At 46.1% G+C, this 67,884-nt stretch overlaps 2 protein-coding genes across 3 annotated transcripts; one reads left to right on the top strand and one right to left on the bottom strand.

Annotated features, from left to right (window-relative positions):
• Positions 1 to 31,544: 31,544 nt before the first annotated feature.
• On the bottom strand, positions 31,545 to 38,909 carry LOC146184988 (uncharacterized). Of its 2 annotated transcripts, none has more exons than XM_084605460.1 (3): positions 38,795 to 38,909; positions 34,646 to 34,818; positions 31,545 to 31,979 (listed from the first exon to the last, which is right to left on the bottom strand). In XM_084605460.1, the coding sequence occupies exons 2-3, from the start codon at positions 34,788 to 34,790 to the stop codon at positions 31,771 to 31,773; spliced, it is 354 nt and encodes a 117-aa protein (XP_084461586.1). In that variant the 5' UTR covers positions 34,791 to 34,818; positions 38,795 to 38,909; the 3' UTR covers positions 31,545 to 31,770. The 2 variants fall into 2 exon arrangements, with proteins under 2 accessions (XP_084461586.1, XP_084461585.1); XM_084605459.1 differs by having other exon boundaries at positions 34,646 to 34,813; positions 38,795 to 38,877.
• Positions 38,910 to 44,878: 5,969 nt separating this feature from the next.
• LOC146184989 (uncharacterized) lies at positions 44,879 to 47,498 on the top strand. Its single transcript, XM_084605859.1, has 2 exons — positions 44,879 to 46,567; positions 47,322 to 47,498. The coding sequence occupies exons 1-2, from the start codon at positions 44,879 to 44,881 to the stop codon at positions 47,496 to 47,498; spliced, it is 1,866 nt and encodes a 621-aa protein (XP_084461985.1).
• The last annotated feature ends 20,386 nt before the right edge of the window (positions 47,499 to 67,884 follow it).

Below are 67,884 nucleotides of genomic sequence, written 5' to 3' on the forward strand. Positions count from 1 at the left end.
GCCGCACTCCCGCGGGGGCCATGGTATATAGAGTCCGACATGCTTGCGGCTGCCCTACACACTGGGAGAGACCGACACCACACCAGGTCGGGGATAGGGAATGGGGGGAAGGGGGGGGGGGGGAGGGGGGGGTGGGGGGTTGAGGGTTGGCGGGGTTGTGGGCGCGTAGGGAGCATGCGGCATCGTATTATGCTTCATGCCATGGCGGTCTCTCGCGTCCCCAAGCAGAAGCAACAGCGATGCAATGGAAGTAATGGCCCCAAATTGAGGGATATCTTTATTCCCTCCAAACAGCCCCGAACGAGAAAGGGTCTCGGCGCGCGCCGATTGCTGGATACACGTGAATAATCGTTGGTTTTGCCTGTGGTGTTGGGGGCACGTGTCGCTTGTATGCGGAGAAGGCTATTGCGAGAGCGGCAATGAGTTTTGAAGCCCGAGGCGCTCTCAGTGAGTGGCGCCTTATTCACTGAGCTGTCGCATTAAGGGAATATAATGTGCCACGATTTAAATGTAAAAGCGAACGCTCGCGTTTATCTTACGAAATGACTGATGGTATATGTTGTCCCGCTCGGACCTATGCATCGCGGGAAAACCAACACCACTGCATTTCTAACTTCATATCATACATCAAAGCTCGAGATTCGTCTGGAGACGTGGTAGCGTTTCTGGAAGGACAACGTAGCATTATTTCAAGACTCATTTCAAGCTTTAAAGGAGGAAATCCAAAGAAAGTCTTAGATAAGGAGACCACCTGCAGACGACTCCAGACGCGATGTTTATGACTCCTTGACTGCCGTCAAAATTCTACCCCAGTGATTGCGACGTGGGATGTATACTATGTGGTGAAATAGTCACTTATGATCAGACAGTGGGGCAATGTAAAGACGAGCCGCTTCCGGAATCTCTAAACAAATATTGTTTCGCGTACATTTGTATGGAACTGCTCTCGCAGTTTGTTCAAGCCTGTAAAGCATGTTTTGCTTTGTACTATATCACAAATCGCCTTAACTTCGAACAATGAAAAAATCGTACAGCATCTGTTTTGAATGTTAGCACTCTCTTACCATGCTTCTAGCCGGCTTGCCAAATAGGATATTGCTATCTAGGCTTTAAATGTACAGACGACCACTCAATTAACGGAAATGTAGGATACACGCTTCTATGAAGGCATTCTGCAACTGTCTTAGAGGGTTAAAACCGAACACTGACCCTGTAGGATGAAACGAAATTACTTTTCAAAAGTTCTCAAGCCACCTCACGTCACATGCAACACGCACAAAGTACGCTACGTAGCGATACGCGCGTGCTCAGTGAGATTTCGACTTCCTGTTTGCCGATTTGGCTAAAATTTTCAACCGTCTAGAAAATCTCCGCTGAAACTAGAACATCAGAGCCATCGAGCTATCTACTGAAAAACGTGAGAACTTTGGGGCAAGGCAAAGACTTTCTGAACGGAACCGTAGCCTAAAACACTGCTTTCCCCAGTAGTATCGTGGAAACGAAATGGCGTTTCAAGCGTCTGTGTCCGAGAAAATCAAAGCATTCTGCGTATCCATTAGTAAAATCTCTGGGAAGTTGGCCCTACGAATGGAAACCTATATCTCAGGTTCCTTCTCTACCTCGCTTCATTTCTTGTCTGAGAATCACGGACCTGTATTCACAAGGAACCAAAATTTTCCCCTTCCTGATCAGCGTCAGTGGCTCGCTTCCGTGATCATACCATTTCCCCGCCACACGCAGAGGCGAGCGCGCTGGTTTACACTCCTCCTTACCCTCCTCTGCAGCGCCTGCAAAACAAACTGGGGCGGTCCGTGCATCTGTTGCGGCGTGGTGCGGCGCTTGTACGCATTGACGCCTCCGCCATGCACCAGCGCGCGCCTTTCGCTCGTCACGCAGCTGTCGCGAACTCCGATGGCGTTTAGAGCATTTCTATTAGGAGCGATGCGCCATAGACAAGGTGGGGCTGTGTTCTACACAGGTCACTTGAAATCTATTACGAAGCCAGTATGGGGTCATTACGACTCTTTAGCTTCCTTTCTGTATTTGTTTTCTGGAATTTGACGTCTTGAAATTACCTCAGCTACGGGGGCATCGCATCTGGTTGAGGACAAAGCATTTGGCTGATACGGCTGGCTGCATTAATCGACGCCATATGTTTCCTCATCTCGAAAACAGACGCGGAAAGGTTGTTCCGTCTTGTGCATCAGCCATTATAGGTGGCAACACGCATGGTATGATCTCGGCAGCGAATGAAACTTAACATCCTGAAGCCTTCTATGTGGCCACGCACCTTTTACCAGTCGGGACGCCAGACAAACTATTCTCTTAGATGTGGAGATATGACTGTTTTATGAACAGTTGAACGGACGTTAGGTAGTGATACACCAGGCCAAATACGGAAGTGAAACTTGTAAAGTGATAATCGGCTCCGCTCTTTATGGGGTGGTGGCAAAGGTGCGCCATCGCCGCAGAAGAAACGCCCTCAAAATCCTTCCAAAGTACCCTTGCGAAGGCACAGGCTAAACACTCTGCTCTGCAGAAATCATCAGCTCCGGTTTAGCACGGGCCAATTTCACGAAAGCAAAGATTGGCACGCACTAGGCAGGCCTCGAGCGCATTCGTTTTCCTACCGTGGAGGTCTCCTGGCGCTGAATGTTGTTTGCAATGCTTGAGAAGCCACAAGCAGCACTCTGCAGCAGGGCATGAGTGCTCTAGTATCGTGTGCTCTCTCTCAAATAAACCTTTTTGTCTCTGTCTCTTCATCCACATCGGAATACCTTGAAAAGGGGAAATATCTACCATTTTCAACATGACTCCATAAAAATAAGCAGATAAGTAAAAAGAAAGATCTAAGGCAAACTCTTTCGGGTTTTAAACTTCGTGCAAGAAGCCGTCGATACGGGAAAGAAATTTATTCTCTCGCCGTCGAGAAACTATGAACGTTGTGTAAATCACCCGAGACTTATCAGTGAACGGGCTTCGGAAAAGAAAACTTGTGGGCGCCTGTTGAAAGCCAGGCCCTAGAAACGCCATTCGCGGACGTTTAGTAGCGCGCCGTGTTAGAACTCCATGTGAATGCATGCTCAACTTGAAGCGGCAAAAACAGCTCCAAGCGCGTTCGCACGCAAAGTCTCCACGTGCGAAAAATCACGCCGCCATCGCTTAGCGCAAAGCGAGCCATACATTTGCACGGGCCTTGGCAACAGCGGTGAACGAATCAGGTATACATGCACATACAAATCCAGGAGGCCTTTATGGGAAGACGCCTACTGGAAAAGGACGCCTTCGTCCCTACAGAGCATCATCAAAAACTTGGCGTCCCGAGATTTTGATTTAGAGAGCGGGCGGCGCCACTCTGCGGATGTTGTGAAAAATGAGGTCCCTTCCCGCTGAAGGATGGTTTGCGCATCCCTATTCGACCTCCCTGCAGGCACCGGTGCTTCCTGTGAGCCCTCCTTCTGCCTCTTCTCCGACTGCGTGCTAACACATGAGCGCTTAAAAGAAGCTTCCTCTTTGGAACACGTCACGGCGCGCTTGCGCGCGCTCGGGCTCACTTTTTCTTCAGCCCGCGCCTCTCAACTTTTGCGCGCCGGGAAATCACTTTGGCATTTCGATTACGCATGGGCGCCAATGGAGAGAAGGAAGCTCGAACGGATGAACGATGAGTTAGCGTACGCAGGACCGCTTTAATGTCTTAAATGAGCGCCATTGTGTCCACTCAAAACTAAACAAGGCGGCATTTATCGAGGCTCTCTGGAAGGATGTATCATTACTTTTAGAATCCTTGATTTTGTTGTATGGCAAGTTTGCTCAGTGAGCTTTAAATAGGTCGTACTCTTCGGGTGTCTGTCTGCTTGAAACTACTTGTTTAGATTAATAGGTTAAGCAAGCTTTTGTGACGAATCTCTGTGTGGTGTTCAATGCATATAAGTAGAGTGAAGCGAAAACTTCGAGGTTTTGCAAATTTACTTTTAGATGTGACTGATGGCTCGCTCAAACATTCTCTAATCCCTCCAAACTAGGCGATAGACTCCGGGCACGTAGAATGGTTATAAATGACAAGAAAATAGAAAACAGAATACCTCTACATTTCTTCCTGTCAATAAATTGTCACTTGTAGTAGCGCTTAGCTTGTGTTTCTGCTGAGCGGCGTTTTGTGCGAAATACATATTTTCAGTTTGCCTGTGTTACATTTTGCTAGCATTGTTTAACATTATGGAGAGACATCGTTTTTACAGAGCAGTGTGAATTCTCCTTTTCCCTTACAGCGTCGTAATGGCAGCAGTCGGCGTACTTCGCATTGTTAGTGTTGTTGTTTTGTGTACGAATTAGTAGCCAAATTGCACGAAATTAGGCACGCATGCTATAATGCGGTGATTGCAGCCTTCCTTTATTTTAACCTAGCCCTTCTTTTTTGACGCGACTGTAAGCTCTGAGGGCGGAGAAAATTTAGAGCGTGTTTGAAGCTGGATGACTACGTGTAAAATGAAAAATTAAAGCATCCTCAATGACAGTCAGTTCGTTACAAATCACTAAAGGTCTGAAAAAAAAAAAACGGAGGCAGGAAAAAAAAGAGGAGAGGGAGAGCGCGCGGCGGTCATCATTTCGCACTGTCACACGTTAATTACTTTTATCTGAGCTGTGTTTCGACACCGCCATCGTTTCCACAAACGTTCACATTTTTGTCGTGCCCAAATCTCTTGTTCTTCCCAAGTACATTCCTAAAACTGCACTGTTCAGTCTTCCGCGAAATATCGGTCATCCCAGCCGATCGTGTTGTTCCATTTGTCATTCGACTCCATCATAATCTCAATACTTCGTGCTTCTATCCTTATGCTACCTCTGGACGCAACCGCAATCACAGTCGCCGAACGACTACAGACTACACGTCCGCAACGCACCGTTCGGGAATGTAGTTTCTTTTCTTTTTTTTTTTTCGAACAACGAGCTCAACATCAAATTTCTCTACCCTCTTCCGATGTATATACATATGCGTACGTCATTTTGCAGTGGTGTGTAGAGACCAGCCAACCTGGCAGGGCCTCCTAGCGGGTAAAAAAAAAACAAAAAACGAAAAAGAAACAACGCTCGCATTAGTATTATTAATGGTTGCCACTGCCGGCGCCCGTTATCCTTTTCTCCACTCTCTCCCTCTCTCTCTCTCCCTCTCTCTCTCTCTCTCTCGTTCGCAGCCAGCTCTTTGAAACAAGTTGCAAGCCGCTGGGTGCGTTCTTGCCGCTGATGCTGCGCGCATTTTGATGACATCCTGAGACGAGCAGTGCTCGGGATGAGGATGCAGGCAGCCACAATCACCATCGGGTCCACGCATGCGCCGTCGGCTGCAACGCGCGTGCTGCGGCCAATCGCGTGGCAGCTTGTGTGCGAAGCGAGGGGTTCGTGAACGCCGGTGAACGCGCGGCGACGAACTTGCGTGCACTCGGCAGAGAGAGCCCGTTGAACAAATAACGCGATTTAAATGTACGGGCGGTCTGCCTAGCTTCCGTTGTTTTAAACGGGGGGGACATACAAAAAGAAATTAAAGCTGCAAGGGGGAGGGAGGGGGACGCACGAATGCTCGTGAAGAGTGGCGTTGAATTGTACGAGAAACGTGCGTGTGGCGTCGGTTCCGTTTTAAGCCTAATGACGGGAACACATGCCAACGCCTCCTCATCTCCGCTTTTGCTCCTGCGCGTTGGTCTTCTTCCCGAGCAATAATACGAGTCGGAAAAGCCTGCTTTCCAGGAAAGCATCTTTTTGCTGTTGTTTTTCTCTCTCCGCAGACGATACTCGGCTCGTATGCAACCCCAAACGTGCGTGGTTTAATAAGCAGAGTGTTTTGGGAGATATTGTGTGCACCGTCGTTGCGACGGGCGGGCATTTCGTGACGATATCACTGAACATGGGGGGCGCTGCCGAGGTTGCTGCCAAGTTCCCCCTCCAAGAGACCGGCGGGAGGGACGTCGCTGTGTATAAGGGCCAAAAACCAGAGCTGAATGTTTTACGCGGTATATAGAGAATTACAATGCCTCTTGAATTCTGAAACAAGGTTATTTCGCCCTGGCGTGCACCCAACGGGAAAGTTTCGTTTGGGAATGAGTATGCTGGATGCTCAAGCGGCTGTCAGAGATTCTCCTCTTCCTTTGCGGGATTTAGATTGGAGGAGGAAAATTCGCGAGCTGTTCCCGAATTCCCTCGTATCACCTTGATTTGTAGCTCGATTAGCGTGGGTGGGTGAACTGCGGCACCGCGTAGACGTGGCACGCATTGTGGGATTTAAATCGTTGCTCTCGATCTGGTTTTATCTTTTCTTGCTTAATAACACACGTCTTTGACGTGATAGCATATACAGCTCGTTCAGTTGAAAGTGTCGCTGTAACCAAGAATTAAGAAAATGCGTCGGAAACAATACACAATTCAATAAAATAGAATTCTCGTCTCTGTGGTACAAACCTACGCCCTCTGCATGACCGTGGGGCCCGAATGCATGGGGTAGTTGGTGCTATCAAGCATTGGTACCAAGCACCTATAGATAGTGAAAGCATTATGGTACGTATAATTTACTAATGTGTGTTTGGCATGCGTACTGATTTTACGGTAATAGTAATAGTGAACATTATTAATAATTCATATAAGAAAAAAATTAAAAAATCGCGGAATGAAAAGCCGATATTAAAGGAGCTGTCGCGTCTACTCTTTTGGCTAAGCTTAAGCATCCTCCTAATAGTTTAAAGCACTTTGAAACTCCTATGATATTGTTATGAAGAAGATCGGAAGTGGCGCGAGAGGAGTCCTCGCGCTAGGCCAACCATTAAATCATCCTTCACCCTATCGCCATGTTGTACTGTCCTCTTTGCTTGTCACCGCGTAACATTTTGGTGGAGGTGCGGTGTACGTCATCCCCATCCTCACCTTGGAGCATCGACGCCATCTGTGAGCCGGGACCATCGACCGAGGGCCCAGGGTCACCGCCGAGCAGCTTCGCCCCAGCCCTTCCAGCCCAGACCCGACCAACTACCACCGCCCAGCCCCCAGTCAGGATCTGAAGACAAGGAGAACACACAGACCAACCAGAACCGAGACGAAGGACCCGAAAGACCCGAATGACCCGAAGGAACAGATGGATACGAACACGCAACCCCCACCCAAGCCGCCCGACGCGACCTCGAGGCATCGGTCCCATGGATGCTTTGGTGGCGGATGGTTGAAGAGCTCCAGGGGAGGCGGATCACCCACGCATCAGACATCGTGGTGGCAAGCAAGTAATTCATTCTTGTCTTTCCTTGAACATCCTCACAGTCACGTCACCATCAACTTCAAACGAACCTGTCGGGACGATCGCTCGGTGGCCCCGGGAAGTGTTACGAAGAAGAAGATCGGCAGTGGCGCGAAAGGAGCACTCGCGCTAGGCCAACCATTTAATCGTCCCTCACCCTATCGCCATTTTGTGCGGGCCTCTTTGCTTGCCACCCGGTAGCAATGTTTTCCTTGCAGCTTCGATGAAGCCTTGCACACGGGCTAACAGACAGCAACAATGCAGTATAACTCTAACGTTGAATAGGGACAAAACAAAACGCACAGAAAAGCTGTTTTCTTTTACACTTTTTATGGAACTGTTGCAGCCATCCAAGAAAATGTGCAAGCAAATTTGTGGTGTTTGATTTTTTGTTCGCTTGACTGTTGCTTGGCGATTCTTCCAACGGCATTCTAGGCCGGCATGGGGTACAGAAAAGTGAGGGACTTTGGACCCCATGAACGAGTGCTTTCGCATAAAAGCATTTGCATTTCTGGCCTTGGAAAAAAGAAAGCAGTTTCTTTAAGCGCAGAATTATCGAGCATCTGCTCTTCAGCATATCTAATCAGTTCAGCGTCCAAAACTTTCGCGCAGGTTTCATTTGTTGTTCGGAGCGGAGCTCACTGGCCATTATTTCAGTAGAAGAAAAGGGGAAATGGACAGTTTCCATACTTCTGAATGTTTATATCTTGTTCACGCAAACTGTCATGCAGTTATCGTTTGTATTTTAAGGCGAAAGCCTTTATTGCCTCATCGTTGTCGTCAGCAAGCGTCACGCTTTTGCGGCGGCTCTGATTGGTCGAGGCGGGATGACGTCATGGAGGTCTCGACCAATCACGGAGCACCACCACAGTATGCGCGAATACATGTCTTATATGGTCATATCACTATCATATTATTGATCACTAATTGAGAACTAATTACTAAACAATGTCTAATCGAAATACTAATTGCTAAATAATTACTAATTATAATCAATGTTCCATAATTATTCCTTACAAATCAGTGAGTTTCGTAATCAAACAATTAATTACTAATTAATACCGCGCACCCGGTAAAATCAACCACACAACAGCAAACGTAGAACAACTGCGGAGATACAAGGAGCGCGATCTCGTCGCTGCCAAGCAGAATTCACTGAATAAATGCACTCGCAGAATGTGAAAGAGTAGTCGCTCGCTTTACTCGTGGCAGCATTCATCACTACATGCGCAATTGTCGCGTAGCAGAATGCAGCACTGATATTTTCGCCTTTCATCACTTTAGTCGCCAAAGTGTCCTCGAATTTTTAATGTACTTAGTTTAGCTAGACTAGCAACTTCGTAAATTCTCCTTCCCGTAAGTGACACGGGCCTTCTGGTGACTTTTCAGTCAGCCAGGTGCTACTTCGCGCGGTGGGTAAGTCAATGTAGCTATTCTTTGTTATCTGGTGCTGAAAAGACTACCTAGCATTGACATCATTTTATTATTTGCTCCGCGGTGATGGTGCAGTGGTTAGGGCGCTCTCACACTGTGCCCAAGGATGCGGGATTGAAAAACGAAAAGCTAGGCACCCGTGTGTTGTGCGATGTCAGTGCACGCTAAAAAGCCCCAGGTGGTCGAAATTTCCGGAGCCCTCCACTACGGCGCCTCTGATAGACTGTGTCGCTTTGGGACGTTAAACCCCATACACCGCACCAAACCTATTCGCGCGCGTTGCCTGCAAGTTTCAAACACTTGATCCTCAATCCGGAGAAATTTTAAAATCTCACAAGTTACCCCCGTCCCTAGAGCTGATCGAGGTCCTGGCGCGCGAGTAGAGAGGGTATGCCATTGGATTTTCTTACTTTTATGTAAACGTTGCGTGCGCGAATTCCCGAAGCAGTCGGAAGAAATACTACGGGGATTGTATAATCATAGCACCATTTCCTACCACGTGTGAGTGAAATCGCGTGTTGGTCTGTCCAACTTCTTATCTCGACCTGATTTGAACATAGCGTGACTTGTACTAACTTGCACACATTGCCGCCTGATTTCTACTCGTGTGCCTTCATCACCGTGGCTTATGAGCGGGCATAAAATCTTGGGACCTCCCCTGTCATTTCTGTTCATTGTTCACTCCTTCAACATTTACGGAAACGCCTGTAAGAGATAAAAAAAAAAAAAAAAACGGGAGAGAGGATGGGGGGGGGGGGGGGGGGGGGGAATTGAAAACCAAATCTGGCATTGTGGATTGTGGAGCCACACAGTTATAACGGGCTCAGTCACAGATTCATGGTATATGCTCAGAGTCTGGGATGTTAGGGTGAACACGTACTTCATACGTACTTACTTTTGGTACAGCTGCAAATACGTTATTTTAGAGAATTTCAGAGTGACTACGTTTGTTATTTCTCTATAAGTCGAATTGCATCCAGGGTCCTCAACTAGGAAACAAAATAACAAAGTATCATGACCTTTGACAGAGCCGATAGCTTTTTCCTTTCTATAACATGCAAGTCGCAATTTGACAGTGATTGAACGCCTGAGTAATCTAGATATGGAAACTTAGTCTTTACTTCAACGAAAACGCTGATTTAGAATGGAGCAGAGGTGGTCGCGTCTCACGAGCCACGAGACGTTCCACACAGAAAATTCGTTTGTTGAGCCAGTTCATTGAACGAAGCATGTCCGAGAGAATGTCTCCATTCAACCCAGTGACTGCTACTTCCAGGAACAATTCTTAAATCGAGACCTCCTTAAAGGCACGAATAAAATGCATGAATAGGTATGCAACCCTGGACTGCGCGTTCTGATAAAAGCTTACAATATTCCTTTGTCGCAACGAAAACAACGCAGCCCAAAGCAGCTCCACTCATTTGCGGTTGCACACTTATCATACATGTGCTGCTTCATTCAGTAATGTCAACGTGACTACACATATCAGTCATAAAGTAGGTCAGAATTGCCATAGTGCTTCCTTTCAGTAGAAAAATATAGCGAAATGGAGGCTTACTATAGCTGAAACGTATACCGCGACATCCGGTTCCGGAAAGATGGCGACGCATGCCATATCAATGTGTACGGGTCTATATGCGCCTACACTCCATTTCACAAGATGTTTGCACAGCAGGTAAATAAGGATGATGCCCCCAACATGACTGGGCCCCTACCCTCCATCATAGCAGCACAGTCATATCGTGATCGGCCGAGATTTCTCTTAGAGCGCAAAAAGCTTGTGAAACGGAGGCTAGTAAATTTTCATCTCTGCAACGTTGAGCATGCATTAAGGCCATTTACCGTGTTGGGCGCAGTCCAACGTCGGAGACGCAAGGACGGCCGTCAGCGGCGCCAGCGGACCACGTTCACGAGCGAGCAGACGCTGCGACTGGAGCTGGAGTACCAGCGCAGCGAATACATCAGTCGACCGCGTCGCTTCGAGCTGGCCGAAGGGCTCGAGCTGACAGAGACGCAGATCAAGATCTGGTTCCAGAACCGACGCGCAAAGGACAAGCGAATCGAGAAGGCGCAGCTGGACCAGCAATACAGGTACCTATATCGTTCCACTACGGCTCGCTTCTCTACCTCTAGGTTCTTTGCGTGTCTTGCACTGCAGACAAGTTTTTTTTTTTTTTTCATTCCCAGTACGTGGGCTGTCTTTGAAGTCAATACGCAATTTCGAGTGAGCAAGTCCTCGCGCAATGTGTCACGACTACATCACCGTGTCGCTTTTGATCAATCAATGCCCTTTTGCATCAAGGCCTCCGGCTAACTAATTTATTCGGTCGCGAGTTTTGGACTGCAGAGTACTTATGCCCTGCAATTCTGGGCCTTTCCCTTCACAGTGATAGTTATCTATGAACGATATAGTTTTGCATACCATAAGATATATATATATATATTACCGTAACAATAAATATATTCACATATAATTCCTCTTGCAGTTTTTGTTTTGTTTTGCTAATTATTGTCAGAAGCGCATCTCGTTTGTTTTCTATGGCAACAATAACATTTCGCCTTTTAATCTAAAAGTTATAAATACTCGGTTCATGTAATCGCAGAGCTTCTTAAGTGTGATTTCGCTAGGCATAAAAATATCAGACCCTTCCCATTAATATATTTACAGAAGTCTGATCCAATACTCCTCAGTTGGCTCACAGTGGTTGTCAGATACACAAGCCATTGGTTTTCTATGACAGTCCTAACTACACGGTGCGAGAGCAGGAAAAACATTATGCGCAGGCTTTTACTAAGCATGGGTGGGTAAGTCCATGCCTATCAATATGTTCATAACATTATCTTACGGTATTCTACAGCTGTCCAAAAATTAAAAGTAATGTCCACGAAAGCTGAACTTCCACATCTCGAAATCTGACAACTATTACGAAGGGAGGGCAGCGAGATTGAGTCTAATTGAGTTGGCATGTGTATCGAACCAACGATTGAATTATTAGTGTAAGTTTAACTCAGCGAATGAAGGCAAGTAGGCGAAGAATGTTTGTGATGGAAACTTGAGCCTTGAGTCTAGTGAAGGCGTTCCCAAGAGGCCCGCAAACGAGTCACGGTCAAACCGAGCAGTTCGTTAATTAAACTTCGGATGTTAGTGCATGCTGTCCTGCGCAATCCTTATTCTGGCGATTACGGCTGTTTGCTGATAACGATATGTTTCATAGATAGCATTACAAGGTGGTGCTGCCATGGAGCTCATGTATTGATTAATCTATATATAGTCGCCTCTTCCATGGGAGTGCAAAAAAGCGTGGAGAAAGCGCAGCATTCTTTCGAATTTTCAGAAATAAGTCACAATGTCAATCTTCTAATCAGATAATGGTGGTTTTCAATTATATATTTCGCTGCATTACCAAGGAAGGCAACATTCTCTTTGGACTAAGCGAGCACAAGAGACAGGAGAACGTCAAATTTAACGAGTGCTAGAGAGCTATCGCACGTCCTTCCGCTTTGGACCTCTAAACAACAGCTGAGACCATGTGATAAGCGCGAGGGCAATGTTTCGCATTACCTGCCGGTCATATATCGGTTCCACACGGCAATCTTTATGTTATCTCAAAGCAGACAGTCATCGCACAGTAATTAAGTAATGTCATTTACGCAGGTATTTTTGTTCTTTTTGCACTGTGTGCGCCCCGTCCAAAAATGACAGCATACAGTGTGCTGTGCTTGGCCAAATGACAAACGTCTTTGTGGACAAACATCATTTAGACAGCAAATAACGCAGGGAGCCCATGAAAATTCGTGGGACCAGCAGCCTCTCATTTGTAGGGTTGTGGCATCACAACCACGCACGTGGAAGCCTTTTGACTAAAGGAGCAACGAGGATGTGTTTTGCGCCTTGACCGTAAAGCGACGTCAAAGAGACCCTTCACCTGCCCCGAGTCCTCGAAGCGAAAGCTCGACCGTGGGGACCACCCGATGTGGATCGCGCCCAGGGCCTGCCAAGGAGACCGCCGTCGTCCGGCCGCAACAAGGGGCGAAGAAGAAGAGGTGGATGATTCGCGAAACGAGGCGGATTTCGTCGCAGCCCGGGAGCGGGGCCGTGTTTGAACTGGGTCCGCTCAATAATGCAGGCCGGCGCTCCCCATCGGCACACCTGCCGGCGGACAGCTTGTAATGGTTATGGCCATGAATATTTAGCGAGGCTTTGCCCTGCCCAATTTCCCCTCGTCGGAAGTCAGGCGACGAAACGGCCGCCGGCGGATTGCATGCCTCCCCACTTCTACGTCTCGTACTCATCGGCGGTCCCACACCGAGCGGTCCCGGCCGCAGCAGCAGCGCACGCATCGAGCGCTCGAAAGTGCGGCCTAAACCATAGCACGCACGTACGCTGGGTTCAACGCAGAGTTACGTGGTCGTTGGCACGCGCGCGTGTTCCCGTCGTCCTCCGCCTGGCAGCTGCGGTTATAACGCCGGGGTGAGATTGGGGCCGCGCGGTTTTGCAGGCTGAGCGGTGAACCTCAAGCGGTTGCTCGCGTTTGCGCGGCCGCACAACGCTTTGTTTTCCTACACATAGCCAAGATAAATTCCGGAATCGCGATCATGTCATCTTGTTTATGTTACGAGACTTAGATGCGGTTTTGTCAGGGAATAAAGTGAGTGAGTGAGTGAGTGAGTGAGTGAGTGAGTGAGTGAGTGAGTGAGTGAGTGAGTGAGTGAGTGAGTGAGTGAGTGAGTGAGTGAGTGAATGAGTGAGTGAGTGAGTGAGTGAGTGAGTGAGTGAGTGAGTGAGTGAGTGAGTGAGTGAGTGAGTGAGTGAGTGAGTGAGTTGTTCACCGCGAAAGGGGCCCGGAGTAAGTATGTGGGCAAGCGAATGGGACTGCGAGAGTTAGTGAACATTGCTGATTTACTGAACCCTTCACTTACGCGGTGGTAATCAAGAACGAGTTAGCGATGTAATGAAGACACCCACAGCGCTATTTATTCTGAGAAAGAGGCTGCATAGGGAGGACTTATGTGCCTACTTTTACTTTATTTCCTTCTCGAGCATAAAATAGACGTTACTTTTCCACACTATGCCGTATGCTTGTTAGCCCCTATATTGACATACAAGCAAAGTCAAACACTGAGCTCAATCTGTTGAAAAGAAGATAAAAATCAAATGTTGTGCTTCACGCGGCGCACATTTATGTTGTGCTGCCAGTTATGTCTCCTCAAGTGCGTTCAACAAACGTCTTTTTTTTTACATGGCTAGTCATGTGCTAAGAAACGTAAGACATCTTCCGTTTTAATGTTCACCCATCACAATCGCTCCATCTCTCAAGAGCTCTGAGGTTGCTAATGACTTCAACTTTCTTGCAATTCGACACAGAAACTTGGAAATTCTAAAACGAGCAAAGGTGCACGTTTAACGCGATTCGACGAGACTGTTCTAAGTGCACAAGTCTCGTAACATAATTCTTAGCTTCTCGTGAGCATATATCGGACGTACGATTTGTGCTCTGCGCATGCGCGACAGAATAGTGCATCAACCTTCGCTTCTCCTGCTTCTCCTGGCTCATCCCCAAGGATTTCAAGAAGAGATGTTTGCTTCAAAACATCTCTGAATGCTTACTAAAATTATGACGCACATTCTTTAAATAGAAATTTAGTTGAATGAACAAAATTGTGTTTAAGATATTAAAAGAAGATAAGTCAGAATTTATTCCGAATTTATTGGCTTAAGCGGCATAGGTAAGATGTTTTTCCAAACCCAAAGCAAAGGATCATGGGAAAAGCATGTGGTATCCCTACTTCTGCTTCCAACTTTTCTTCCTCCCTGCATTTCAATACATACTATTGATGTGTTGATATCGCTTATTCTAAAAATATATTTGTGATTCGACATTGCTGATTGCACTGCATCATCGCAAACCCCAGCGCATAATACGTATATACATCACGTAAGTTAAGGATTGCGCGAATAATAAGCGCGTGTTTCCAGGGTTAATATCCCGGTGGTCATGGTTCTGTGAATCAGCCAATTCAACGTGTATTTGGAAGAGTGTAATGGTTATTATAAGTCATTATATTTGCTGCTTGCCAGGCGGTGAAGTGCCGAAACCTGAAAGGATAAGGAATGATTCCATTTTCCCAAAGTGGGAGGGGGGGGGGGGGGGTAGTAAAAGGCCCATCGAACGAGTCATGAGCGCCACTGCATACACAAGGAGTCTCAACAGTGCACACAGAGGGATACGCCTGGTCCAATGTTTTAATTGTTTCCCCCGCCGGTTGCAATTCGTACGTACATCACGAAACAGGGTTAGAGACTCGTTGATCTTGCGATAATGTAGTGTGATCAGCGTTGTCGTAGCAAGCGCTGAAGGATATCAACACAGAGATTATACGTATTGCCAATATGAAATTGGAACGGGAAGTAGGTTAACAGACGATTTTCCTATGATAATTTGTGTTGAACTTAGAAACTCACCTCGCGTACCATGTTCGAAGGCATCACTGAATGCAACCAAGAAGAAAATACATCCCCAGAGACAAACGACGAATTAATTTTGTGCATTTAATCACTGGTTAATATATTAGACAAGAATGAGTACGAGCACAAAACGGACTGAAGCCACATATTCCGCGTTCGACGCAAAATGCTAATCAACCGAGTCACAGAAACAACGAAAAAGGTGGCTCTTAAATATACTTTTCTGGTTCGAACAAATATTCTTGTATTTTCGCCATGCGAAGAAGAAAAGGTCGCACATCGGCGTATATTTGGCTATCTTGCATGGGGTCCTAACACAGTTAAGTCTTTTCCCGGTTCCGCGCAGTACCAATTATCAGTTTCAGTAGACTCATTATGAGCTTTAAGTTAGCCCAATTCTAGCTGAAGTTGTTGAGGATATGACAAAACTGAAAACTTGTCCCTCCTTCTACTCGGCGCAGCAGTTTAGTTTTAATTCCCAAAAAGCCTTCCTCTGTATTGACTCCCGATGTAGCTGACTTCATGCCAATCAATCTTCTTTCCACGAATTATAAAATTCTGGCCAGAGGTCTCACTTGTCGACTTGGAATCGTCCTCAGTACCACGCCGTAGTGGGAGACCACCAAACATGTAACTTCACATGTCGCTCCATAAACACCAACTTACCACGCATGAGGACAGTCCGCGAGGCGGCGGAGGTATACGAATCCTTCCTTTGGCTACCCTCCAGATTTATTTGAAGGAGGCGTTTGATCAGGGGAACCGTGCCTTTCTCTTTTCTCTCCTCCAGCAATGCGAAGTCAGCGAAGGCAGGATAGACTCTTGTGCACTTAGGCTCTGTGCACTTGGCCCTCACATCTAAGCCAATATGCTAAGGCATGACAGTCAAGGCATTCTACAAAGAAGTTGCGCAGTCTCTGGCCCTGCTGCAAGGGATCTTCTCTTGTTAATACCTGTCCTCAGTAAAACCCAAAAAAGCTTTACTGGGACCTACTGGCGCAATTTATTCAACCACCAGTATATCAGCAACCACCCAAAAGGGTGCATGGTTAAGATGTGTTTTCAAGCGCGTAAGGAGGCTGCCCGTTCCAGCGGGCTTCAAGGACTTTCATTTCATTTCATTTATTTCTAATAACTTACAAGGGAAGGGATGTGGAAGAAGCTGCACAGGGCAGCTTGAAGTACCCACCACCCCTGGTTACATATGGCAGCATATTAAGCGGCCAGAATCTTACCACCAATGGAATTCATTTGCAGAACGTATTCGTAAAAGGCTTTCTACTCCATACAGAAACAAACAAAGGAAAAGAACAGTGAAAAGTTTACTTAAATACATGCAAGGTATTACACAATGGAAGCAAGTAACAGTCACTTACAAGATGCTATACAATAGAATAAATTAAACAACAGTTTGAAAACATCTCTATGCACTACATGCAGGCAGAAGGTATTTGCCAGGAAATCATTTTTTTCATGTGTTTCAACAATAACCGGGATATGTCAACATCTTGTGCGTGAAGTTTATTCAAAGGACGTGGTAATGTGTTTGATATGCTTTGCAAACCAAACTTGGTTCTACTAGTCGGGACGTACCGGAGTTTAGGCTTGCGACATCGGTAGACCTGCACGTTGTGTGTGAGATTAGCAAGCTTACTAAGGTTATCGAGATTTTTTAAGGTGTCTTTCACTTAACGCTCGATTAGTTTCACCTCATATAATTGAAATTTTTAGACCATCTCCTATTTTGTCCAACAAAGGATCTGTGTGAGCTCGAAACTCCAGATTGTAAATTGACCGCAATGCGCATTTCTGCAGAGAAAAAAAAATACTTTGTTTATTAATTACAGTGGTCGTTCCCCACACCAAATGGGCATAGTTTAAATGTGACATAAAGATGTGTACAACAATAATTTTATTTTAGTAGAGACTGAGTAACAATGTCGACTTATGATTCCTACGGTTCTAGATAAACTGTTGATTAGAGTATTTGCATGGCTGTCCCAACTGAGGAAATAATTAAAGTAAACCACTAATAACTTCATAATTTAGACTATTTCTAATTTTTCGCTTCCGAGCTGAATGTGCGGTGTAAACATTAAGGCTTTATTCCGCGCTCTAAATAAAAGGATTTTGATTTCTTTATATCTATTTTTAAATTATTAATAATAGACCAGGACAGCAGAGCCTTCAATGCATCATATACTTATACTTGCTGTGCTATCTTTTCCGTAGAGTGAGACAATAACAGCAGTGCAACACGTCAGCATATAGTAAAAACTGGATATCGTTGGATGAATCCAGAATGTCATTTACATACAAGTTAAAAAGAAGTGGTCCTAAGAGGCTTCCCTGAGGGACATCAGCATTTATTTGTCTAACTGCAGATCGAAAGTATTTTACAGTAACGTACTGTGTGTGGTATGCAAGATAAGAGGTGAGTAATGAATGAACGGATCCCCGGAAACCATACTTCTCCAGCTTGTTTAGAAGCCGGCTATGATTAATGCAGTCAAGTCTGTGTAAAGTCGATAAATACGCCCAGTAGAACTTCCCTCTTTTCAAAGCTCTGCAAAATATGTTCTTTTAGATGTAGTAAGGCGAGCTCTGTAGATTTATTCTTTATGAAACCGAGTTGGGCGTCAAAGATTAGGTTATGAGCCCCGCAAAAAGAACTCATCCGTTTATGAATTACCTCTTCAAGCCCTTCTGAACATACTGGGAAAACGGACACTGGTCTGTATTTAGATAAAACTTTCGTGAATATATATATATATATATATATATATATATATATATATATATATATATATATATATATATATATATATTCATTGCGTTAAACCAAAGGAAATACAGCGCTAAGATTTAGACGAACCACACAGAAAGACGGACGGGACAGGCGCTAACTCCAACTAAGTTTATTGAATCTTTCAATAAACTTGGTTGCAGTTAGCGCCTGTCCCGTCCGTCTTTCTGTGTGGTTCGTCTAAAACTTAGCGCTGTATTTCCTTTGGTTTAACGCAATGTCACACCAACTAGCCCAGCAAGAGATACTGTTGATATATATATTCACTTAGCACAGGGCCTAAAATATCGATCACAAACTTCACAGGTTTTATCTTTACATCATCGGCATCACGCGATCTGCTATTTTTTAATAGTCATAAAAATTGAGAACACTTCATTGCATGTAGTTAGGTTCATGTACATTGACTGTGAATTATGAGAAATGTCTATACATTCCTCAGCAGATCAACTACCATAGCGCATTTCGCTCTACAAAAGAGGCATTCAAGGCTTCACACATATCCGTTCCTACTACGCTTCTACCATTAGCAACTACCTCAGTCGAAGAAGAATTATGGCTTTTGCACAGTATTAGTGTGTTCAGTTTTGGCTATGTCGTACTCGAGTCCCCACAGCAAGATTCAAACTCTGCATAATAATACGGATTCCTGGCTTCTCGTAATTCCTTATTCAGTTTGATTCTATAAATCTTAAACTTCGCAAATAGGTCTAGCCCACGTGTTTCAAGAAATGACTTGAATATTTTATTCTTTGTTTCAATCTTGCGCACTAATTGTAGTGTGATTCATTTCTTTTTTTTTCGAGCTTCTTTGCTCTAGCATGTATCTTGTTCGGAAAGTGTGTTTTGTACATGAAAATGAACTTCTCAGAGAATGACCGTTTCTGCGTCATCGAACTGCACAACATCATGCCAGTTCACATCAGCAATGGCTTCCCTGAATGTCGCAAGACCTCGGCTAGTGATGTTTTAAAACACGTGAGAGCATGTCGTACATCATTCACACTTGCTTTGACCGCGAATAAAATTGGTCACTAATCTTGTAGCAGAAAACTGCCGAAGCGAACCGGTCACTGTCAATATTTGCTATGAAAATATCAATAGAGGGTTTACAAAAGTAAGTCTGGCAACCATGAGCGGCACGCTGATCCCGCGCTGGCAGCCATATTTTGTTCGCTCCATCCGTTCGCTTTGGTTCGCTTCGTGTCCGTCCGTAAGCGCCCGCCGTTCTGTCCGCGCTTTTCATGTTGTAACCTAGCGTGCTGTGCTTGGACCTCTCTTCTGTCCCTGGTGGTGTCTGTTAGCGACGCCAAGAAACGTATTTTGACAGCCCGAGGCGTAGCGGGGCCCACCAGCCGCGTTGCCGAGCGCAGTTACAAACCGCTCTACGAGTCGTGCATGGGCCCCTCGTCGTTCCGCGCAGCGTCATCCCTATCCAGGTACAGTATCCAGAGTTTTGTAATGTGCACAATTTTTTTTTTGTCTGTGTGCCTTTGCTATTTACTTGAACGACTATGAGAGATGATCGCGAGTTTGTTTGCTTGGTTTGCGCATTATCGTCGCTCATCCCACTGGTAGATACTTGTTGGTGAAATGAGTGAGGATGCAATTTATTTTGAGATGAAAGAATCGTGCGTAATTTAACGTAAGTTGAATGGCGCTTAGCACTTTTCTGCCTATGCCGTCGACGCAGTAGTTGGCACGGGTCTCGGAAATAATCGGGGGCTGCGTAAAAAAAGAAAATATGTCATGGCAATTTCTGCTTCCAGTGAGTGAAGATTGATTGGTGTGCGATAGGTGATGATGAGTTAACAAAATATTTGTAATTAATTGATCAATTAATAAAATAAAGAACAAAATGGAAATTGAGGGTTTAAAGGTATCAAAATGCTAGAATAAAAACCAGTGCTTGGTGATGATAATGAAGAAAATTTAGAATGTGTAATTGATTAATTGAAATAATTGAGGAATGCGTTCAGAGGTGTCAAATTACTCAGAGTGGAAAGGCAATTGTTGCTGACCCTGAGTATTGGTGTATAAAAATATAAAACATTAAATAAAATAAAGAAGCAAATGATAGAAATATAAAATAAATGAAAGCTAAAAATTTAAAACGTGAAGAAAGAAAACATCGTGTGTGTGTGTGTGTGTGTGAAATAGACGCTATCGCGTCATACCCTTAACGGCGGAGCTTAAGTCTCCCCCAAATTTTTATAACAGTATTATATAATATAAATCTGACTTTATGAACACAGCCAATTGCACCATGCAAGCCACTTCGCAGTCTGACTTTTCACATTTATTTTAGTTTCAGCCTACTTCCTCTTCCTCCGAGTTCCTCGAAGCTTCCCATGACAGCGCTTTCATATGAAGGCTTCAAATGTCTACTATCTGAGAGAAGGAATAAACAAGAAATTGGCATATTTACAAAATCAACTGAATTTCAGGTTGCTGTCAATTAGCGAACCATCGGGTGACTCGACAAAACACACAAAAGTCAAAAGCAAACTTCATTTTATCGGCCGCACTAGCAGGTATGAAGGCACAGAATGCAAACCTGAGCTGTGCGCTCCGGGCGCGGACCGGACTTCGCATGCATTATCACGTGATAACATCGAAACGGGCTGGACGTGAGCATATTACAACACGCTAGTGGGATGTCATCTTCTTCTACTTTACTATACGCCGCGGGTTTGGCAGCGGCTTTTGCAGCATGAAACACGCATTTCGGGCGCACTAGACAGCCGTATTGCTCTCTGCACCAAGCACTACCATTTCGTACGACTGTGAAAAGTAGTTTCGGTAATCATACCCTTGTTTTAAATCAAATACACAATGGTAAATGCAACCTACGTACAAAAGGTTTCAAAGAACGTATTTGCACTATAGCGTTCGTTATACATGCATTTCTCCTTCTCCCGTGTCCTCCATCGAAGCACAAGCTTATCCTTCAAGTTAACAAGGCTCCATAGCACGCAAAACAACCTTGCTATTTTAGGTGATAGCACGTTCTGTGAGCTAGCTCCCAGTCAGCGGAAAGTGAAGTAATGCTTTACATGATGCAAGGGACACTTGTAAAGCCGATTAGGATTGCAAACGAGCGATCGCATACACGCGTATACCTTGTTTCCGTGCGCGTCTACGACGATGCGCTTGCCGCAGAAGGGTACGCAGCAACATGCTGGCATCATTCCGAATAGAGCTTGGTGCAAGCAGCGACTGCTGTCATGTTAAAAAATGAAACAATCGCTCGTGATCATTCCAATGCACCTTGCGGTGCAAGCACGGGTTCCACGAAGGCGCACGTTGACAGCGTACTCGATGGGAGGCGCGGGTGGACTGAACAAAACATGGCCGCCGCGCACTGTTTCTGTCTCTTTCACTAGATGGCGCTAACTTTTGTAAAGCCTCTATTAAAGACGGGGAACTGTGTGTGACTCCAGTAGGTTTGTCAATTACACTTGTGCATCCATTAGCAGGAATGAGAGAAATACCATTTTTGAATGCTAGGTCATCCACCAGCAGGTTATATTAAAGTTACCACCTAAATCTACATCATACTCATTGTTGTTAATGAAGTACAAGAACAAGTCGAAGAAAGCAAAAAAAATTGGTCGAGACAGCCATCAGGCGAAGGATAACAGGTATCAAGCACAGTACCACCAGATATCAGACATACCATCTCATACTCCGGAGTTACTTAAAAAAATTTGGGTATAAGGTCACATTTCTACTTCTTTTTTTTTTTTCTTTTCCTAACGGGCCGTGAAAGCCCGTTAGGAAGAGAGGAGTTTCTTCCTATCATGGGCGCAAACTGTCTCCTGTGTGGCAAGCGGAAGACCGCACAACGCGTTTTCATGAAGTATAACACGGCGCTCACCTTCTGAGATGAAGTACTCAGGATCTTTTTTTGTGTGTGTGTGTGTGGAATTGGACGTCACGTGGCCAAGACTCTTGTGTCTCGACGCGCCTTGTGACTGTTAGTGTCCAGTGCTCCGAGATTGTGTGCTAGTGCTCGCACTCCATGCTTTCTGGCGTGCACTTGTGGACGTGCTGGAGCGCGTTCGTGGCCCAAAATAGGGTGCCTCGATGTTGCCTGCGCGCCACACGCAGCCCGAAGACAAGCGTGGCGGCATCTTGCGGACAAACAAACACAGTGGACAGCGAGCGCACTCGAATCGTCTGGCGCGACAAGAACCTTCTGGAGGAACCGCAACGCTACCGCGTTGGTTTGGGTGCCGCTGATGTTGGCACGTGCCATGGGCCATGGGCCATGTTCGCACGTGCCATTGGCCATGTTGGCACGTGCCATGGGCTGTATTGGCAAGTGCAATGTGCCATGTTGGTACGTGCCTTGACCAGAGTTTTCCCCCCTCTCCTTTCTGGTTTTCACCCTTGGCTGCTTTGTCGCGCACATCCCGGGCTAACATGTCTAACTCCGTCCTCTTGTTACCAAATCCTTCTATATAATTCTTGTTTGTTCATTACACTCTTTCTCCTTTTTCTTCAAGGCGATGTTAACATGCTAAGCAATCTGTGCTGTCGGCTTTGGCTGAGTAGCAGCCTCGTACATATGCATGTCAATAAAAGTATTTCGTTTAATTAAAAATAACATCCAGAGCGTGCCGCAGTTGGTTAAAGCGCTCGACTGGGGATTCGAGGGATGGAGGTTCGATTGTCCGTAGAAAGAGAATTTTTATTTTTCTTATGATTTGCAACTGAAGCGCACACTTTCTGTCTACAGTTTCTGCGGGCGCCTCTGAGCTGTTAAATGACCGATCTGCGCGCGGTTTAGGCTGAACCTGTGCGCTGAGGATAATGCACCTTATTGCGTTTAGTTACATCAATATGTAAAATGCGCATCAATTGACGGTTTTAAAGCTACAGATGGTCAAAATTACCGTGGCATTGAACGACTCTCTTCCGACGACTTACATTCAGTCAACCGCTTCGCATTCCAGCACTTCTCACAGCTTTCTCGTTCGGTATAGACTTTCAGAAAAGATTTCAGTTGGATTTTTTCGAGGCTTGCGCTGCGTTGTGTCGTATTATGTCGTAGCCAGAAAACTGTTCACGTTCACCTCATGTTCAAAGCCAGCACTCCTGAGCTGCGCCTGAGTCCCAAGAATCTTATGAGCTGTGAAGGGGGCGCTGTCGAGTATGCGGCATTTGGTGTCGGGTGATGTCATTCTCACATCCTCACCGGAGGCGCATCAGAGCGGAAAATACTAGAGGGTTGAAATTATCTGGGCGAGCTAACAAGCGAATATGCTTTGGCGTTAATGGGTATCAAAAATGAGAAGGGTTCAACGCTGCTTAACAGAATATGTATGGAGCGAAAGGTGACCGAGCGCTCTTCTTCTTCTTCCCACGGACTACGCGACGGGCCGAAACCTGGCAATAAAAAGAGGCCAGGAGGTTACCTTCTGGTTGCTGTAAAGAGCCTGTAAGATATGTATACTTGTACCTGGCCGCGCAACAAACTCTAATTTAATGTTGCCACTTATTTTCTTGAATTGTCACTTGTTATGGGCGCCTCCTTTTGTGCGCCTTTAATGCGGAAAAACCAGTAAAGGGTGACTGCTTTAATTTTTGCAAGTATCGAAGGCGAGAAAAATAGTGAAATAACTTCTTGCGTGCACTCTCACGCAGGTGTTTGGCCCTGGCCAGTGGGCTGGGCTCGCTGTGTGCTGCACCCTCTTCCGTCGCCGCGAGCCACGCTGCCACAAACGGCGGCAACCCCGGCTCTGCACCACCCGGTTCGGGCGGTGCCCCCACGGTGCAGCCCTTCTGCGGAGCCTGCTACTTTAAGCCGCCGTCCGCTGTGCTGCCTCCCCCGACAGCCGCTGCTGCCGCTGCTGCGGACTCGGCCGCCGCCAGGTTCAGCCTCTGAGGAGAGAGCATGTCACTGCTCCGAACCGTTTTGAGTACCAGTGAGACAGGAGCTGAATCGCTTGCGCCCATGGTCGTCACACTGGATGAATACGGCGCACACCACAGACAAGACTGGATGCTGGCCATCTGTGCACCAAGCGTCGACGTCTCGTGTACGATTCCCCGCGATGATAGGTATTTTGTGACAAGGAAGGAAGGCAAGAGAAAAATATTCAAGAGCAGCCCGCATACACATACAAAAGTGGTGACACGAGTCATGTTTTAAAACGTGTATGTATGTATATTGATTGGTGAGCGCGCTTTCTCGATTGCGTACCACTATTTTGTCCTGTATATAGAGAGACTTTTCCGTCTTCTTTCATTGTGCTTTTCTCTATTTGTACAAGTACAAAAAGCATTTTGGCAGCTTGCACTTGTACATCCTCGACCAATGGGCGCAATGGAGGAAACGCCTTTTTTTTTTTTTTTCTAGACATTACTTTTCCGAATGGTCTAAACAAGACGTATAATAGCCGGAATGCGTCAGAGACTTTGCTCTTCACGTTTTCATAAACCCCCCTGCAGTGGTAAATTGAGTAGCCCTTACAAATGAGGGCCCCCATAAGGGACAACACATATGTACGTTTATATGGCAAGACTCTGGACTAGGTTCATTTCTTGTCTTTTGAGGGTCACTATAGCAATAAAAAACTTTTCGGTCATGTTTCGACCACATGACACACGTTGGTATTAATAGAACGTAACTTTGTGTGATTGTTTACTTTCCCTTTCCAGAAGTATTACATTGGTTAGAGCAGTGCGTGAAAGCAATTATATCTGTTCGATCTCGGGACATTCGAAAAGAAGGCCTGTTTAATTCATTCAGTAAGAGCTGTTTCACATACAAGCGAGAACGCTGGCGAATAATATCGCCGGGAAGCAAAAACCAGTTTCAAGTGGCTACGACGAACGACTTGAGCGACGATGTTCCAACATGATGAAATCTTTTCCATCGCATTGCTGTTGCTTGTCACGGAATGCACTAAATTGGTTCGACCTGAACCAGCATTTAACGCTATACTCCAGCTAACAAACTCTGCCTTGTTAGCGCGCTGTGCAACCTCTTTGCATGATTACTTTCCCCTTTTCAACGTTTTGAAAAGCGGTTATCTTAGAAGTCCCCATTGCCAATTGCTGCATGCGCAGCCAGCGTTGCAAAAACTGCCTGCTGAATTGAAGCCTGAAAGCCGAATCGATAAAGTGCTTTGCCAGACATTGCGAACGCCGTGGTCAGCAAAACGATTCACTTGCTGCTATTGGGTAACTGTGAATTTCAAGGAATTCTTGAAGGTCACGATGTAATATTTACTTTTTTTTTTCGATTATGTGGCATCAGCTCAACAGAGAATACAAACTAGCACACAACTCGAAACTTTTAATTGCTATTCCGAAAGAAGCCTTGTCCTCCAAACCACTCCCACCCCCCCCCCCCCCCAAAAAAAAAAAATAATAATAATTTGTTTAGTACATACAAAGGGCTCCTCGAAAGGGGAAGAAAAAAAGGAAAGAGGGCGAGTTAGTACGTATCTGCAAGGAACTGGATCATTTTATTCTTGAAGCAAGAACTATACAATCTTTGCGGACAGTACACAGACCTCTCTTAAACGTCATGTGACTTCCTGTAGCTATACCCCGAGATATCGAGGCGCATTCTAACGCATCTTGGCTTGGTCGTAGAATCGCCCAGGGACCACTATCACTGGCCTGCAGAGCCAACTGTGGTCACCCGCAAAGTGGTCTGCACGTATGTGACCGAACCTTCAACAGTATACGGACCACGAGAGGACATTTCAGCTGTGCCCGAAACCGGACCATGGGACTTGCAGCTCCTTCGGGCACAGAAGAAGGCACTGGGGCGGTGAACGGCTTTCGTTGTGTGCCGGTACTTATTGTCAGGAAATGGCGCCATCGAAAGCGAGGCCGCCTTTCGTGTCATGAACTATTCAGTGTCTGGTTTGCCTCTGACGAATGGCAGAGAAACGAAATGCCAAGAACGCTGCGTGTTCCTGTCGCGTACAGCCGCCGGCTAATTGCAAGGAACGCAATTGCGGAAGTGCGTCGTTTTGTCTCAATGTTAATTCTTACCTGCATGTTGTGGCAGATTTTGCCTAGAAGATATTTCATGTCGCTTCATGACAGCATGTCTCAGTATGCTTGGGCACCTTGCTGCCATTTGTGATCCGGTTGTCTCAGCCCTTAGTTGACACGTAACCAAAATGATCAGAAGCCAATCTTGTACACTGACTGGTCAACACACCTGCTGTATTTGCCATGCTACACTTGCCGTGTATTGGAATCGCTTCACGCGAAAAGCCATCACCAAAAAGGGTGCTAACAAATTGTACATAATGTGTATGACAATTATTCGTTCATTGCGTTCGACGTTTTGTCCTATCTGGGTGCATAGAAAGTAAGGTGCTTCTCTTGTCGTTAGATGTGTTTCTTTGTGTGTGTGGTTATGTTTGTTGTTATTCAGTGGCTGAAAATAAGCGACCGTTCACGATGCTCACAAACGAAAACTTTTCTCAACGTGCAGATTCGGCACGTGTAAATCTGGCACATGTTTAAATAAAGATGGTCTCTCTCGAACACAATCCTTTACTGATACGATTCCCGTAGCTCACACTTCCGGTTACAAAGCTTCCCCTGGAGACAAATGATAACATTTGGACGCTACAGCCGGTGCTGTATCAATATTTCATCTCATTTATCGAAGCCTTAAAGGGCCACTGTCCAGGGAAGGCCCTTTTAAGCAAAGGAGCCCAGTGTTTCGATCAGGTACCGGAGATAGTCTGTGCAAAATTCTACAGCGACACGCGCGCCGCAAAGCATTGAAAATACAATTCAAAGCTCCCTCATGCTCTCCTTTGAGAAGCCAGCTTCACCATTTCCTGTGCTGGCCCGACGGGCCCCGATAATGACGTACGTACCGCGAACGACGTCCATTGGTCCGTCTCGCTGACTGACGGGAGAAGGATGGGTGTCTACCGCTCGCAGCGCGCTTTTCCCTCGCCACGGCCAGACTGAATCCAGCGGCGCGCGCTCCCTCGACCGTTTTTTTTTTTTTTTTTTTTTTTTCGCGCTCGCGGAGAGCCACGCCCCACCTCCCGCCAAACGCGGAGGAGAAAGGGGAATTTGTATTGCGGAGGCTAGACGACCTCGGGCAGGAGAGTGAAAAACGGAAGGAGAGAGGCATGACAGAATCGGGTGATTGCGGTGGCTGTAACTGCGTTATTAGTTACTCTTTTCAAAAACATTTTGCGGCCTTGCGTTCTAGGGGCGAAGTCTCACAGTCACCAGGGAAGAAAATATTTTCGACCGGAGGGTGGACAGTGGGCCTTTAAAGGCCCGAAGGCATTACATAAGGTGGCGGCGATAGCATTGTATGACAACATAACGACAGCTGTGGAAGGAAAAAAATAAGCATGCGAAAGGAAAAACAAAAGCACGAAACAAGCAAGAGCGAGTTACAAAACTGGGAAATGCCGCGTAAAATATGAAAGGTGACTCGTTAGATTATAGCGGAAAATTTCGCCATCTTTACATGAAGCAATATAGTCCGCAAGGAATTCCGTCGGGCTATTGCGTCTGAAAAAAAAGTTATTCGTTGTATAAGTGCGGCCAAAAATTAGTGCTACGGGTGACTGGGGTTAAGGCGACGGAACATACTTAGGAGAGGGTGCCGGTTATGACGGTGGAAGAAAAAGAATTAAGGAGACGTGATGTGATACCGCGTGATTGAAGCCTTGGGAGGAACAGAGTACGTCTCAATGCTGTGATGCTGATTTCACGTTAGTACACAGACATGCAAATTACGCGGCACTGTTTTGGACACGTTCTAGTTCATTAGCGAGATATGCTTGGGAAGGTTGCTATATCTACTAAGTGTATTACGTAGGTCTGGAATGCAAGCTGTCTGCTTTGATGTTTCTTCGCAAATAACCAAGTGCACGTGAAGACGGTGAGCATTATGATTCGTTGTGAGTAGCCTATGATAAAGACGATGCCAGGGGGAAGCCAAGATATTTGTGAGATGAAGTTCGGATAATGGGAGGGGAACTGGTGTGGTATGCATTGTTATAAGAGGTGTACTTACAAGAGAAAGACACGAGTTGAAATTTACTTAGGCTGAGTGGCATATGGTATTGCTCAGACAGTGATACGATTATGGCGATGTCATTTTGTAGCGGAGTGGTGTCCCCAGGGCAATTGATGACGTTAAAAATGACATAGTCGTCCGCAAAAAATTCGAAGTTTTACTTTTGAGTTAGTTGGTATGTCGTATATGGACATAAGATATAATCGCGGTGATAATCCAGTACCCTGAGGGGTGTCAATATGCGATGAATTATGACAGTTCGCGGCAGTAAATTGCATACGCCCTTTCAGGAAGTGCTCAAGCCAGATTAGTAATGTCGGCGGGATATCTAAGTGTGGCAAGTTTAACTAGTAGATGATTATGCGGGACATAGTCAAAGGTCTTTAAAAGTCGAGAAATATGGCTTCAAATCGTAAGCGATCGTCAGTGTACTGCAAAATGTGTGTGAATTCGGCGAGCTGCGTTTCGCATGACAGAAACTTTCGAAAGTCGTGCTGAAGCAGCTAAAAGCAATTCAGCGACACAAGGTGAGTGTAAATTTGATGCTGTTGCGCGCTCCAGGAATTTGAATGGGATTCTGGTGAGCGAAACTGTTTGATAATTATTTGCTTTTGATCTGTCGCGTGGTTCAAAAATGGGAACGATTTTCGCTTTTGTCCAATCGTAAGGGAGTTCGGCATTACTAAGCGACTGTGTGAATAACAAGTATCTTATTTCATATGCTATTGCTTCATTCAATAGCTACTAAGGAGAGCGAGAAAAACATTTATTGCAGTAAACAAGTGAAGAACACCTGCACGTGCGCTGGTGGGTGGGGGGGATTCTTTCTTCATTATCCAGTTATATATGTAAGGCTCACTTTGCCCGAGTACGCTTCGCTTACGTATTTACCCCGATATCGGGAACATAATGACTTATTTAATCATTTTTCATCACGCCCCAAAGACCGATCGAGGAAGCTCATATCATCAACAAAGAAAATAAAAATAAACGGAAACTGTGAAAGACGTGAGAGAATAATGCGCAGCTCGGTAAAATTCCAAGCTTCGAACTTGCTAAACGGTTGAGTTAAAAGCGCCCGATACGCATGCCAGCTTGTTTCCATCCTCGATCATTATGAAGAAGATCGTGCTATCATGGCGACGCCGAGCCCTCACGACGGTTTCATTTGGGTGGGGAGAACGAACTGCACGGCCCTCCGGCAAATAATTAACGGCTGAAGAGCAAACTCATTCAAACTTCGGGCTCATCAGCGCCGAATGATTAATTATCGCTATGAAATCTGCCGCTGTTCTGTGTACAGAGATGATTCGCTGCGGCAAGATACATAGGCCACCTGCAAGTTGTGGTTGCTGTACCTGAACATGAAGTACTTTTAATATCTTTAAACCTGAAATGATGAGCTTTCCGCGAGTTACTCGTGCAAACGCGCATGTAATAAGGCTCAGTAATGAAGCTATACCGTTCGTGGCTCGTTACGCGGGCCGAGCAATGCAGCCAACGGCGTTCTTGATAACATAGGTTTCAATTAAAAGTGTAACATGGAAACGAGCGCTCTTATTATGTAGTTACTCATTTTTCTGTGATTACCGCTTTCGTTTTTCACTTTGAGGAACTTTCTATCTACGCGATAGCTTTAAAGGGCACTTTCTCCAGAAAATCCGGCATCGTCGTTTTGAGCGGAAAATCACGGACTTGCCTCTGGACGGTGGTATATATTATGGCCCTGATTGGTCGGCGAACTGTGTAATGCCTAATATGACAGAACTGGAAGGAGATGTCAACTGGTTCAGGTATACGCTTCTCTAGGGCAATTAGGTATACATTTCTAAGGCTTGGTAAAAGCGGGCCTTTATGTCGGGTGAACTTTCTCATAATGAATGCTAGCTTCGGACTGTATGCTGTGTGGGAGGCAGAAATATGGGGTTATTGATTAAGTGAGTAGCAAAAGGCAGGCGAACGAATGCAAATCATCATTTATTGAAGCCTTAAAATTTTATTTTCAAACGCAACCACCTGTGCTTGTATTTTTTCATGTCTGTAAACCCACCCCTTATGTAATGCCTCCAGAGAGAGGTCTTTAAGGAAATAAAGTCAAGTGAACGAAGCACGGCAAGGGGGTCTCTGCCGCGCCATAGCGTTTTACCGGCGGAGCTTATAAGTCTCCCTCAATATATATATATATATATATATATATATATATATATATATATATATATATATATATATATATATATATATATATATATATATATATATATTGAGGGAGACTTATAAGCTCCGCTTATATATATATATATATATATATATATATATATATATATATATATATATATATATATATATATATATATATATATATATAGAGAGAGAGAGAGAGAGAGAGAGAGAGAGAGACGTAAGAAACGCAAGGGCTAGCTTTTGTATTCTGGGGCCTTGCTTACGTACAGTCGTGACCAAAAGGGGTATACAACACTCAGCCGGTGGCGGAGCTTGCGAAAACTGCATGCCAACTTCATCTAGCAATGGCTATCTGTGATTGGAACAATAGTGGCACTGTCCCATTTTATCCACATGCATGTCGCTGTCTCTTGCGCTGTCGCTAGGCGGCATTTTTACGCAGTTTTCCCGAGCTCTGTCACTGGCTGAGTGTTCTATACCACTTTTGCTCCCGACATACCTCGTGCTTACTTTTTAACGCGATAGCGTTAAATATTTCATTATTCAGAAAATCTGGCGCAGGCATACTTGTGAGCAAAAGATTAACGCACAGCGCTGCCAGGTGGTAGCTTCCAGCTGTCTTGGTCAGGCAGTGATTCGTCGATGAATTTGTGCGAGTCACGCCCGGCTTTATTACTTAAAGCCTGTCGTGGTGCGACTTATCGAGACCACATGATAGCAGAAAGTTGGGAGATATGTCAACTCAGGTAGCTGATTTGAGTTGGGAAGACGGAATCAACCTTCCATTGCCCTTGGATGTCGATGGAGTCCGGCACGCTACACCTAGGATATACCCAGGCATGTTAATACGGCTTGGTTAAAGCGGGGTTTTATATGTCGGGTGATAGCCGGCACTATTGCATGTCGAAGACCTCAGGACGAGACAGCTGAGGCGGTCTAGGCCCGAACAAAATAGCCAGCCGTGTCTTCACGTGCCACCGCCAGCTGCCGTCTTTATTTTCTTCTTGCAGCGGCCGTGCATTCGCTAAGTCTGTAATTTGTTGAGCGTAAAGATATGCGACGTTCTAAATTTCTTAAATTCCTGCACGGTTCATACGCATTTTCAAAGTACACGTGCCCAAACTTTCAAAATATTGGTCGATAGCAGAACATAATGGGTGCCTGAAGGAATTAGATTTGAGTCATTCGTATTGCATTCCTTGCTTCATTACTAAGCGTTTTCACACTTGAGTACTCAAATGAACACTGCGTGCCCGATATCTGTAAACAAGACAACGTAGGCTCTTTTTGCGTACAAACCTGCAGAGACCTTGCGCGGTGGCCAAAAAATGCATTTCCATAGATATCACAACATGTCTTTATTCATGAAACATCTCTATGAGCAAAAATACGGAGAGAAGTGAACGGAACGACTCACGATTTTCATCACAAGGCTACACAGCGCCTTTGGCGTACGTTGATTATCGTTTTATCGTGATTATCGATCATCGAATTATTTGTATTGGGTGGCGAAAACTGTTTCGGCTGGATCAAGCATGCTTGGGTATGTCATGTAAAAGCTTTTGGGAGGGAAGCTACTAGGAAGAAGGGCTGGAGGAGCCGGAGGACGAGGGTGGCTGGACGTCCTCTGTACGCAGGGGCTTGAAGAGCTGCCTAGTGAAGCCGAAGGTGTCGGTGGCCGACTTTCCAACGGTGCTTCCGGCGCCCTCGACCCACGTTTGGAAGCGAGAAGCCGCGTTGTTGAAGCTCAGCGGGAATCCGTCGGCCACGCGCTGCAGCTGGCCACCTGCGCGAGCAAGTAGAATTGACAATTGATTGATTGATTGATTGATTGATTGATTGATTGATTGTAGTTAGTGTCCTTAGCATAGGCGAATGGAGCATGTGAGAAAGGCGCAGTCAGCGCCAAAGATGCTCTTTGAGATGAAAATTATTTAGGGAAAAGCTAAGATAATAAACTTTGGTTTATTGCTTTGCCATACACTGGAAACTGAAGAAGGAGGCTAGAATATGTCGTAATTAATGTTGCAGATTGATAGATTAAGCGGGGGAGGGGAGGCAGGAATGTTAACCAGAAGAGGTGTTCCAGTTGTACTGCTTCCCTACACTGGGGAATAGGAATTAAGGGATTAAAAGTGGGAAAGAAAAGGGCGAGAAACACAGTCACAAGCTGTCGCTCAAGCCAGCAATCTTAAGAAAAAAAAATAGTGCCTTGTAGGTCTTAAGGGAAGTCGACTGCTGTGGCCACGGGTCGAAGGTCTTATCCTCTGTTAAAGGGCGGTGATCGAGGTGGTCCAGAGCACAACGCAGCGTATATGTCTTTCGCTCGCAAAAGCAGAGCACTCAAGCAAGAGACAGTCGATTCTCTCCTCGCAACCGCAGCTTTCGCAACCCCGATAATTAATGTTATATTTAGTCTAGTTTAGTTTATGGGGCTAAAAGCCTTTGAGCGACTCATCCTATGGGGAAGACCGTGGTTGGGGGCACCGGATAATTTCGACAACTTGGGTTTTCTTGACATCGCACAGTACACGAGCATTGCAGTGTGCACGGGCAATGCAGCCACCACGGCCGGAATTAAACCCGGGTACTCCGGCTTAGTAGTCTCGAACTCTAACTGAACCACTAAAGCCGGGTGTACGAAATGTTGCGAGTGTAGAGGGTGAGTCACAGCGCGCAGGATACACAACCTTGCAATCTCGTTGCATAAGCTTGAGAGTGAACTTTATTGGCTGTGGTAATGGATATATGGTGAAGAAGGAACGAGAAAAGGGGGAAATAACGAAGAGCACTTGCCTCTATTTGAGGACTAGTATTTATATTGCCACATCTTGCATTTTTTACCGCAATTCTTTCGCTAAACTGATCGAACTCCGTCTTGTAATGTTACCTTGAATGGACTTAAAGGTAAATGACCTATCTTAAAAAAGGAAAATAAAACGATAATAGAGGAGATGTGGTGATAATACAGTGTGGATGAGGGTGATAACGATGTCAGTAATTAATGTACGGTTGAAAGCAATGAAAATTAGTATCGCCAAGGCTGTACTGCGAGATAGAGTATAGCACATGAAAAGGTGCTGAATTGGGCAGCACCCTTTTTGAGATGCGAAAAGCGGAGAAGAAAATAAAATCGCTCGTGTGCTCACACAGTTCTGTCACCGAAGCATGGTGGAATCTTCCGCGGATCGGCAATAGTGGCGCAGTTTGGTATATGACTATACCAACCCGTTAATAATTTCGCGTAATTGAGTGAATATTTGAAGTCATTGGCAATATAGAGATTATCAGTGTTTAAGGCAATCTTTAATAATATTTTTTTTTTGTAAAATTATGTAGGTTGTATGCATTACATTTTCTTGGAAGGGTGCGAATTCGCCCATGATAATTTTAAGTTGGAAATGCAGACGTGTGCCGCGACTATGCGTGGCAGAAGAAATGGCCGTGGCTTTCTTTTACCTGCTTTGTTCGTCCTCTTCTTCGGTCTTTTGTTCCACTTAAATAGCGTTAGCCTGCACGTGACTATGTTTTCGCATCTCGCCAAATAAGCCAGGATGGAAGTTTGGATGAGTTGCTGACGGTTCACTTGCCACATAGAACGACACGGACACAGTGAGACAGTAGCGCCCGTCTCGCTTTGTCTGTTTAGCACTATGTAGGAAGTGAGCCAAATAAGCGCCCATCATCAGGAATGCTGGCGAGGAGTATTTCTCCATTATTTTTTTTTGTGTGTGTGTCCCCTGAACCGCAGGCCCTTAAAGCGCCCAGGTTGAACAATCTAAACGGGCCGTCTTCAGTGCTTTTTGGGCTAAAGAGCAAACGGCCGTAACTGATAAGCAAAACCTCTGGTCCAACTGTCGAGAACTGAGTCTTTTCCCTACAAACGAATAGTACAGCGCGTTCTCTCTCTTTATTTCTTATGGTCTTCCTGCTAGCAAAAAGAAATCTTAGCGTGACTTAATGCTTACAAGCAGAATATTACGATATCTCACCTGAACCCTCCTAACGCCCTGCTAACAAAGCAATTTTTGAATAATGTTATTCCTGCATCAATAAACTGCGTGCTGCTGCTTGTCATCGAGGTACCCGCCCATCAAATTATATATTATTATGTAAACATTTAGTCTCATTTATGCCACTCATAAACATGGAAGGAAAATTTGAAAGCAAGAAATAAACTCCATGAGAATATATTAGCCTTAACGAAGACATCTCTGACGAAAATATTTCTAGAAGAACATGCAGGACTGAAAAACCTTAATGTTCTTAGAGAAACAAACAAACAAAAAACTGTAATCACCTAGGATACCCAGTGCTTCTTGCGGTCAGAATCTTGAGGACGTGAGCGAGAATTAGTGATCGGGGTAAGAAAGTTTGTCGCTCCGGGTTGATGGCTCTAGTGTGGTGTTAGTTAAGAGTCTCCTCGGGTCGGGAGAGCCCTCGGAAACTTACCGGCCGCCTTGAAGGCGTCCAGGAGTCCTCCGGTTGGGCCAGAGGAAGGGTCGACAGGCTCTTCCTTGTCATTTTTGGCTGGCGCCGCCGACGTAAGCGCCGCGATTAAGGCCACGCAGGCCAGCACCAACACATAGCGACTCATTGTGGAAGGAACTGGTTGTCAATCTGGCCTAAAAAAAAAAAGAGAAAACTGATAATTAGTTTGTATCACCCACAATATGAGCCTTTCCTGAAAAGGCTCTTCTGCTAATATTACGAAACCTCTCACTGTTACCGCATGTGAGCGCCATGCTCTCGCGAAAGGAGGTTGCTAATTGGAAAGACCTCCCTCATCTTGCTCCAAGCTATACTGTGATGTGATACCTGTCGCCCTCTCTACGTAAGCTGCCTAATCTCATCCGTCAGGTACTTGACTTTGGCGCCACCTGCTCCGCTTTCTCTCTCTCTTGAGATCCATCCGTTACCTTTAACGACTATCGAGTATTTTGCCTTGTCGTTAAATGTCCTGCCCATTTCTTCTTCTTGATCTCGACTAGCAGAACGTTAACTAGTCTTTCTTTCCTGGTCCACTCTGCTCTCTTCCCTTCTCCTAACCGTTACACTGATCCACTTCTTTCCCACTTCTGACTGCGTTGTCCTCTATTTAGTGTAAGCCTTTATCGTTAGCTGCCATGTTTCTGCACCGTATGTCAATACCGGCAATATACAATTGTTGCACATTTCAAGGATACTCACAAGCTAGTACATATGATCTCAGAGTGCCTGCCAATGCACTCCACCATATTCTAATTCCTCTAGTTATTTCACTCGCACGGTCCGGGTGAGTTACTACTACTGGCCTCAAATAGATGTATTCCCTGGCCTGTTCAGTGCTTCACTACCTATCGATTACTGACATGCCCTTCCGACACTGTCCAGCGTTATTTAATATTTGTTCGCATTAATTATCGATCCTCTGTTCTTTGCTTGTGTACGTTCCTATATCATGTATTGCAGTTCGTCTTTCCGAGTTACTTAGCAATGAAATCTCATCAACAAATAGCAGATTATTAACATGACTTTCATTAATATATTATTAAGGTATTATTGTTATTGCGAATATAAACGAAACATTTTGCAGACACTGTAGTGCTGTTGCTGTGTCTCTCTCTCTCTCTCTCTCTCTCTCTCTCTCTCTCTATATATATATATATATATATATATATATATATATATATATAGGGTCCTTCAGGCCTCACGAATTTAAAACTAAGCGCGGTTGCTCCTATGCATGGTGGCATTATGCTCTAGTAAAATACGTGAACTAAGCTGAAAATCTCGACAAGCATATGAAACACACGCTTCATAGCAATATTATTCAATATCGGTATATTCGCTGTACACAAACTGGAATTCACGTTTCATAGCCTTGAGAGGGAAATTTATGGCCGTGTTGACGGAAGCGTGGGGAATAAAAACTATAAAAGGATGAGAACCAAAAGAGCATTTTCGTCTCTTTGAGGTCTGATATTTATCTTGGCACGTGTTGCATGTTTTGCACAATGCTTTCGCTAATGTTTCGTGCTGTTCAATATCGGCATGTTGACTGTAATAATGCTGTAAGTAATTTTGGGCCTCTTCTGAAATGCCGGCAGTGCGAGTAAAATACCACCCTTAAAGTATGAGAACGCCAGTAAGAAGCAGGGAGCGCCTTCGCAATCTTCGTCGGAGGTACTGACACCAGTTACGGCGTCAAGGCAAACTTTGCTGGCCTTCACCTGGCTCGCAAGCAGTCATGAAGCCGGTTAAGATCCTTATCGCGAATACAACCCTAACCTACGTTCATCGCCAGAAGTAAGCTTATAAGGAGCTGCACCCTCGGTGTTTGTCATCAACTCCCTTGAATGCTTTCCTGTAATACTACAGGTGGGGCTCGTTGTAACAATTTTTATTCGTCAATTTTGTACTGCGTATGGATGTTATTGCACTTTCAAAAATCCTCACTCGTCTAATAGAGTGATGCCCACCCAACTACATCTATCCACCACCTACAACTCACCCCGGCTTTCTCTCCATCCATCACCCACCCACTTTCCACAAGGCCGTCACCCGCTGTAAGACCTCGCAGTAATAGAACAAAAGAAGGACGCAGCGGGGAAGCCAGCTGCCCTCCAGCAGGACCACATACCAGCTTCTCCCCCTCCCTCCCCCCCCCCCCCCCAAAAAAAAAAAAAAAGAAATAATAATAATAATAATTGTTTAGTGTGTAGAGCTTCGGCTTGGGTGAAAGAGTCGAAGCAACCATCGACGGTAGATCCAACTGGTTCCACAGAAATGTCCCATCAGGTGTCTGATAATCCTATCATTTCGGTCTGAAAAGGTGAATCATTTAATCTCCTTTACGTTAAAAACAAATAACAGTAACATATACTGAGCTTTTCTTAATTTAAGATAGATCTACTTGCTCATTTCATGTATTTTAATGCAGATGATTTCCTGCCGACGCATCTTTAAAGCAGCCTCTTACACCGGTTTCATCTCTATATCTCAGCAGAAAAGCGGAAATAGTTTATTGGATTAATATAGTTGCGCATTAGTGATGACAGACATGCCCCGAATGGAGCTTGGAAAGCCCTTCCTTGTCAAATAATTTTGTTTTTAAACGTTTTATTTTTACTTTTGCACTACTTGCTGGTTGCAAACAACATGTGCATGGAGGTGCGGCATAGTCCATGTAATGCATGTAACGACCCGGTAATTATCCGTCAGTATGGGGAAGCTTTTGACCGTCTTTAGACGGGCATTTTTTTACGCTGTGTTTTTGCGCTGCTGGAAACTAGTAATTGAATAGCAGTGCTGTAACAATCGTTATGTTTACGCGGCATAATATCCAAAAATAGTGAAGCTGACCAAAGTAAACACGGGAGTGCGATGACAAGTGCGTTTCCAAGCTTTAACAATGGAAAGTGAGATGTTTTGAGAATGTAAGAAAAGATTCGGCTAAAATACGTAAACTTAGAGCATCTGCGTAATATTAAGTCTCCAACGGACACCAATTACATGAAGCCTCTGTCTGGCCCGTCGCGGTTATAAAAAGGCGCCGTCAAGAACAAATCGATCAGTCACGGACACTTGCAATAACTTCGTGTCCAAGGCATTCCTTTCACTGTTCTTTTAGCTGCACAATCATCCGTGCCCTAACTGCACCCACCGGGGGCGTGAGGAAAAGGCCGGCGCTAATGGGTCTAAGCCGAGACCTTGGACTCCTCACAGCACGTGCGGTACATCAAGCTTGCCAGGGTGCTCAGCGAGCATACTAAGCGAGCACAATATGGGACAATAGCGTGGCCTGCATAATGCTCCACGTTCTGCGATAAAGTTTCCCTTGCGAAAAGATCGCGCGCAAAAAAAAAATCGAAAAGCAAGAAGAAAACGAGGAAAGTGAAGAAAAGCGACGCCAACATACAGGTACTAGGCGTTTCCTTCTCGACGAAAAATCCCCGCAAAAACAAGCTCTACCCTTCGTTTGAGGAAGTATAGTTAGCAATGTAGGGTTAAGCAACAGGACGCGGCCCTATGCGGTCTTGTATCGCTCGCCTTTGTTGTGCGCGTGCTAGCGCAGTACATGCGAATGGGATGATTATAGCATTGTTTATTTATCCGTTCTAAAGTATTCGCGTTCACCAAGTAACCTCCGTCGCTAATTTACACACTCGCATATTGACAGCCGAAAAACCAGAACTAAGATAAAAAACCGACCAGCCACTCGTTATCCGCTTGCTGTCAACACTTAACAGCGCGTCTTGCGGAAACAAACCCGGTGTAATCCGTGGGGCAGCTGCACGAACGGGACGCTTCGTGCTGCCTCGATCTTTGTTTTATTGTAGCTTCGTTTTGAGTTGCTAGCAATCACGACATCCCAATAAACTCTCACAAAAAAAAAAATTCTCATGGCATCACACCGCTGTTCTGGCGTTTCAAAAAGAAAATCGTGGAAGAAGTCGACCAAACCACGAGCACCCCGCTCTTAATCGCAGCATCGTTAGACAGCAAATGGGTGCACAGATCTTTCATACACAATCGAAGCAGGCTCGGCACGTGGAGCACTGCGGCACTGTATAGTTCGAAGCTTTGCTCGGAAAATCAGAAGAATAAGCAAGTGCTCACCTGGAAAACACTAAACGATGTGTGTCAGCGTTGCGTGCTCGGTGTTGAATGCGCACAGAGTTCCTCAGCGACACCCGCACCGCTCTCTCTTCCTCATTTCGAAACCTTCAAGGGGATGGAGAGAGCACGAAAGAAGTCGAGCTGCTCTCTCGCATTGCTCTCTCAGCTTGCCGCTTACCATTTGCCTCACTCGTGACGTTGGTTGAAGCACAAAAGTCCCACGGGATGACGCATTGCGAAATGTATTCCTGGAACGGTGTCGCCACTCTTGTCTAGGCCTCATTCGGGCTCTTATGTATTCGATTTCGATTGGTGACACATGCGCGGCCCGTTTTGTTTTCACGAGCCTGAGCTCCAAGGTCAAGTTGAGCAAACAGAAGCTTCGCTCAAAGGTCGCTAGAGGAAAGATGCGTAAATGAGTCTAGGTGTCCGGCGAGTGGAGCGGCTAATATTAGCCGAGTGGCTTCGAGTGCTGCTTCGGGCGCCACAAAGCTTAGCCTAAAACATCTTCTTTACCCTTTATATATGCTTTTTCTTCCGCGTTCGAGAGTGCAGTTCTTACCTCGAAGAATGCTCATATGTAGATATTACCGGCTGAAAAAAAAAAAAAAAAAAAAAAAAAAAAACGAAAAACAAGACTTAAGCATTACAAAATGCACACTGAAATAAAATTGCGCATTCTGTAGTGTGCAGATAATTTGTTTAAATGAAGTGCGTTTTACTCAATACAGCGCCGGGCCTCGCCGTGGTGGTGCAGTGGTTAGGGTGCTCGACTGCTGTATCCAAGGGCTGGGATCGAATCCCGGCCGCGGCGGCCGCTTTTCGATGCAGGCGAAAAGCAAGGCGCCTGTTTGCTGTGCGATGTCAGCGCATGTTAAAGAACACCTGGTAGTCGAAATAGCATAAAATGGCTGGAACGTTAAACCTCATAAACCAATACAAACCAATACAATACCACGAAAATGTTATAACCAGTTGCACTCTTGATCTACTCCTTTGTCGGTATCATAATTTGTATTCAAATACAAATTTCTTGGAATATTGCGAAAGCATCATTCACCTTTGTCAGCTCGACTCAGGCTTAATTCAATCATGCTCGATTTGCAGCTTTAGACCCATTAGGAAGAATAAAAAAAAAAAGCGAAGATAGGGTGAGGGAAGTTATTACCCTTTCTTGGCATATAACTCCTCATTATTCCTCAAATATAGCAATTTGGTCAACCTGGGACAAACACAGACCCACTAAACATTCAGTTTACTATTTATTTCCAAAAATAGCGAATATCCTCTCTGCAATTCGTATGGTAACTACTCAATGAACGCAGCACATATTGAGGTTAAGGTTAATCTTGAATGCATCACACAGCCGGCCGTGAGAGAGAGCGAGCGAGCGAGTAGCCTTCCGCTCGCTGCGATGTCGCGGAAGAGATTAGCTTAAAAACGCCTTTGCGTGCACTCTGGGCGAAGGCTGAGAGCGCGGTAGCCTTCGAGACCCTGTCTATATCTCATGGCTACATCGCGTGAAGAACGCGTTTTCTTCGTTTATGCGACCGTTGCGTCTCGAGGAGTAATGTTAGCTCGGAGACGTCCGTGAGGCAATCGGCATTGTTAAGAGCAAAACAAAAGGTGGTCCCGCATCACATCGCTTCCTTGTTCTTTCGTGAGCCACGCTTGGAAAGCGATTGTTAAAATAAGATGCCTGACAAGGCTACCAAAGGTTTACACTCTTTTTTTCTTTTCTGCCGAAAATGTTCAATTACACCCACATTGCGCAATCTTTTTCTACAGTATACTACGCCTACAGGGTATCTTAAAGGTCGGAGCAAAGCCTTCCCCATCGCTCTTACCCACGCAGAGGAGGTTGCGCTACGGAGGATCCGGGTCGGGGTTGCCCTCACACCTGCTGTAATACGAATATGGCCTCAATATCGATATTTATGTCAACGTCCAGGATGTCCTATCGGCAAATCATGAAATAATGAGGCAGATATTCACCACTTGTTATGGGTTTGCCCGGCACTGAAGCCGACGAGAATTCGGCACCTGGTGGCAGTGGGCGAACAACTCATCTTCGTACATTGCTTGGACGCAAAGGCCTTATTATCGCCCTCTCTCGAACTTTATTACAACAGCCAAGCTTTTTTCTTTCATTTCATAACCCTTTAAATTTTTTACATATTTCGTTATGTCCTGAGGCAATAAACAAAAAAAAAAGGCTTCCTTTGAGGTTCCTGGGATGAAGTGTCCGGCGCTATTAGATTTCAAGAAAGAAAATACAGGATGTCTTCTCAGCAGGGATAAGGCGCTTTAACACAAGGTCATGCACAGCGCATTGCACCTTTAGCAAGGAACACTTTCCCAATCGGATTATACTTCACGATGCGTTTGGCGTCGCGACCAGCAAGCAAACCATGAAATTTGATTGAGTGAAGTCTGCTATGTAAATAATGAAACTACTGCCACTGAATTCGAATTAATAAGGGTGATTTTAGCCGGACGCGATCTCGTCTAGAGCGAAGTGGACTCGAATATTTCCATGCTGTCCGCACTCACTTCTTCATTTTCCAAGCTTATCTAGAATACAGTGCCGTAAATTGGGATTGCACAAACACGATTTTTATGCTCTCGATGCTTGTTAGCACCATTTTTCAGGATCCGGCTACTTCTGTTGGTACCGTTATGTACCGTCTAGGAAATGGTCCCATTTTAAAGGAAATCTGAATGGTTAAATTTGGCAAAAACAATTTACGGAGTTGTAGCGAACTTTAATTAGTGCAATTGTCTCATATCTTTTTCTTCAAACTGACGCGTTTTGAAGCAGGTGCGGTGAGTGAGAGACAATAAACTTTATTAGCTGAGTAAGAAGGGTGGACTTCTTATAACGCAGCAGGTATACGTGCAGGGAAAAGGGATAATACAGTAATACAGGTGTGTATATATATATAGACATGGTTTGCTTGTGACTAATGGGCCATAGTTATAAATTCAAACTGGATGTCACATAACTTTCCCGATTATCTATTTTATTCTAACCACAGTTTCGGACGGTGGACCGTCCTTTTTCAGGGTAGAATTGAGAATTCTCAATTCTACCCTGAAGAAGGACGGTCCATCGTCCGCAACTGTTGTTTGAACAAAATAGATAATCGGGAACGTTGTGTGACATCCTGTTTGAATAAATAAATAAATAAATAAATATATATATATATATATATATACAGTACCGATGGAAGCGGAACAAGGCAAGGCCTACCAGCTCTAAACACTATCGCTTCTTTCCTCTCTTCTGCAACCCAATACGTCGTCGTCATCAGTACTTTACTCAGCCGAAGACCTCTGGGCATGTTCATGAGTCGTGCGAGGCTGAGACGGCTTCAGATAGGCAACCTGACTCAGCTCGGTTCAGATGCAGTCAGGCGGAATATTTCATAAGTGAAATCACTGATCCGTTTGTCCAAAACATAGGGCCCGTCATAGTGGGCCAAGCGTTTTTTGTGTAGGCCGCGGCGCCTAATTGGACGCCACAGCCAGACTTAATCACCTATAGAGTATGCGACACGCCGGTGTCTGGCATCATATCATGCTTTGGAGCGTTCTGCAGCCCCTCTTTGTCGCCACCCAAGCCAGCAGAGCTGCAATCCGTTTTTGTGGGCGTGATGACCTCCTATAGAAAAAGAGTTACTCCCCTGTCAGCCAGCGATACCTTCTCATGGTTCCCAAGAAGCTTTGCACTGACGTATTGCGTTCCATGCACGATGATCCGACTTCTGGGCATCTGGAATCGGTTCGAACACTCACCATGTTCAAGAAAGATTCTACTGGCCCAGAATGCGCTCGACGATTGAACAATACGTTGCCAGTTGCAAGCCATATCAACGCCACAAACATCCCACCACAGTTTCATCTGGCTTGCTACACCCTGTGAAGACCCCTTTACGGTCAAGTAGACACTGGCCTCATAGGTCCGTTTCCGAAGTCCTTGGATGGAACCGCCTCTGTTCCATCTGCTACGGCGCAAGTGGCGCTTTTCCTGCTGCACTCTTACGACACGGGCCGCCAAGAATTGTCATCACTGATAGGGCCGTCAATTCAGCGCTGATGCTGTTGAAGAGATCATGCATTTATGCGCCGTAACATCCCTACAGTCGATGCCATACCATCCCCAGAAAAATGGCTTGACTGAGCGCGTTAACGGAACGCTTACCAACACGTTAGCCATCTATGTGGATGCGGGGCATAAGAAATGTGACAATATACCCTTCATGACATATGCGTTTAATACCGCCTTTGCATTTCGCCAACCCGACTTCGTCGCTGTTCGATGCCCAAAGGTATGACTTCGCCTCACGCAATTACCGTTGTTCTGTTTTACTGAGCAGCACGAGAATTCAGCCGCAACTACGACGCTTCGTGCTGTTCCTGGCTCTTATCAACAGCAGGATTTCTACCTCCCGCACCGATCTGCTACCCCTGTGGCCTCGAAGGTCACATCGCCAGGTACTGCCGCACTACTGCCGGCGCCTGCAACGGTACCCAACAATCGGCAATATGGACTAGTTTTGCAACAATCAAATCCTACGCGTGCATATTACCCGAACGTCCCGAACGCGTATCTACGCAACCATTTCCCCGCATCTGATCGAAGTGTTGCCCCTCCACCTGCTTCGCGCGCCGTTCTCCATCACCACGGCGGCGTTCCGTACGACCTCGTCACAAAAAACTAACCAGCGAGACCAATTAGGGGTGATGCCGCTGAAAATTTGCTGTGAGTCAATATCCCCCTTCAACTGTAACGCTCAAAAACAAAATTCGTGTGTACATTGATGGTGTGTGTACATTATTAGCTTTGGTGAATACGGGTGCGACTGTGTCTGTGATGAGTAATGCATTTAGGTGCTTGTTGGGACGAAAATTGATGCTTTAATACGATCGTGCTTCAACATTTTGCAATGTTACTGGAAAGGTGTTTCGGCCTCTGGATGTGTGTAGTGTGCAAGTGCCTGTGGGTGGTGCAATTTTTCAAGCCGAATGCTTCGTCCTACCCCACTCTACGCATGTCATCATTTTAGGAATGGACGTTTTGAAGTCTTGTGGTGCTGCCGTGGACTGCCAAAGTGAATATATTTATTCTGGCGGTGCCCATCTGCAAAGTCTCTTTGTAAGCTGCCGCAACGCGAAGAAACTGTTTTTGGTATTACCGAAGACATAGTAGTTCAACTCTTGTCTACCATGTTCGTCCCAGTGCCCGCTCCACTTACTGACCAGACCACTTTCAGGCAGTGGTGCACTCAATTCACCCAGAATGCCTCAAGAAAAATGTTATTATTCCTCATTGTATTATCTCCGTACACCTCGGTAGTGTCTCGTTATGGACAATTCACCAATCTTCAGAGCCTACAGTTTTACCAACTTGATTGAAGCTTACCTCATGTGGACCCGATGCGCCCTGCGTCGTTGCTTTGGTCACAGATGCTACGACTGCCTTTGTACCTCCGGCCGCTGATGAATCTTCACTCTTCCACATGATCAGAGCCAATCTGAGCTCACCTCAACGCCGTACTCTTGTGGATATTCTTCTACACTTCTTGCCTATATTTGACTTCTCTAAAAAAAAAATGGGCCAACCTTTCTCCCTGTGTATCGGACCCATCATACCATCGAAACTGGTTAAGCTCGTCGTCATCGTCAGTAACGCTGAAATATATATAGTGATGGCCTATTTAGTAACCGAAACTCTTTTAATCAGAAGTAAAATTATCGACTTCAGTAGTAGAAAAGAAGGGCCTAAAATAAGTGTTGTGTTCGGAGTTTAGCGGTGGGGCAGTTGCGCGTTCCTGCCGCGGTGTGGTGCGAGTGTGCTCCAGACGAGTAACCAGGCGTGGGAGACTGGCGTCAAATATATCAGCGGTGCAGTGGAATGCGGTGTGTGTTTTTTCTTGTGTGTTGTCACGGCTGGGGCCGGACGAAGTTAAATAAAATGTTGTGAACCCGACGTAACATTGGCGACGAGGATGGGATACTGGGTCGACGTCGTTTCTGCTGCGGCTAAGGGAAGTTGACATCGCGGACGCCCACCTGTGCAGCATGGCCGCCACCGCCAGCGAGGGCTACATTGAAGTTTTCGACTTGTCCCGCCCCGAGGACTGGGAAGATTATGCACAGCGTTTCGAGTTCTTCCTGGATGCGCAAGGTATAACAGACGGCGGGAAAAAGCGGTCCACGTTCCTTAGTCGTTGCGGCTCCGCCACTTTTCAGTTGGTGAAAGCGCTCGTCGCGCCGGCCCAGGTCGGAGATACCCCGTTCGAAACAATACTCGCCGTGCTCAGGGAGCACCTGGCCCCGAGGCCGCCGGAGCTCGCAAGGCGATACGAGTTCCACCGACGCGACCAGGCACAGGGAGAGCCGGTGGCCGCCTACCTTGCTGCCCTTCGAACCACGGCGCAGCATTGTAATTTCACCACCCTGGACATCGCGCTTCGAGACCGTTTTGTTTTCGGGTTGCGGAACGACAAGGTAAAGCGACAACTTTTGGCCAAGAAAGAAGTGACCCTCGCTAGTGCTGTGGAGGAGGCAACCGCTGCCGAGGCCATCGACCGGGAAGCTAACCGCAGCGTCCGTCCAGGTCTAACCACGCCGCGCATCGAGCCAGTACATCAGGGAACGAGCTCGGACGTCGATAATGAGCAAGACGCCACCGAAGATGTCTTGCGTCTACGGAACATTCCTGCCCAGCGGACGGACCCAGAAGGAACAGGGGGCGTCACCTGTGCTGGTTGCGGCGGCCCCCACGAACGTCGTCTGTGCCGTTTCAGGAACGCCCAGTGTAGGGGCTGCGGAAAAATTGGTCACATATTGAGGGTCTGCCGTTCGCGGAAGCCAAGGAACTACCGCCAGAACTCCGAGACTGACAGCAGGACGCCTCGCGCGAATATTTCCTACTGCGACGACCAAACTGCGACCGCTATACACGATGTGCCTGCACCCGCCCTGAAGAAGGTACATGTGGTGGTCGAAATTGAAGGTAATCCATGCCGAATGGAGGTGGATTCGGGGTCAACTTTTTCACTCGTATCTGAAGCCACAGCCAGGCGGATTTTCCCGAGCGGCCGTTTGCCATTGCTGAAACCACTGGATATCATGATGAAGGATTACCAGGCCAATCGCATAGCCGTGCATGGGTATGGCACGTTCAGAGTGAAGTTTAAGGATTTCGATGGCCTGTTACGTCTTATCATTGTCAAGGGTGAGCGTCCAAGTCTGCTTGGACTGGACTGGTTCCCAGCATTGGGTATCAACATTACAGGAGTGCAGCATATCAACCAGCCATTCCACTTGAGTGCTGACATATTCCAGGAGTTCAGTTCAGTGTTTGATGGAGCACTGGGGTGTTACAAAGGGCCACCTGTGCAGTTTGCACTCAATGCCAAGGTTGAGCCAATCCGACTGAGGGCACGCAGAGTACCTTTTGCACTTCGTCCAAAAATCGATGCAGAGCTGGACAAGCTCATTCAGCAAGGGGTCCTGGAGCCAGTTGATCATGCAAGATGGGAAACACCTATCGTCACTCCTTTGAAGGCTAATGGGGACATCCGTATCTGTGCAGACTACAAGTGCACAATAAACAAAGCATTGCAGCAACATGCATATCCAGTACCAGTGGTGAGCCATGTGCTGTCGTCCCTCTCCGGTGCAACTGTGTTTGCTAAACTCGATTTGGCTCAGGCTTACCAGCAACTGCCAGTGACCAAGGAAGCGGCGGAAGTGCAGACTATCGTAACTCACCGGGGAGCTTTCCGTGTCCACAGACTTCAATTTGGGGTCAGCACCGCACCCGGCATTTTCCAGAGTCTCATGGAAAACCTTCTACGGGGAGTGCGTGGGGTTGTTGCTTAATTTGATGATGTCATTGTTGCTGGAACCTCGGAAGAAGAGCTGCTCAGTCGTCTTCGTGAAGTTCTCAGAAGGTTCCAAGATGTGGGGCTTAAGGTCAAGAAAGAGAAATGCCAGCTTGGGGTGGCTGAAGTAGATTTTTTGGGGTTTAGAGTCGACGCCGAGGGAATTCATCCAACGCCGGAGAAGACTCAAGCGATTGTGAAGGCACCACGTCCGGCAGGCAAGACAGAGCTACAGGCATTCCTGGGGCTCCTCAACTTTTATCATGCATTTCTGCCCATAAGGCAACTGTCGCAGAACCAATGCATCGGCTCTTGAACAAAAATGCGCCCTGGGTCTGGGGTCACACACAGCAGAGAGCGTTTGATAATGTGAAGCACCTCCTGTCATCCAACCAGGTCTTGGTGCATTTTGATGAGAACAAACCACTCATTCTGGCTTGTGATGCCTCACCATATGGAATAGGGGCTGTGCTAAGTCACAAAATGCCAGATGGCAGAGAAGCACCAATTGCATTCTACTCAAGGACGCTGTCTACTACTGAGCGGAATTATGCTCAGATTGATAAAGAGGCACTTGCAGTAGTTGCAGGCGTAAAAAAGTTCCACGACTATGTATTGGCCGGCCGTTTCAGATCCACACGGACCACAAGCCACTTCTGGGATTGTTTGCACCAGACCGCCAGACGCCGCAGATGTTGTCCCCTCGGATGCTGCGCTGGTCCATTTTTCTGAATGGGTACCAATACTCTCTCCTTCACCAGCCTGGAAAACAGCTGGGCCACGCGGACGGCCTCAGCAAATTCCCCTGACAAACCAGCAACCCGAGGATCCGGCCCCAGCTGAGATCATTATGCTCTTGGACACTCTTCCAGAACCCCCACTCCATGCGGCTCACATTGCCACGTATTCTGCCAAGGACCGTATAATATCCCGTGTACTCAACTGGGCATGGAAGGGGTGGCCACCAAAGCACAGCATTAGTTCTGAGTTCACACCATTCGTGGTCAGGCAAAATGAACTATCGGCCCACAAGGGCTGTTTACTGTGGGGTGACCGTGTAGTTATTCCGCAGAAGTTACATTCCAGGATTCTTGAAGCCTTGCATGCCGGGCACCCAGGAATTGTTCGGATGAAGGCACTTGCCCGCAGTTATGTATGGTGGCCGGGAATCGATGCAGCTATTGAGGAATGGGTGCGACGATGCTCTCCATGTCAGGAGACACGGCCAGAGATGCCCAGAGCACCAGTCCATCCATGGGAGACGACGCGGACACCATGGTCCCGCCTACACATTGACTTTGCAGGGCCGTTCCAAGGACAGACGTTCTTGATCGTGGTGGACTCGTATTCAAAGTGGCTGGAGGTCATTCCAGTTTCATCGATGACATCACTCACTGTGATCAACGCTCTGCGGAAGCTGTTTGCAACACATGGCCTTCCAGCCACTATCGTGTCTGACAACGGGCCTCAGTTTACGTCTGCCGAGTTTCGGGGGTTTCTCGATGCCAACCTAATTCGTCAGGTGACTTCTGCACCCTTTCACCCGTCCACAAATGGTCAAGCTGAAAGGATGGTGCGAACCACTAAAGAAGCACTGTCCCGCATTATTCAGGGGAATTGGTCACGGCGGCTAGCAGATTTCATGTTACAGCAACATGTAACCCCGCACACAGACACAGGGCGATCACCAGCCGAACTTTTGATGGGCCGCCGGCTGTTAACCATGCTGGACCGGTTGCATCCGGACAGGGCCCCAGACAGGTCTTCCCAGCATACAGGAACGCTGCCGATGCCACGTTCATTCCAACCTGAAGACCCGGTGTTTGCACGCAACTATGGCCAGGGGCCTCCATGGGTCTCTGCTGTGGTAGCCCGAGCCACAGGCCCAATCTCCTACGAAGTTACGCTGCCAGATGGCCGAGTGTTGCGCCGGCATGTGGACCAGCTCCGTCGACGGGCCGCTACCCCTTGCATAGGTGAAGGACCAGTACCCACAGAACAGCAGCCAGAAGTACCGGTAGAAGCTTGTCCTATGCAGGGAACACCACCCGAAGTAGTGAGCAGCGAGCCACCTGAAGACCAACCAGTGGAGGAGCAGCCAACAGCTGAACCTTCCTCTGACGATACTGTCACACCACAAACAGTACCAATGGCTATGCCTCTACCACTGTCTTCAGGGGAGAAAAGTGACCCTGCTGAGCCACCAACCCTACGTCGCTCACTTCGAGCTCGGAAGGCTCCGTCCCATCTGCGGGACTTTGTGCTGGCTCTGGCCGACTGTTGAGTCCGAACTAAGGGTGGAGGAGTGTTGTGTTCGGAGTTTAGCGGTGGGGCAGTTGCGCGTTCCTGCCGCGGTGTGGTGCGAGTGTGCTCCAGACGAGTAACCAGGCGTGGGAGACTGGCGTCAAATATATCAGCGGTGCAGTGGAATGCGGTGTGTGTTTTTTCTTGTGTGTTGTCACGGCTGGGGCCGGACGAAGTTAAATAAAATGTTGTGAACCCGACGTAACAATAAGTAATTTTGCGTTTGATTAGGGGAATTTTTGGTTAAACCATGGAACATGACTATGCTGGTGCGAGATAGAGGTGGTATATCCTTCGGTGAGAAAAAGCCTTAGCGTAGCCAATATTTAGGCGGAAATATTTTCAAGCTCTTGTTAATACTCATTACCGTTAGGCCTACTAGCTTCGTTATGTGCTGCATATACTCGGAAAAGATTACTCAAATCAGTGCCGGATGATTTTCAGCTCACTTGTACGAGAATTGTGATGCTCGGATTTAATCAAAAACACATTTGAAGATGACAGACAGCTAAGCGTTTTGGCATCGCTACAGAAAGAGGAATCATGGAGGACGAATCCATCAATCTGTGCTTCTATTCCCTCATACATACTCATCAGCAAACAGCTACTATATTATGTACAGGGCCATCCGACGTAGATATTAGCGATTCCAGCAATCCATGCGGCACCTGGCGGCGAAACCATGCAACGCGCCAAAGAGGTCCAGTAGCAGACGCCCCTCGCTCGCGCTATGGAAACCCGCTAGCACAGCGTTCGTAGCACCGCAAAAAAGGAAAAATACCAACAGAAAACCGATTCAGCAGCGTTCCGCAGTGCGTGTCAGCTCAGTGGCACATAGTTTCATGTATTTCCTTCGTGCTCTAGCGATCGGCGCCAGAGAATCAATGCATTTCCAATCTCCACGGAACGCACAAAGTGCCGTCGACAATTTATATATAGCTTCGTCAGTTCTTTTTATTTCTCATTTCATTCATTTATTTCGTCATTTCTTTCCTGGTATCAACTGCCTTCTACAGGCACGAAACACCTACGCATAAGTACCAGTAAACAATACGTACTACGCAGCTCGACGTCTCGCGTCGCATACATAATTGTCGATATCAGCACGTACGAACAACTGTTAGTTGCGACAGCTTGATCATGGCACTTTTTAGCCTCGTTCTGCTAAAAAATTCATCACCATATGCACGTAAGGAAGCTGTCTACGACGATCGGCTGAATTCTTCGCCGCGTCAAGCAGGCGTCTCAAGATCTGTAGGCCACGAAGCGCGCGACACTGTGCTCGATCTTGGATGGCGCGTGTTACGAGAATTGGGCCCGTTGCGTGATCGTTCGCCAATGTGCGGCCGCTCACTTTCCGCGTCGCAGCTTATCACACTTGGATAAGATCCCCGAATCGGTATAGTTTTGTCGCGGCGATAGGTCTGTGACGACTACGCGCGGTGAACCGATTGAGCCGCGGCACCTCTTTTTTTTATGTATTCTCAAATAAATGGTAAATCGCAAGGGACAAAGCCCGCTTCGGGCGCTCATTTGGTCAAGTGCCCCCATGCGTATCACACCTCGCCAATTACCATTGGAGCAGTGAATGTAGTATATATACATATACATACACACATCGGATCCAGAATTAGCTTAATTACTATATTAATCAAACAATCAAGGGGTTGTTGAATTAACTAAAAAGATATTGAAATTAACAGCTTATCTGTGCTCAAAATGCAATTTATATGAGCTCATCTTTCGAACTCAGGTTCTTGATGGCCCTTCATACGTCTTGCCACAATCAAGTTTAGTTCTAGGATACTCCATACATGTGATATATGCTGAAGTAAAAGTAAAGTAAACATTGCATATTAAGAAAAGAATATCAATAAAACAAATGAATGATTTTCCAGATATATCCACACATCACCTCGTCAAATACAGCATAAATCACCCATGTGAATAAGTGAAAGTGAATGCAGATTGGCCATACAAAACTAATGTACACAACCTTCCTTGCATATACGTAGAGTGTGCTTTCTTGGACACCTGACAATCAATTGCAAGAAACGATTTGCAGCTACTTTAAAAGCTGTTTCATAAAACAAATGTCAAAAGGAGCTTTATCAGCTGTAAAAGCAAGCCAACCATTCATTAGTTTTTCATGTTTGATGACACACTTTGGCTTTCTCGACAGCAACTAGTGTTTACTTAATTCCACAACTTCTTGAACGTTTTTCTGCATATGCAGTGCACAAGAGTATTGCAAGTGTGCATAAGCACTAACCAGAAGGAGGGGAAGATGTATACACAGTATGAAAACCAAACAAGGGTTGAGAACGAGCCTGTTTACAAGCAAACATTTCAACGAGATGATCGGTCTTCACCTGGACGAAGAGAAGCCCTCTTGTTTAAATGTTTGCTTGCGAACTGAGGCTTCCCCTCAAATCTTGTTTTTCTTTGATACTAGATGTCCAACGCTTCCATTTGCCACTTTTCTAATACTCTATTTTCATACTGATAAATACAAGGTTAAAGGCACAAGCAGTAATTGCCATGTGCCTCCTGCACCTAATATCAGATTGTTTGTTCTCTTTACAGCAAAGCATTTTCAACATTTACACCCAGCCACATATTCCGCTGCAATATCCCGCTAAGCGCTAAATAAGCCACACAGTCTTGACAACAAATTAGCTCTGAAAGGTGTCACAAACTGCTTTCAGTAAACTTGCACACTTGTTTTAACAAAGCACTATTGCATCAATGTCTAAATAGTAGCGACTTACTGTACATGACTGTCTGCGCTCGATATAGTTCTCTTGAAATGTATTGCTTTCTGCACCATTCTCACTTTTCCAGTTTACATCTTTTGAAGCTATGTAGGCAACAGCAGCAAGCATGGCATTGTTCAAGTTGTGTGAAACTATAAATGAGCATCAGGTAAAGAAAGAACATGAGATATGGCAGCTATGCACTATAAAGCATAAGTACACATTATTAGTAGCTCTACCGTGCAGCTATATGAAAGGCAAAACTCCTTACCACATATAGACAACATAATCAGCACAGCCTTTGGCTAGAACACAGTGTTTCCACTGTCACTGAAGCCACACTTCATGCTTTCACTTGGGGTTGACACATGAGTATTATCTATCAATGTTTAATTTTTAGAGCAGTGTTTTCCTGCTACAACTCCGTCATTGCTGCGATCAGCTTGCAGTGAGCAGGAACTGTGTTGTTTTCTGATGAGAACGCACACTCAAGACATTATACATGAAATATTTTTATTACAAACCAGGGAATGATAAACTAGTTTGCGCCATGACAGTTGCACTGTTCTTCTGTGTCCTGATCTTTGAACAGCTATGACAAACACATAAAGTGGCCCTGTCCTCACTTTTAGTAAGGAGCACAGTGCCATTCAGTGCCAAAGACGTTATCTTCAACAAACACCAGAATACATATCAGTCGTGTAGTTCAACACGGAAGACCAGGAGGCATGCCTGAAGATGATGGTAGCAGAGCATATATTTAGAGCATAATATATATTCAGAGTAAAACTGGAAGGACCAAAAATGAATTAACAAAAACAACTGCTTTCTGCTACTTAACTGGTTAGGGCCTAAGCACCTAAATGGTTACAACCTAACCATGTTGCATGACTAAGCATAGAGTCCAAGCTCAGAATGGAGTGAACTACCTTTTCTTCAATCACTTGGTTAACAGAGAAATAAGGGCAGTAATTTCCAGTGGCCGGGCCTACAAGTCAATTCATATTGCTAGTCTGGCCCTATCCAGGGCCCCACTATATTAACATCAAAAACAAATACAGTAGCATTTTCTACGGTAAGGTATAGAACCCCCTCCTATCGGGAGGCTGTCTTCCCACTTGCCTCCTGCACCCTGTCACCCCATAGACACACGTGTTGCTATTCAAATTCAATTCCAATTTTATTTCCCAGAATGTTCTGGTCGGCTGCCTGAGCTAAAAGCTGCGAGTAAACAGCTTGACGAGACCCACGCAGCCGTTATAAAGCAGGCCAGCATACAATAAAATAATGTACATATCAAGAAGCAAATACATTTTTTTATGCTTTAAATGCAGCTAACCGGATCACTAATGTAAGTAATGCAATGGAAACATAGGTATATCACAACAGCATCTAAATATCAGTTCTGCAAGCAAAACAAACTAGCAGGATATGTTCACAGAATCACTGAAAAAAAAAAAAAAAGACGTAGATAGTGCATACTTTAACAACATTTTTAAGTGCGAAATTATAACAGAGGCCATGAATGAAAATAAGAGAGAACTTTATAACTGTGGAAGATACCATCGGGTTGCATAACTACAAGACACTGATACAGTGAAGCTTTAGTACTGATTTAGGTCTTTTAATTTATTTAAAATTGAGGGAAAAGTATATTCTAATGTCTGCAGTCTATAGTCCGTGCAAAAAAATGGTACCAGCCACTTGTCTGTGTTACGTGGTTCACTAGATGTCTATTTTCTTTCAGCAGGAAGGCATCTTTAATCATAGTTCTGAAGCTGGAAGGAAAATAATATAACAACAGAACTCGAAATTCATATATATTTTGAATCCTTACTATAATATATGTCTAGAAAGCTTGTCGAGTATGGGCTGAGTAACCAAGATTTGCTATATGATGAATGGTTTTCTTTTGAAGGAGATAAATTTTCTCCATGTTTGTTTTAGTAGTTGTGAGCCAAACTAAAGAACAGTAATTCATACATGAATCGAATAATGCATTTTATATCTGAAGTTTTATTTTAGAAGGAAGAAAAGTATGGCAACGAGAAATTGCACTTGTCACTCATCATCAGCCTGACTATACCCACTGCAGGGCGAAGGCCTCTCCCATATTTCTCCAATTAACCCGGTTCTGTGCTAGCTGCATCCACTTGACCCCTGCGAACTGATGAGAGCTTATTAACTCCTCAACATACGAATCCTAAGTCCACTGATTCTTTCCACTGATGTGCTTCCACGTGCCATTTATGATTGTATTCTGCCAAGAACAACATAAAAAGGGCTGCAAAGCCTCTATGACCAATGCGATTGAGGGCTTGGAGCAGGAGAGGATGGGAGATTTATGCCCAAGGCGATTGAGGGCTCGGAGCAGGAGAGGATGGGAGATTCTAGTTCCCATGCTTTGTACTATTCCAGAGTGATGTTTCAACTGCTTCCTCAGGCACTCTGTCGCCTCATCAGAGAAGGTAAGGAGAATGCGCATTTCCCACGGCACTCGGTTGTATTGTTACAAAGTGCTGTTACGTATTCCTGAATGGCACCCATGTTAGTTCATGCAGCAGCATGGGTGGCTGAACGACTTTCCAAAATTGGGGGGGGGGGGGTTGCCCATAGTAGAGGAAGTTGCCTAGGCGGGTAATGGAGGCATGCATCTGTATGTGAGTGCAGACCTGCAGAATCACTACTGCACAACAATAACATATCAACTGGAAATATATTATTGCACTCACCAAAGTATTGTTTTACAAATGAACACCAATCTCCATCAGCAGTAGCCATGCAATAGGTTTGTGGGGTTTAACGTCCCAATGCGACTAAGGCTATGAGAGACACCGTAGTAGAGGACTCTGGAAATTTCAACCACCTGGGGTTCTTTAACATCGAACAGCACATGGACGCCACTTCGTTTCGCGTAGCCATGCGGCACTCGTGAAAATCCAAGCACAAAGAAATGTCAAGAGGACGAACTACAGTGTAAGAACTTCAATCAAGCGAACCTTTGCTCGGCTTATCAAAGCCAACAACAGAAGGTTTGAAGGAATTGAGCTAATAATCTGAACAATATATGAAATGCAGAAGAGGTTGGCCATAAACTGATGGGCTTGTATAAAGACGCATGAAGCCTGTTTGTCTTCATAAATCATTTTTAAGTTAAGAAACCAAGCTTAAGACCATAAGCTACAATGTGTGTGGTACGTGAGGTACCAGAAAATGTTTAATTGAAAAATTGTCACTGTATGTCCTACAAATTTAAACTTTATGTGGAGTGGGGCTTTAATTTACAAAGTTGTGAAGTATTTGCAATCATAGATAAGCACAATACTGAGCTCCAGGGAGACTAGTTTGGCAGTCTAACAGTTTGTGAACTACCTTACTGAAGATCCGGTGCCCAAATAAATATTTTCACCTCCTCCCAGCATCGACTAGGGATGCCCGACAACCTTTGTGAAGGAACTGTGATGAATTTTGCTTAGTACTCTTTTACAAACAAGTCTTTAGGTGCCTAGAATGCAGCATCATCATAGCATAGATTCACAATATACAGTAATCATCACTGGAAAAGACTAAGTCGACTATTTTAGATGACGTTCAGGCGAGTTGTTTCGCCCAACTACCATTCAAGTGCTCCATAATTGAATTTAATTTACCAGCTTCATGGGCACAAAGCGCCCAGGGATAGAAAACTGGCGTGACGTGATGCCTATGTTGTGTATCACAACTCGGACAACTCAGTGCATACTACAAAATGTTCTTTTGGCATTCAAGTAACCGTGGCTAGAGTACAGACAGGTTTACTTTTAAGATTCGAGTAAGCAATGGATAAATGTCTGATGAGAATTTTGCATGAAATGTGTTTGCACAGACTGCAGATGCATAGTTTGTAAATATTGATAAAGCATCAAATTTTATTTCTTAGTCATGCAATACAGCACCATGCTACCTCTAATCTCTAAACTTCTACAAGGTAAAGAGCACCCTTTTCCTCAAATTATAAGGTGTTCTAGTTTTTGGGGGTGTTATTTGGCATACACTAAGTGGCTGAGAAGCAAGCCTTGTTGCCTGGTAAAGATGGTATGTGCGATAATTGCAGTGATACAATCCTTTTGATATCTGAGTCACTCAAGAGAATGTTCAGTGTCATTGACTCGACTTTTCTTGTCGCCCTCTGCACCGCATGTTCCACACACAGGCATCCACCGGTCCTCTTCAGCGCAATAGGTTGATGTGGACGGCAGACCTTTTCAGCTGCATTGTTAAAAAACACAATTAGAACAATGAAAATTACTAGCAGTAAATGAAACGAGCACTATGGTTCATAAAAAATGTATAAACATAAAAAATATGGTGAACAAAGCCTCTGCAAACTGAGTACAAATAAAATAACTTCACAAAGGAGTCGGCAACTAAAACTGGAGAAAAAATTGCTCATTCCTTTGCCAAAGATATGTAGCATCTTAAGGAACATGTATAAAACAACAGATTAAAATAACAATCATATGCTGTATCACAGTCTAGTAAAAAGGTCTACCTTATTAAAAGAAGGACAAGTCGCTCTTCTTATACTTGCAGCCTATAGAGAACCGGTTATATATCATGTAACCAGAAAAGTTCCAAACTCAGAAGGTAGTGTTATAAAAAAAAAAAAAACTCTTGCCACCCATCCAACACAAGTGGTGCCATGCTCCCTTAACCTTAAACCAGGCCAGTGGCAAAGTAATGGGTGAGACACCATGTAACACATGTTATGGTCCGAATGATTTAGGCACACCGCTTTAGGCACCCGAATGAGAAAGGCACACACATCCAGGGCGTGTGCCTTGCAACAACTGGTAACTACTGTGTAGAGTGCACAGTAGGGGAGCCAAAGTTGACATAATAATTTCACTTTCACTTCAGTTGTTGAATCACTTTACTGGTTCAAGTATGAAAGGAGCAAGACGAAATTGAGGGTGACGAACCATGCAGGCCAACAGAAAGCATAGTTTTATGGTTTACTTTCCTGTCTGCCCTTTTACCAACTTTCTTAGCAACTTTTTTTTTTTTTTTTTTGCCCTGTAACTGGGTTGGAAGTACATCATCGACAGGTAGACACAAGCCAGGCGGGCCGAGCAGCGTGTGAATACGACACAATACGGAATTTATACTAACAAGCTTCTCGATCACAGACTGCCTGAGGGAGCGAAAATTTCCGAGGGCCTCGCCAGAGAACGAGTTTATAATATCCGGTAGCCTAGATGTAAATACCCACGCGAAAGAGGCGATGCAGCACGCACGCACGCTTTTCGAAGGCATCACTTATCACGCTCGCACTCTCGAGGAAAGCAAATGCACACGTGCACGTCAAACAGACAGTCGGCGTAGCGACATAACACGCAAACGCAAGACACCTGCGTCCTCAAATTGACATCTAGCAATGCAAGCGGCACCGTCAATCACGAAAGAATTGTTGCACTAGTTCAGTGAAATGCGCTGTTAATTTAAACTGCACTATCGTGCACAAACTAAATCTCATCAAAAACAAAATTCGTTTAAAATCATGATGACCTTTCTCGTCACTAATAGCTTCATATATTATTCTTGGAAACGAAAACATACCGCTGACTGGGAAAAAAAAAACCAGCGGCAACAAGCTCGACGACCGGAGGCTCGTAAGATGAGCGTGGCGCCTTTCTATTCACGCTGAATAATTGCGAAATCGTTGAGGTCCTTACCTGTAGTAATATGTAAACACAGTGCAGTGCCAACGTGCTTCCGTAGAAGCATCGGCGATGCAGTAACGCGTCGCTTTTTCTCCACGGCAGATTTCATAAACACGTTCGTCCGCTGACCACTATTTCCAGAGGATCTCCAGCGACGCCGGCGCCTGAACTTCGGTCTGATAGTCCCTGGGGCACTTGGGGCATCTCAGAATTCAATTGAATTCAATTCAATTTATTTTCAACTCTAGGTTGAAGGCCCTCAGGCGAAAAAAGCTGTTCTAAAACAGCTTGAAGAGTGCCTGAGGGCCCATACATGGCAGCAGTTGTCCCACAGTAAATTACAGTGTAGACACACATCAATTTAACGTCCGTTCAAACAAACTTTAACAAAAATTCAAAGTACAGTAGTTAACAAAACAGTAGTTATTCACGGAAAGTATAAGAAATTTGCGTTATGCCTCAATTCACAATGAAACTTATAAAGCCCTACAGAATTCTAACACGTCAGTACAACTCTAATCACAAAGTGAGCATGGTTATTGAAACATAAGTAGTTAATTTGGTTACAAAATAATGTCGCAATCTTTTTTTTATTGGAAGTCTCGAAATATATTGCCCTCTTTTCATAGTCATTGAGAAGAAGTGGAAGTTGGTATTGTAAGGATTGACAGAGATATTCGGTACGCCGATGCGGAACAAACCACTTGTCACAGGTGCGGGTGCAGTCGTCGCTTTTTTGTTTGCTTAAACTTGCGGAGCTCTTTAAAAACGTCTGAAGATCATTGTTTGCAAAAAAGAAAGTATATATTAAGCAATATTGTAGGTAATATTGTGCTTTTATTATATGATACTTGAGAAACAGTGCTTCTGTCGGATGGTAATACGAAACATCAGAAATATTACGAAGAGCATTTTTCTGTAAAAGAAAAAGTGCGTTAATGTTGCCGATCGTTGTTGTTCCCCAAACAAGCGAACAATAGTTTAAATGTGATGTGAATAATGCGTGGTAAATTTGAACTTTTATTTTTTCAGGCAGATAATAACGACATCTGGCGAGTGCTCCCACAGCTGATGACAGTGATTTGCTCAAACAATTAATGTGGTGCGACCATGTCAGGTCAGCTGAAAATGTCACTCCTAAAATCCTATGTTGGTTAACAACTTCAATAGCAGCTGTACCGTGCGTCAAAGGACGATCTATTGCAGCCTGTTTGTTTCTTGGTTTAAAAATTATGGCTTTAGATTTATTTGCGTTGATCTTAAGACCATTGGCGTTGGACCAATTGATTATCTTAGACATCTCAGTTTCCGCTTTTGCAACTACTTCCTGTATATCATGACTAGAAACAAACATGCTGGTATCATCGGCATAAAGAACATAACAGGCATCAGAATTTGGTTGAACAATATCGTTTACATATACATTGAAAAGCAGTGGCCCCAGTAGACTGCCTTGTGGCACACCAGAAGAAATACTCTTAAAAGATGAGGAGTGGTCCCCAATACTGACACACTGTTTCCGATCACTCAAGTACGATTCAAACAACACATGCGATGCACCGCGGATACCGTAAGCCCTCAGCTTTTTCAACAAAAGCTTGTGGTTCAGGAAATAAAAGGCCTTGCTAAAATCCACAAAAATACCCAAAGTAAGCATTTTGCATTCAATGTTTTTGATAAGTTCTTTCATCGTTAACAGTGCTGTTTCAGTCGATTTTCCTCGACGGAAACCATGCTGATGCTCTCGTAGTATATTATGTTTAGTGAAGAATTTTTCTATGCGTACAAATAAGGTTTTTTCTAAGCCCTTTGAAAATACTGGCAGTATAGACACCGGCCTGTAGTTCGTAACGTCATTTTCTTTGCCGCCTTTAAAGATGACCGATACTTTTGCTTCTTTCATGCGACTTGGGAAGCAGCCAGTTGTGAGGACCAGGTTGAAAATATATACTAGGTGAGGCGTGAACCGTCACAAACGCGACCACTCTTCTCAAAACACCACAAATTTCGTCAAAAGCTAGGAACAATACATTTTAAAGGGACGAGTGGCGCGCAGACCTCGACACAGCCTCCATCTTGCCCAGTGTGGATGGATGGATGGAATATAGGAGCGTCCCCTTTGAAACGGGGTGGTAGCAGTAGCTATCATGCTCATTTTTCTCCATATATCTTAATTATTGATTTAGAATGGTTAACTAAATCATCATTCTATTTATTAAATTTTTGTTCCTACATTACTAACATTGTTCATTAGAGTTGCGAATAGTAAAGCCACGCTTAACGAAGCCCTATGGACGTGCCTGCGCGGGACAGCCTGTCTGATTGGGGTCCAACAATCCCGTCGGGTTGATTCCATTATCTGCTCCACATCTCAAATCAGCTACCCGAGTTGGCATCTCCTGTCAACTCGATGTACGTGGTCTCGTGACGTCACACCACCCGCCGACCAATCAGCGCCCGCTCATGTCACCTGCTATTACACCACTACGAATGACATGCTTTTTCACTCACCAAGCCTGCAACACCAGATTTTCTGGAGAAAGAGGGTTTAACGTCGCGTTAAAATATTTCAATATCATCAATAAATGCGAATGGACGATATTCTCCGAAAATGCACTTATTTGTTTCCTTTCTGAGCATAGAATTTCTACAGTGGTTGTATTTAGATGTTTACTCTCCGCCGTCAGGAGTGAAATAAAATCACATACTATTAACATCGCATATATTTCTTGTGTGGGAGCTCCAAACAAAACATAGCGCCAGGAAATTCTCGGCCAAGAAAAAAGTCGACTTATTCGCTGTGCGACTAACGGTTTATCTCGAAGAACGGTGCGTTACGCCTAGCCCGCCAGGCGGAGACATTTAGGCAACACGTTATTTACGAGCTTTCTTTAAGAGGGGAATTATAAGTATATAAAAGCAAGGTCGCGATGCGTATCAACATTACATAACAGGTGAGATCACCACGCTGGAACACGGCGCTTGCTTGCGTGCGCATTATAGCTAAACGCCTCCTTGGACGTGCAGATACAATCACTCGCGTTGCCAAGTAGAGAAACTGCGCGCTCAGATGCGGCCTTCCAGTCGCCCGTATCCAAAGATCAGAACACGGAGGAAAGCTACCTCGAGGGTGGTCGTCGATTGCGATCGTCGATCAGGTGGGCCTCCAAGAGAGAAGAAATTAACCGCGAATGCGACCGCTGGCCGAGAAAAGCAGAACTCAGCGTGTGCCTTCGGTTTTGCGTGCGTATAATCTCATTGCGGGCGGTTTTCCCGTAGCGATCTTTTTCTTGCTCTTGCAAATCGGCAAAGGTCGCAAAAAGAAAGATATTGGACGCCTTTGACTGCTTCGAGGAACTTGCACGTTTCTTCGGTTCGCGTCGTTGTTTTATCGAACTCACGTGCCCGTATGTTAATGCTGACAACCTTCAAAAGTATTCAAGGCAGTTCTTAAGCCCAGATTTCACGACAGCCATCACCGTGAGCGAGATATCGAATCTGAAGACTGCTTATCTCTATCTCTCGAGTGCAAGCTTGTTTTCTTATATGTTTCTTTATTAACCATCTATGAAGGGGTAATCAAGGCAATACACATAGGGAGAGAAAAGAGGGGAGAAATAGAAGAGCCATGTTCTGATCTTTGCTTTACTTGTGTGTTCCACTGTTTTAATGCATTGCGATCTGTGAAGAAAGACACCTTGCACTCCTGTCCCATTCCTGTTATTCGAGGACGGAAAACGTGTAGAGACACTATTGAAAAAATTTAGTTGCATGTATGGTTATAACGCCAGCTGGTAATTATGAAAAGACCACTCTTACTGAAAGCAAAGTTTCCAGGAAAGAACAAAACAGAAATACAAGTTTCACCGCCCAGCCTAGAAGTACAAGCGCCATGGCATGTAATGGATCTTGGAGTGTGACAAATGTGCATTACGGTTGCACGTGCTTATGAATTGTGAAGTTATATATTTTTTATAACTGCTGAAGATAACCTTAATTCTGAAAATGAATAGAAACGTATACTTGGTGGGGCCACAGGTGGCCAATTCTACTTTTTGTATGTTTCGGTTACAGCATTACGCGATAATACATTTTGCATGCCTGCTCGGTTTCGTCTTTGACGTACGTGCCCCGATTTACATTTTCCGATGGAACGGCAAATGGTAGGTGTAACGTTAAGAGATAGGAAGCGTGACAAGTGTGTCAAAGAAGTAACTTAAATTACTGATATTCTAGTCGAAATTAAGAAGAAATGGGCATAAGCAGGGCATGTAGTTCGAAGAGAGGATAACTGATGGTCTCTACGAGTAACCAGAGTAACTAGTAGGATTCTAAGGGAAGGTAAGCGTAGCCGGGGCTGGCAGAAAATTAGGTGGGTGGACGAGATTATGAAATTCGCAGTGATCAATTAGATGCAGCTAGCAAAGGACCGGGTTAATTGGAAGGAATTGGGAGATTCAGAGCGAAAGGTTGAGCATGTTGGTACTGCTTCATCTTGAAGGAAGAAATGCGCACAAAAAGACGAGACACTTGAAGGAACACACCGCGAGAAGGAACATACCACCATCTTCCCTCAAGATGAAATGGGAGAGGCCTTCACCCTGCAGTGCGTATAGTCCGGCTGCTGCTGCTGCTGCTGCTGCTGCTGCTGCTGCTGCTGCTGCTGCTGCTGCTGCTGCTGCTGCTGCTGCTGCTGCTGCTGCTGCTGCTGCTGCTGCTGCTGCTGCTGCTGCTGCTGCTGCTGCTGCTGCTGCTGCTGCTGCTGCTGCTGCTGCTGCTGCTGCTGCTGCTGCTGCTGCTGCTGCTGCTGCTGCTGCTGCTGCTGCTGCTGCTGCTGCTGCTGCTGCTGCTGCTGCTGCTGCTGCTGCTGCTGCTGCTGCTGCTGCTGCTGCTGCTGCTGCTGCTGCTGCTGCTGCTGCTGCTGCTGCTGCTGCTGCTGCTGCTGCTGCTGCTGCTGCTGCTGCTGCTGCTGCTGCTGCTGCTGCTGCTGCTGCTGCTGCTGCTGCTGCTGCTGCTGCTGCTGCTGCTGCTGCTGCTGCTGCTGCTGCTGCTGCTGCTGCTGCTGCTGCTGCTGCTGCTGCTGCTGCTGCTGCTGCTGCTGCTGCTGCTGCTGCTGCTGCTGCTGCTGCTGCTGCTGCTGCTGCTGCTGCTGCTGCTGCTGCTGCTGCTGCTGCTGCTGCTGCTGCTGCTGCTGCTGCTGCTGCTGCTGCTGCTGCTGCTGCTGCTGCTGCTGCTGCTGCTGCTGCTGCTGCTGCTGCTGCTGCTGCTGCTGCTGCTGCTGCTGCTGCTGCTGCTGCTGCTGCTGCTGCTGCTGCTGCTGCTGCTGCTGCTGCTGCTGCTGCTGCTGCTGCTGCTGCTGCTGCTGCTGCTGCTGCTGCTGCTGCTGCTGCTGCTGCTGCTGCTGCTGCTGCTGCTGCTGCTGCTGCTGCTGCTGCTGCTGCTGCTGCTGCTGCTGCTGCTGCTGCTGCTGCTGCTGCTGCTGCTGCTGCTGCTGCTGCTGCTGCTGCTGCTGCTGCTGCTGCTGCTGCTGCTGCTGCTGCTGCTGCTGCTGCTGCTGCTGCTGCTGCTGCTGCTGCTGCTGCTGCTGCTGCTGCTGCTGCTGCTGCTGCTGCTGCTGCTGCTGCTGCTGCTGCTGCTGCTGCTGCTGCTGCTGCTGCTGCTGCTGCTGCTGCTGCTGCTGCTGCTGCTGCTGCTGCTGCTGCTGCTGCTGCTGCTGCTGCTGCTGCTGCTGCTGCTGCTGCTGCTGCTGCTGCTGCTGCTGCTGCTGCTGCTGCTGCTGCTGCTGCTGCTGCTGCTGCTGCTGCTGCTGCTGCTGCTGCTGCTGCTGCTGCTGCTGCTGCTGCTGCTGCTGCTGCTGCTGCTGCTGCTGCTGCTGCTGCTGCTGCTGCTGCTGCTGCTGCTGCTGCTGCTGCTGCTGCTGCTGCTGCTGCTGCTGCTGCTGCTGCTGCTGCTGCTGCTGCTGCTGCTGCTGCTGCTGCTGCTGCTGCTGCTGCTGCTGCTGCTGCTGCTGCTGCTGCTGCTGCTGCTGCTGCTGCTGCTGCTGCTGCTGCTGCTGCTGCTGCTGCTGCTGCTGCTGCTGCTGCTGCTGCTGCTGCTGCTGCTGCTGCTGCTGCTGCTGCTGCTGCTGCTGCTGCTGCTGCTGCTGCTGCTGCTGCTGCTGCTGCTGCTGCTGCTGCTGCTGCTGCTGCTGCTGCTGCTGCTGCTGCTGCTGCTGCTGCTGCTGCTGCTGCTGCTGCTGCTGCTGCTGCTGCTGCTGCTGCTGCTGCTGCTGCTGCTGCTGCTGCTGCTGCTGCTGCTGCTGCTGCTGCTGCTGCTGCTGCTGCTGCTGCTGCTGCTGCTGCTGCTGCTGCTGCTGCTGCTGCTGCTGCTGCTGCTGCTGCTGCTGCTGCTGCTGCTGCTGCTGCTGCTGCTGCTGCTGCTGCTGCTGCTGCTGCTGCTGCTGCTGCTGCTGCTGCTGCTGCTGCTGCTGCTGCAGCTGCTGCTGCAGCTGCTGCTGCTGCAGCTGCAGCTGCTGCAGCTGCAGCTGCTGCAGCAGCTGCTGCTGCTGCTGCTGCTGCTGCTGCTGCTGCTGCTGCTGCTGCTGCTGCTGCTGCTGCTGCTGCTGCTGCTGCTGCTGCAGCTGCTGCTGCTGCTGCTGCTGCTGCTGCTGCTGCTGCTGCTGCTGCTGCTGCTGCTGCAGCTGCTGCTGCTGCAGCTGCTGCTGCTGCTGCTGCTGCTGCTGCTGCTGCTGCTGCTGCTGCTGCTGCTGCTGCTGCTGCTGCTGCTGCTGCTGCTGCTGCTGCTGCTGCTGCTGCTGCTGCTGCTGCTGCTGCTGCTGCTGCTGCTGCTGCTGCTGCTGCTGATGATGATGATGATGATGATGATGATGATGATGATGATGATGATGATGATGATTTACAAATGCGATTTAGAGAGGTGTCCTGCACACTACGGACTATATTCAAACAGAGCAGAAAGGATGAATACGGAACAGTGCTTGTTCCGTCGAACCACTAAGTGCCTAGCCATGTCATCTTCCAGCTACCAGCCGCCAGAGACATGAAATCTTTTATTTGCCATCTAATACAGATGGGTGGATTGTAGAGAGACGGGTCCACAATCCCTTATTTTGGCAGCATGGCAGCATCACAAATGTACACTTACTCTTCATTAAAACACGCATACACATATTTGAAATTATGTAAACATAGCACTCATTAGTACACATTTCAACAAAAACAACATAGGAACTCATTGTTACAAATGGAAAAGAAAACAGCAGCATGCTAACAATACTACATAGAAATCAAATACATTTCCCGAAGGTCTTTGTAGTATGCTGTGAAAAGACCAAAACGTTCAGAATTACAATAATTTAAAAGTGTTGGTATTGTGTACTTAAGACACTGTTTCCCGTAATTTGAACGCGACGTCGGTACTGACCAATCTTCGAAATGTATCGTGGTGTAACTTTGAGTTCATTCCTGTAGTTGGCATAGGTTACGTAGATTGTTCACATTCCTGTGGGTTTCCTGTTTATAAATATGACTTAGGCGATATCTATAAAGATTGTAAGCTGGAATTACACCAGAGTTCCTAAAGAAAGTTGATGTCGAAGTAGTAGTAGAATAAGAAGCATTGTATGTGTGTCGGATCGGGATACTTTTTCTGTAACAGGTGGATGTGTTCTATATTAGGGGATGTTGTGTTTCCCCATACTAACTGACAATAGTTCATGATTATTCGAGGCTGCGAGGCTTCAGGGCGCTGATACGTTAGATGCCCACTTCACCCTCTTCCACCTACAAGGGGTTTTATTGCCACCAACTCGGTCATGCCATCTGTCTCTTGCCGTCACATAACCCGCCGGTCAATCAGACCCCACCCTTTAACCTAGCTGCCAACTATACCGCCTGGCAAATGCATGCTCGTGTTTTTTTCAGGCCGGGAGGGTTCAAACGGCCAACGCCGACGCCGCAGCACAATTTTTCCACCTTCTCCTATAGTGTGAATGCCCCCGATTTTCCAACCGCGATTTGTTTTATTTGCGAGAGTTGACAAGAAATGTTTAATGTTTTGATTTGTTTATTGTGCAATATTGCATATATTTCTCTTTATTTTATTATTGCCTATCCTGTCCTTTCTCCCCGTCGCTCACCTCTTTGCTTACCTTCCGCGCCCCCGAGAGTGACCGTTCCGAGTGGTGGTTCGAAACAAAGGACCGAATGACCAGTTATGAGGAAGTTACTAAGTGTTACCGCCTATCTTGACAGACAATGCCGCCGCCTCCCCCGGCACTTAGTCGGGAGGCGGTCATCCTAATGCAAATACAAACCGGGTCACTCCTCGCCCCTATTGTGTAACTTATTGTGTATTACACTATTGTGTAACTTATTCAGTGCCGAAATTTTAATAATAGGTTTCAATTTGATTATACCTTTTTCTAGATCCTCTGCCACACTTGTGTATTTATACTCATGTATTCCTGATGGGAGGTCCCCCAGACAGTCTTACTTCGGGACCTCCTACTGTACAAACTTTTTTATGCACTTATATGATTGATTTGTATTTCGTTTTAATAAACCTTCAAACCTTCAAACGTTCAAATGCATGCATGCATGCATACATGCATAGATGCATACATTATTTTGCTGATTCTCGCATGTAGCAAGATTTAGATTTTATATATAGTTGTAGTCAGTCTCGCCGACATCGTGTTTTCAAGCAATGAGCTTTGGTTGAAAGAAGGACACATGATGTGTAGTCTCATTGTTAGGCATGTGGTCCGCAGTAGCACTTGAAACTATCATCACCTATGTCTGAAGCGACGCTATGTTGCATACACCTTGTATTCAGCCTTATATGTCAACCCTATTTTACCTCGATTTTGTCTTCTTCTCTGTACATATGACTTCTGTTCAGACAAACACCGATACATGAGAACTAAGGAAGCTGATGGCGTTTGCCTTTAATAGACAAGCTAATTATAGCTACCTCAGTACAAAAGAAAACGAGGGGGAGGTTCCACAGTGTATGGTGAAGTGGGTTTCCCTTCAACTCGGCCGCATCGGGAGATGGTGCGAGGTCTGGGGTTGTATATTGTAATAGTCAGTTTAAATCAGATATTCATTTTTTCATTCCATTTGGCGTCCAGTCGGCATGACAAAAGCGTCACACGAAAACAACGAGCAGTCAGTCACGATAGCAGACTCTCGCAACTGGAGAGAGTCGCTCACTGATCGATTTCTTGCGACGCGATTTCAAATCGCAAGACCTTTCGGCCAATTCGCGGCAGAAAAATTGAAGAGTGCACGTACGCGTGTGTAAAGCCTTACTGTGCACGCACTTGTTGGGCATGCAATGTCAAGGGTCACAATGAAAGCGAAACCTGTTGATTCGCGCTTGTACTCGCATTCTTCGTCATGCGCTCGGCGTTCGGTCTTGAGGCGATTTCGTGACATGCTTTTTCGTGAGACCACAAACAAGGCCGCACACACCACCGCCGCTTCTGTCTTCGTCTAACAAGACGAAGCCGTCTTTTGCCTGCAGAAACAGCCCTGCACATGGGTATAACCATAATATTTTTTTTTCTCGCTGAAATAGGTTGGTTTGTGGGGTTTAACGTCTCAAAGCGACTCAGGCTATGAGAGACGCCGTAGTGGAGGACTCCGGAAATTGCGACCACCTGGAGTTTTTTAATGTGCACTGACATCGCACAGCACACGGGCGCCTTGCTTTTCGCCTCCATCGAAAAGCGGCCGTCGAGGCCGGGATTCGATCCCGCATCCTTGGGAACAGTAGTCGAGCGCATTAACCACTGCGCCACCCCGGCGGGGTTCCTCGCTGAAATAATTGAGCATATTGCAAATATCCATAACTGACAGGAATCTGAACTGATATATCACAAGCGTGCTGCCGAAAAGGCGCGAAAGTCGGCTCTTCTTTCAAATCTCGTTCAGAGAGAGGGTTGTCGTGAAGCGAGTCGCACGACGGTGTCAACGCTCGGTGTCGATCGGCACTTGTCGCGGGTCGACGAAACTCAATCGCGTGACCTTCCCTCAAGAATATCGCTTGAACGCCGCGGCTTCCTGACCCAACAATCCCCGTAGGCCCTATCACCAGATGCGAGAGAAAAATCACGAGCATGGAGCTGGCAAGTGGCCGCTGTCCTCGCACTGGTTGCCAACTCTCCTTTCATATAGGAGGGCGGTATCACAAGAAGCCCTTGCATTCACGTTACCCCACGTTCACACGGCTTGTCTAAAGCAGGACGTGGGATAGATAGCCTGCGGTATCGCACTCTTAAAGGCGGAGCTTAGGCGCCCCAATAAAATTTCACAATTTTGCCGTCTCTGTTCGAGCGTCTTCCGTAGCGGAGGCAACGGACCACGTCCGTATGACTTGCCCCGTACTTCGGGGCGACATACGTCTGCGCTGACAGCTCGGGCTGCCAC

The sequence above is a fragment of the Amblyomma maculatum genome, chromosome 6 (genome assembly GCF_055883805.1).
Source record: "Amblyomma maculatum isolate TAMU_Amacu chromosome 6, ASM5588380v1, whole genome shotgun sequence".
Lineage (NCBI taxonomy): Eukaryota > Metazoa > Arthropoda > Arachnida > Ixodida > Ixodidae > Amblyomma > Amblyomma maculatum.

Coding starts and splice junctions, on each gene's coding strand:
- LOC146184988 (XM_084605460.1), bottom strand. CDS start 34,790: ATGAGTCGCTATGTGTTGGTGCTGGCCTGCGTGGCCTTAATCGCGGCG. Junction 31,980..34,645: donor GGACGCCTTCAAGGCGGCCG/GTAAGTTTCCGA, acceptor TTGCTCGCGCAG/GTGGCCAGCTGCAGCGCGTG.
- LOC146184989 (XM_084605859.1), top strand. CDS start 44,879: ATGGCCGCCACCGCCAGCGAGGGCTACATTGAAGTTTTCGACTTGTCC. Junction 46,568..47,321: donor CGGCGGAAGTGCAGACTATC/GTAACTCACCGG, acceptor CGGCCGTTTCAG/ATCCACACGGACCACAAGCC.